This window comes from Sarcophilus harrisii, chromosome 3 (genome assembly GCF_902635505.1).
Source record: "Sarcophilus harrisii chromosome 3, mSarHar1.11, whole genome shotgun sequence".
Taxonomy (NCBI): domain Eukaryota; kingdom Metazoa; phylum Chordata; class Mammalia; order Dasyuromorphia; family Dasyuridae; genus Sarcophilus; species Sarcophilus harrisii.
The window spans coordinates 240,207,269-240,268,216 of NC_045428.1; the positions used below are offsets into that span (position 1 = coordinate 240,207,269).

At 34.4% G+C, this 60,948-nt stretch overlaps 1 protein-coding gene across 1 annotated transcript; it reads left to right on the forward strand.

Annotated features, from left to right (window-relative positions):
- Window positions 1-29,286: 29,286 nt before the first annotated feature.
- ETS2 (ETS proto-oncogene 2, transcription factor) lies at window positions 29,287-59,870 on the forward strand. Its single transcript, XM_012544340.3, has 10 exons — window positions 29,287-29,399; window positions 38,725-38,796; window positions 44,018-44,138; window positions 46,173-46,292; window positions 47,055-47,255; window positions 52,430-52,513; window positions 53,460-53,684; window positions 54,103-54,366; window positions 57,472-57,590; window positions 58,382-59,870. Exons 2-10 carry the CDS (start codon window positions 38,725-38,727, stop codon window positions 58,595-58,597), a joined length of 1,422 nt encoding a protein of 473 aa, XP_012399794.1. The 5' UTR covers window positions 29,287-29,399; the 3' UTR covers window positions 58,598-59,870.
- The last annotated feature ends 1,078 nt before the right edge of the window (window positions 59,871-60,948 follow it).

Here is a 60,948-nt window from a genome sequence, read left to right on the forward strand (position 1 = left end):
AAAATAGTTCTAGACAATTGAATGGATGCCCATCAGTTGGGGAATGGTATCTGAATGTAATGAAATATCACTGTTCTATAAGAAATGATGAGCAGGCTGACTTCAGAAAAACCTGGAAAGACTTACATGAATTGATGCTAAGTGAAGTGAACAGAACCAAGAGAATAGTGACAATAAGATTATGTGATGATCAACTGTGATAGACTTGGCTCTTCTTTTTTTTTTTTTTTTTTTTTTAATTTATTTAATAGCCTTTTATTTACAGATTATATGTATGGGTAACTTTACAGCATTGACAATTGCCAAACCTCTTGTTCCAATTTTTCCCCTCCTTCCCCCCACCGCCTCCCCCAGATGGCAGGATGACCAGTATATGTTAAATATATTAAAATATAAATTAGATACACAATAAATATACGTGACCAAACCGTTATTTTGCTGTATAAAAAGAATCAGACTCTGAAATATTGTACAATTAGCCTGTGAAGGAAATCAAAAATGCAGGTGGGCAAAAATATAGGGATTGGGAATTCAATGTAATGGTTTTTAGTCATCTCCCAGAGTTCTTTCGCTGGGTGTAGCTGGTTCAGTTCATTACTGCTCCATTGGAAATGATTTGGTTGATCTCGTTGCTGAGGATGGCCAGGTCCATCAGAACTGGTCATCATATAGTATTGTTGTTGAAGTATATAATGATCTCTTGGCCCTGCTCATTTCACTCAGTATCAGTTCGTGTAATCAGTTCCAGGCCTTTCTGAAATCATCCTGTTGGTCTTTTCTTACAGAGCAATAATATTCCATAATATTCATATACCACAATTTATTCAGCCATTCTCCAACTGATGGGCATCCACTCAGTTCCAGTTTCTAGCCACTACAAAGAGGGCTAGACTTGGCTCTTCTTTAAAATGCTGTGATTCAAGGCAAATCCTAAACAGACTTAGGATGGAAAATACTATCTCCATCCAGAGAGAGAACTATGAAGACTGAATGTGGATTGAAGCCTAGTATTTTCATCTTTTTGTTGTTGTTTGTTTGTTTTCCCTTTTAATAACTAATAAGGAATTGATACCCAAGAAAGTGAAGAGATAATTGCCCCTGATGAATTCAAGTCACTTAGTCCCCAGGCATATAGTCTTGGTTACAGAAAGAATTAAAATTGAGAAAGTGATTGCTAAACTACTCCCAGAGATCTTTAATTGAAAGATCAAGGTAAATTGGAGATTTTACTATAGGACTAAAGAAAGGTGTATATGGGAGAGAGAAAGAGAGACAGAGGGAAAACATCCAAAAAGTATAGACCAGTGAATTTGATTGAGTCCTAGGAAAATTCTAGACTGGATCAGTAAAAAAAAAAAAAAAAAAAAATAGTATAATTCTGACTACCATGGGCTTCACTACCTGGGAGTCAAGTATGTTAGATTTTATCCTTCCTCCCAAGATTTTCTGGTACTCTTAAGGAAGTTTGGGGTGTGTATTTAGGATCTGTGCAAATAGCTCCAGCCCCCATTGATTCCTAAATATAGGTGTAGGTCCCTTGCATCCCAGTTCCATTTAGCCACCGAACAGTCAAATTAGCTTTTACAAAGGAATATAATTCCAGGAAGTATAATCACAAATATACAACTTACTCCCCTAATTCATGAAAAGCTATAATTCACCTCCTCTCCTTGCACCACTTCAGTTTCTGGAGAAAAGAAGGGGGTTATTAGTTTAGTTTGGTTCTGATCAAGTACACAGTCTCAAATTCCTAATGCAAAACCTCTTTCAGGCTTAACTCCTAGAAAATTTGGCTTCTCCCGGCTTTGCTGCTGGACTGGCTAACTGCAACATCTCAGTTGTATTCTTAGCTCCAAAGTTACCATGGCTCAAACTTCTGGAGATCATCACTGGCACCTAAAATCAAAGACAAAAGAAACAAACAAACAAAAAAAAGGACAAATATTCCTATTCTATTTCTTGGCACCAGACTAAAAGAAAGGGAGAGTAAGAGAAGAAAGTCCTCTTACTGGTTCCATTGAGGGCATTCACTCTGTGAATGAACTATGATCTTCAGCCTCTGGATATAGCAGGAAGGAACATAGAGGAACACTACCCATAAAAGAGAGACTATCTCTTAGTTTTACCATTTTTAAGGGAGCTAATCAAATTAATCTACCTCTATCCATGTGGTAGGGGAATGAGAGATCTTCCATGTTAGGTAATCTGGAAATGTTCCAAAATTATTTGGGACGCCTCTGGAGTATATTGTCTTGGAATGGTCCAAAGGCCTTGTTAAATTAAGAGATGTCTAGGTAAGGAAATAGTGAGCCAAGTTGACTTTGTATATATTTTATACATACTTATATATGTACTTTTTTTCTCTTTTGAGATAATGTATTCTTGAAAGAAGACTGTTTCATTTTTTTATATTAACTAAAAATTAACTTTAAAAACTTTGTAGTGTTCCTCATATGTGGCAAATGTTTAATAAATTGAAAAAAGCCTACTCTGGAGAAGTGAAGATTTGGTGAGAATGGGGAAAGATGTGGGCGGGGGAAGGGGGAATGATAGCTGTCTCCTATGTTGTGAAGGCTGTAATATGGAAGAGGAATTAGATTTACTCAGTTTGGTCCCAAAGGAAAGAATCAAGACCAATGGCTAAAAGTTTCAGAGACAAATTTATCCTTAATGCCAGGAAAAAAAAAACGTAATTATTAAAGTTCTCCAATTGTTCAAATACTAGAGTTCTCTTAATGCATGGTCATTTATTTTTTCTGGAGCAGGGAGAGGAAAGAGCCAAAAGCAGGAAGTGGGGCAGTGCTTCAAGCAGAAGTTAAATGACCATTTGTGGGGAGATTTATAGTTAGGACTTCTCTTGGATATGAGTTGGACTAGATGATTTTAAATGTCTCTTCCAACTCTAATTCTATGACATTTTTAACAAGGGCCATGTTTAACGCAAGAATCTCAACATTTTCTCATATGAAATATCTATACTTTTACTTGAATTATAAATATGAAGTACAAGATACATACCAGATGGAAAATGTCACATTAATTTTTCACTCCCCAAAAGTTTTCTTATAAGACAATTATACCTCAGAACTATTTAACATTTAAGATAGCTTTTTTTGTTTTTGTTCCATTTCTCTTCCTCTCTATCTTTTCTTCTCTTATCTGCCTATCTGACCTGTGTAACACCTCTCTAGAAATATTCATTTTCTTAATGAAAGCCACATTTAAAAAAAAAAAAAATTACATGCCCTAATGAAATGCCTGAAAAGTCTTTCATGTCAGTTTTAGATGGTTCATGTATTATTGGAAGTCTGGGACCCTATTCTTGTCTGGGCCAGAGAAATCTGCCTCACATCTTTATGAGAGAGAAGGACAAAACTTCTGGTTTGGGTAATTTATATTGGATTCTGTTTTAAGCTAAGAGGGGAAAAAATAGCAACTTAGTCTAGACAGAAGAGACTGGGTAGAAATCTGGAAGCCATTCACTCAGGCTAAGGCAATGGCAGCCCTAGTGAAAAAAAAAAGGATCAAGTTACACTACTAATTACACTCAAAAATGTTTGCATCATTTTTCTAAAATGCTTGGGAAAATAGCTGTTTGAATGGCAATTGTGAATAGATTGAAGTAATGGCATATATTGTATATTTTGCATATATTGAAATGCACAAATACCATTTAAAAAACGTAAGTGTATTTTATAATGGTATATGTATGGGAGGAATACCATAAAAAGGTCAATCAAAATAAATTTCAAATTAAATTTTAAATGTAGCAGATGTTCACATTATGAAAAAGATGTTTAGATGTTAAAATGGAATATGTGGGGATAAAGTTATACCCTCACATATGCTAAACTCTGTATAATTACACAAAATATTAGGGTTAAAACAGAAATACCAGGTAAGAAAGGTCCTGGAAACCTCCACCTCTTGAGTTCTCTATCTTTTGAGTGGTTATAGTTTTTTTTTGTTGTTGTTGTTGCTGTTGTTTTGAGGTTTTTTGCTTTGACATTACAAATAAAACTTCTTTTTTCTTCTTTTTGTTCTATTTATACATGTATATTAACTTTTTTTAATACAGATTTCTTTATGAATGATGTTGAAAAAGAAAAATGAGAACAAAAGGGAAAAAAACCACACAGAAGAGGGGAAAAAATGAAAAAAGAAGTAAACATAGCATGTGTTGATTTATATTCAATTTCCATAGTTCTCTTTCTGGATGTAGATGGTGTTTTCTATCCAAAGTTTATTGGGATTGCCTTGGATCACTGAACCATTGAGAAGAACCAAGTTTTTCATAGTTGATCATCACACAGTATTGCTATTACTATGTACAATGTATTTCTGGTTCTGCTTGTTTCACATGGAATCAGAAGATATATTATTTTCAATTCCTATTTAATTTTCTCCAGAGGTCTATCATACCTAACTTTTCTAAAATTCTATTTACTTCCTTAACTTCTTTCTTAATTGTGGGTGAATTTAATTAGTTCTGAGAGAGGGAGGTTGAGATGCCCCTTTAGTATGGTTTTACTGTCTATTTCTTCCTGTAACTCACTTACTTTCTCCTTTTAGAATGTGACTCTTACACCAGTTGGTGAGTATATATTTAATATTGATATTACTTCATTGACAAATAAGACTTCTTGATAAATAAATTAACACAGTTATCGGCTACAATCCTACATTTCTTGATAGGTATAACTGTATTCCACTGAGTAATAATTTTTTAAAATGACAATAATAATAACATATATATAATTAAATACAATGTGTAGCATTTCTGAGAAGAGGGAAATGCTGGAGCTTAAAATTGTAGAGAATAGAATATGTGTACAGAGTTTTGTCATTTTTCCAGATGAGCAAGAATAAGGAAAAGAGGTTTTTGAGCATATTCTCATCTAAGATTAAGAAGATTAAGACCAATTATGACAAAAGAAAATTAGAGAGCCCAACAAATTTGTCTAAGGTGTTCGTTACACACTGAAGTGTGTAACTGAGCCAAAAATTGAAAGTAGGTATTCTGGTCTTGTGAACTAACTAATCTCTTTATTGGGTAAACCAAAATGAAAACAAAACAAAATATTTTTGTTTGAAATAAATAATAGGTAAGATATATCTGCACACACACACACATACTATATTTTTCTGCTTTTCATATGTTTTTTATGTGTATATCAATATAAATCCTTCAGAAGATGTGCAACAAATGCTAGTTTTTGAAGGCTGAGGTCTTGACCCCTCTATGATTTGGAATTTGAGTTAAATTTGATAAATAGAGCTGTTGCTATGTTGCTGTGACCTTATGAAATGAAAGCTTACATAATGTAATTGTGCCATTGATTGGGAAGTAAATTACTTGGAGTCTGCAAAATTCCAAATGATGTCAACATAAAAAGACATGAGGATAAATCTTTTTTTTTTCAAATGTAGGTGTCCCACTTTTTTTTAATTCTTTTCTGAATTATTTGTATTTTACTTTTCCAGTTACATATAAAAACAATTTTTGAAATTTTTGAGCTCCAAATTCCTTCCATCGCTCCCTTTCCTCCTTGAGAAGGCAAAAAATTTCTACATTAACCTTATTGCAAGAGAAAACATAGACCAAAACAAACAAACAACAACAAAAAAACAAGAAAAATAAAGGTTTTACTTTATTTACTTACAAAACAAAAAGTTGCTTAAAAAAAGCAACTTGTTTTAATTTACTTTCAGACTGTGAAGGAAAACTTTTCTTATAAATTGGACTCAGTTTTCTATATATTTGAGAATATTTTTCTTTATCAGAAAAAATGCTGTAAAGGGTCTTTTAATACTGTATATTGTTTACCTAATCTATTTCACTCCTTTACTATTCTATTTATTACCCAGCACCAGATTGTTTTGATGATTGTCACTTTGTAATATAATTTGAGATCTAGTATTAGATTCATCATTTTAATAATATTAATTTTAATAATAATTTCAGCAATTGATTGTCCTTTGAAGTTCACAAAGCACTTAACATAAACTTGTTTATTTGAGTCTCACAATAATTCCACAGGACAGGTACTGTAATGCCAAAGAAACTGAGGCAGGAGAGAGATTAGAGAGTTTTCAATATTTTATTAATTGGAGAGTATAATTGACTGGATAGGACTCTCGTCTCAAATTATCCAATCAGACAGAGATAAAGATATACAGGGACCAAGGAAACCATGTTGGTCCCAGGGCTGGAGGAGACTGTCATAGCCAGTAGCCAGCTTCCAGCCCTGAATAGGAGAAACCCAATTTCTTAAATACCCTCCAGAAACAAAGAAGGGGCAAGAAGCGCAGGAAAACTTCTGTCAGGATGGGGGGAGATCATAAATCCTAAAAACCCAGAGACAGGATGTCTGAATACACAGAGATAAAGATATCAGTGAGATCTTGAGGGATATTGTAAATTCTTGAGGACAGGGAAGAGTCAGGAGGTCTGCTCTCTTGTTTATCTTGCTAACAATTTATAACCTTAGAGTAAATGGTTCCCAATCTTAATGGACCAGAGTGGGTTTTTAGGGGATTGACAGAACAGTTAAGGAAACTGAGACAAAGGAAACTAGTTCAGGGAAACCGAGTCAGAACAGTTAAAGAGAACTGTGGCATAACAGTACTATGACCAACAATAATACATTTTTTTCAAATAAAGAAATTGAAGCTCAGAGAGGTCTAGTGATATGCCTACTTTCAGGAAGGCAGCAGGGTTTCATCTGGACCTCCCATATCATCCACTATGTTACACTGCTTACAAAAGTAACATACTTTTGTTCCCAAATCCAATATTTTAATTTATTCAAGAAATATATTTTAAAAAAATCTAGCCCAAAAGGAATTGAGGCAACTTAGAAATTTTCTAGGCCTGATAAAACCTCCCTTGTTCTGCTCTCTATATTCATCCCTTATGCCTTTGGCTTAGGAACAGGATTCCAAAATTAATCTTTTGCTTTGGGTGGATATTTACTAAGATAGCAGAAGTTTATTAATTTACCATTTGGGTTAAAAACAGTTTCTCTATGATCTTGGGGAACAAAATGTTTTGAGATAGAAGTTATTCACGTTTTCCTCTAAGTTTACGATGCATTAATTCAACTGTCTCTGAAAGGCAAAAAATTAGTGAGACTTCTGAAGGAAAAAAAAAGTTCAACTAATTTTAATTTTTAAAAAATAGCTTCATCATATAGTTCAAATTCTCTTACATCCAATTGGTGTTATTCATCTTTCATTTTTGAAGATGACCAATGGCGTTATAAGGATGATGTCTTAACTTGTGTATGAATTGGATTTAAGTGAAGCAGAGCTGTGCAAAGTTATCAGCCTTGAATGGGACTGATTGGATGAAGTATTTTTCAGTATTGAGTCATATGATCTCTGTTCCCAAAACTGGGGTCTTGGAGAGGTCATTTGATCTCTAAAGGGATGAAATTTGAACCCTGAGATACAGAAAGTTGCAGGTAGTGACATGACCCATGGGAGGCAGCCAACATTGGTGACCATTGGTCAAAGATGTTTACATCCTTTTAGTCTATCCAACGGAGAAGGCTCGAGTCTTTTGCTTTTAAATTCCTGCACAAGCCGGAAGCTGGCCACGTTCCAGGCACACATAGTGGAGTTGGGATGGCTCCCAGGTGTGTCTGGGCCTCTCCCTGCAGGGATTAAATAAATGCTTTCTCTTTGTACCTGATGATGTCTCTGATTAATCAGTTAGGAAGGGGGTCTTTCACCCCATCTGTCCCACACAGCCTCACTCTCTCTTCCACAATCTTTGAAGTCCAGTGAAAGGACAGAAGTCAAGATGAGAGGAGATAGCCTGGGATGCAGTGAATGACCTTGATTCACTGCCTTCAATGTCTGACCAAACTCTAAGCACTCTACAATTCCTACTTCACCTGACTTCAAGAACTTTGAAACAAATTGTTCTCATCTGCCAATGCCATCAGGGAAATTTTTACATACTTGGGTTAGACACCCCCCTTACTTATTTACAGATTTGAAGCCCCCTGGTTATCTTTAACTAGATTTAACCCATCTGTGGAGATGGTTTTACCAGGGTGTGGCTTGGACCCACAAGAGAAAAGTAGTTACCAAATCCTTCATAACAGAGGTCCTAAACCTCCTTGGACACCCCACACACCCCTACATTCAATAACTCTACAATGAAAATTCAGCAAAACATAAAAGATTTTTGAATACATGTGTCCTTTCCATTTCAAAATTTTCCTAAAGTCAAAGAGTCTTTTCAAGTCCTCTGAGTGATTATTGCGATGGGTTTGAATAGCATTTAATTCATTTCTCTTTGGTGTCCTTCCTTCCCCTACACCAGGAATAAGAATATATATATGTAAGCTATATACGTATGTAATTGCTGCCTAAATATAAAGATGATTCAGCTAACATGTGGTAGGGATAAATATCTGATGAAACATCTGGCCCACCTCTTTCCATAGAAGAATTCAATTTCTGCCCTTGTGGGGAACAAGAGGAGAATTATGGTGAAACACTTGCTCCTTCCCCTTCCTATCTCCAAAACAGATATTGGCCTAGAACTATATTTATCTACCATACCTCAAATATTGGTAGTCTAAAAATACAACACTTTGGGAAATCCAGTCCAAGTGATCTGACAAAATCCTTTCTCTACTCTTGCAGCTATGCAGCTTTGCAACTTTGCAACTCAGCTTTCTCTTAGCCAATCAGTAATCATACCTCCCTCTGAGTAAGTAGGTTAGAGAGCCCAGAAAAACCAGCCTAAGTTTGCATAGAAGTAGAATTACATATGTATTGAGTGGGGAAGGATGTTTGGACTATAACTTTTAAAAATAACAATATTCTCTTTACAGTAATTTGGAAATGGTTCTTAAGACTATAATAAGACAAAAAAATATTCATAGTGAATAATATAGAGAGAGGATCTGAATTTTTATGTCATTCAGCATGTGAAAGACATTGTACCAGTCTCTGGGAACTAGAGAGACAAAAAAAATTAAATATGATCAGTGAAATAAACTAGATAAAAATGATTAAAAATGATTGGATTTAGCCATCCATTTTTTTTAACCAAGAACATAAACAGGACAGATTCTCTCTGAACAAATAGTACTGAGTAAATTAGAAGGTAATTTGATATCAATGAAACTGGGACTAGGTTTTTATACCATATAGCACCAAATCTTTAAATTGCTATCTAATCATAAGGTAAAAGGTCACATATTTAAAAAATCAAAAGGGAATTGAAAGAGGAATTATTTGAAACTGAAAGAAGACCTGAAACAGATCTATGATTTATTCATTTGAAAATTCTTTCTGATGATACCTATTACAACCCATCTATCTCTGCCCATACCATGAAATTCTTTTCCATATCCTCCTATAAGTTTGCCACAAAAGATGAATCCAGCATGCTGGAGGCCTTCCTTCATATAATGACAAAAGAGAAAATAGACAATTTTACATAAAATTATATATCTTAAATTTTTTTCTTATCACTATCACTAGCCTACTGTGCTCATTTGCATTTGTATGTTTTGTATATCTGTTCCATTGATCAATCTTTCTATTTCTTAACCAATACCAAAGCATTTTCATTATAGATGCTTTGTAATGCTATTTAAAATTTAGTATGGTCAAATCCTATTCCCATTTTTCTCATTATAGATTTTTCTTTCTCCATAGATTTGGGGAGTTTTACAAAGATTTATTGTTGCAGTCAAATGAATCAGTTAGTTTTTCCATATGGAAAATGCCCTTTGTTGCTTTTTAACTAGGAAATGTACCTAAAGATAAATTTCCATTGTAACAAGTTCAGAAATAGAAGATTTCTAGGGAGTGGATGAAAGCTCCTAAAGGAAAAGGATTTGATAGATTGGATCTATTCAGGTCCACCTCCCCAAGGTTTGACACATCCTATTACCACCAACCAGGGAGAGAGGAAGCAATTAGATTGCTGAGCCCCACCTAAATAGCTTCAGGCTTTAGATCTGGATCTCCCCTGACACACAAATAGAGTCTTGGGTTAATCAACTGATAAATTTGAGCAGAATAAAACATCCCAGAATAATTATTGTCAGCATGAATAGGTTCTTTGAGGATCAGGGAAGGGAGTACACAGCCCACAATACTGTTTGGTGGACTATAACACTCTCTCACCAGGAGAGAATTCTCTTTCCTCTGTATCTAAAATAAAAGATTCATAACAAAGCCTATATATAACAAACAAGACTGATGACCACTCTGTTGGGGTACTAAGAAAACTGTACAGTGAAATCCAGAACTAAGGCAGTTAAGAATTTTTAGCCCTATGTAAGCATAATCCCCTAAATATCTGCTCCATTTCAGAAAAGGGGAAAAAAAACAGTTTACAAAAAATTAATGTAGAAGTTGTCTCTCTTTTTAAGCTTTTTAGATTCATGCTGCCCACTGCAGCAAATAAATTATGGTACTTTTGGCAATATTTATCTGTCCTCACTTCCAAAAAAATCCTGTACTCCTAGAAAAGATCAAGAATAGTCCTTTCAAGATTTTCAATTAGTACCTTGCACCAGAGTCCCTGTAAAGTCTATATGGTACATATTGAACTAGAATTTTACCATTTGAATAGCTTATCTCACAATAAATGGTTTTCTTTATATTTACAATAGATATTAATTTACTAATCAAGACAAACTGAAAAAGTCCTCAAATAAATCATGAAGTGCCCCATATCATCCTTCCTTATAACATTTGTCTTGTCCTTGTGATTAGTGTTTCAATTGCAATAAAACCATTGAGTTCCATGTCATTTACTTTATTCTGGCTTAGAATGTGCTTTTTCATTTTCAAGAAAACAGATAGATCTGCTACAGTTCTATTATGTAAAGAATCTTGAATATCTATGTAAAAATCACCTCTCTATCAGGAGGTAGATTGTATGCTACATTATCAGTTCGTTGGAATTTCATTTGAGATTAGCATTCATCACAGTTCCTAAATCCTAAACATTGTTGTTATTTTATAAATTGTTCTGATTTTGCTCACATCTCTGTGAATCAATTAATACAAGTCTTCTCAGGTTCCTATGATATGTCCTTTTCATTATTTCCTATGGTGCAAAAGTATTTATTCTATTACATTCACATACAACAATTAACTTGAGTTATGACTTTAAAAGGAGTCTAGAAACAGTATTACAGGAAATAATGAAGGGAAATTGCCATAAAGTTCTAGAACAAGACAGCTAAGTAGAAATAGAAAAAGCATCCATCAATCACCACCTAAGAGAGATCCCAAGATGAAAATTCACAGGAACTTCATAGCTAAGTTTCAAAGTACCCAAGTTAAGGAGAAAATATTTGATTTCAGGCCTCAAAAGAATTCCTGGAAGAGCTCAAAAAGGCATTTAAAAATCAAGTAAAACAGGTAGAGGGAAAATTGAAAAAAGAAAGTAAAGTGATGCAAAAAAAATTTTAAAAGTCAACAGCTTGATAAAGAAAGCACACACACACAAAAATACTGAAGAAAATCACACCTTAAAAAACAGAATAGGTCAAATGATTTAAATTTTTTTAAAAGAAAAAGAAGAGACAGCTAAGTGGTACAGTAAATAGAGCACCAGACCTGAAGTCAGGAGAACCTGAGAAGAAAGAAAGAAGGAAAGAAAAGAAAGAAAGAGAGAGAGAGAGAGAGAGAGAGAGAGAAAGAAAGCAAGAAAGAAAGCAAGAAAGAAAGCAAGAAAGAAAGAAAGAAAGAAAGAAAGAAAGAAAGAAAGAAAGAAAGAAAGAAAGAAAGAAAGAAAGAAAGAAAGAAAGAAAGGAAGGAGGAAGGAAGGAAGGAAGGAAGGAAGGAAGGAAGGAAGGAAGGAAGGAAGGAAGGAAGGAAGGAAGGAAGAAGAAAGGAAGAAGGAAAGAAGGAAGGAAGGAATAAGAAAGGAAGGAAGGAAATAAGAAGGAAGGAAGGAAGAAGGAAGGAAGGAAGGAAGGAAGGAAGGAAGGAAGGAAGGAAGGAAGGAAAAAGAAAGGGGGACACACAAAAATCCACTAAAGAGAAAAAAAAATCTTAAAAAGCAGGATTGACCAAGTGAAAAAAGAGGTACAAAAATTCATTGAAGAAAATAGAAAAGGAAGTACAAAATCTTAAAACAATTCCTTAAAAATAGAATTGGGCAAATGGAAGCTAATGACTCCATGAGACATCAAGAAACAAAACAAAGTCAGAGAATGAAAGAAAATATGAAATATTTAATTAGAAAAACAATTGATATGAAAAAGAGATTAACATAAGAATTATTAGATTAACTGAAAATCATAATCAAAAACATAACTTAAACATTAGATATTTCAAGAAATGATCAGGGAAACATTGCCCTGATATCTTAGAACCAGAGGGTAAAATAAAAAATCAATCAATTACCTCTTTGAAAGGGATCTTAAAATTAAAACTGCCAGGAATATTGGGGTCAAACTCCAGAGTTCCCAGGTCAAATAGAAAATATTATAAATAGCCAGAAAAACAACAACAAAGAATTCAAATATTGTAAAAATATGGTCAGAATAACACAAGATTTAACCCCTTCCACATTAAAGTATCAGAAGGCTTGAAATAAGATATTCCAGAAGGCAACAGAGCTAGGATTAGAATCAAGCATCATCTACCTAGAAAAACTAAGTATAATCCTTCAGAGAAGAAAATAGGTTTTTAATGAAATAGAATGCTTTCAAGCATTCTTGATGAAAAAGACCAGAGTTGAATAGATTATCTGATTTTTAATTAATATAAGATTCAAAAGAAGGATAGAAGAGTAAGCAGGAAAGAGAAGTCATAAGGGATTCAATAACTGTTTATATTGAATCTGTTTATTCAATAATAAAATGTTTATATTCCTATAGGGGAAAATTATATCTGTAACTCTTAAGAACCTTGTCATTGTTAGGACATTTAGAAGTATACAGACAGAGGACACAAGTGTTAATTGACTATAATGGAAAGAGATCTTTAAAAATAAGATATTTATTATTTTGCACATGGCCTACATGTGCAAAAATGTTTGTAGCAGTCCTTTTTTGTAATGGTAAAGAACTGGAAACTGAGTGAATGTCCATCATTTGGGGAATGGCTGAATAAATTATGGTATATGGATGCTATGGAATATTATTGTTCTATAAGTAACAATCAACAGGATGATTTCAGAAAGGCCTGGAGAGACTTACGTGAACTGATGTTAGGTGAAGTGAGTAGAACCAAGAGAACATTGTACACAGTAACAATAAGACTGTGATGATCAGCTCTGATGGATGTGGCTCTTTTCAACATTGGATGATTCAGGCCAGTTCCAATATATTTGTGATGGAGAGAGCCATCTGCATCAGAGAGAAAATCATGGGGACTGAATGTGAATCACTATATAGTATTTTCACTTTTTTTGTTGTTGTTATTTGCTTGGGGTTTTTTTTTCTTTCTCATTTTTTTTTCCTTTTTGATCTGATTTTTCCTGTGCAACATGATAAATGTGGAAATATGTTTAGAAGAATTGCACATGTTTAACTTATATTGGATTATTTGCTGTCTGGGGAAAAGGGACGAGATGAAGGGAAGAAGAAAAATTTGGAACACCAAGTTTTGCAAGGGTGAATGTTGAAAACTATCTTTGCATGTATTTTGAAAATAAAAATCTATTATTTAATGTTTTTAATTTAAAAAATTATTGTACCCTACAAGGAAAAAAAGAGGGGAAGGGGATAATAGACATTAATTGGGGAATGATTTATAATATTGGATTTGATGCAGTTCTCTAAGAATTTGAGAAATGAGATCTTAATCACAGAAACTTGCTATAAATTTTTTTTCAAAATTATGATTACTGTGTATTTCCCTCCTTCTGATATTTCCCTATGTTTATCCATCTTTGTATTTCTTTTCCCCCTATCCCTCTTCAAAAGTGTTTTGATTTTGATCATCACCTCTCCTGTTTTCCTTTCCACCAAAGCCATCCCACCTCCAATTCTGTTAGAGATGATGAACAGGCAGTTTTCAAATGAAGTAATCAAAATTATTTGGAATCATATGAAAAAAATACTCTAATTCACTATTAGTTAGAGAAATACAAATTGAAACAATTCTGAGGTATCGTCTCCCCCTATCAGATTGGTTAATATGACAGAAATGGAAAACAACAAATGTTAGAGGTAATAGTTTTCAAAATCAAATCAGTGTTAGAGGAAAAAAATTCTTATAGCTGTTGTTCAGTTTTCTCTGATTTTTCATGACACAAATTAGAGTTTGTTTGTTTTGGCAAAGATACTGAATTGATTTGCCATTTTCTTCCCCATATATATTTAGAATATATATGTGTGTATATATATTAGTTATATATATTCATAGAAAAATGATATCAATGTGTTTTATATACTTATAATGTTATATTATAGAAATGTGTAAATTATATGTTTATGTGTGCATGCATGTTTTATAATATTTAGTTAATCTTAAGATAAAACTTTCTTAAAGGTAAAAATTTCCTTAGGGTTACAGAGAATAGGTAGTGACTGGGTAATCTGAATATAGACTGGCTCCTCCAACTCCTTTGATTTTTTTCTCTAAATAGTGCCAATCATTCAGGGATTAAGCATTTACCAAGTAGCAGCTGTGGTTTAGAAGTGGAGAGAAGAGACCAAGATTGAGTCCCAGACAGACCTCATAAAATAACAAATAACAGTAAGAAGGACCCAAGACTTAGGGTATCATTACCCATACCTCAGGGACTACAATATGATTATGCTAATTAGCTACTATAAAAAACCCAACAAACAATAAATAAAAATGAATAAGCAAAGGAGAAAGAACTCAATCATAGATGGGTATTATGGTATTACAGAAGATCTGTGTTCTTATTCAGGAGATAATGGATCCAAAAACAAAAAATCATTCATTTTCAATGAAAAATGTCAAATAATTCCAGGCACATAAAGAATTCCTGGAGGAACGTAATCAAATTTTAAAAATCAAATAATAGAAAATAAGGAAAAATTAGAGGGGGGTGAGTAATTCCCCCAAAAAAACAAAATCAAGAAAATTATTTGTGAAAAGAAAATCAAAAACTTAAGAAAACAATTCCTTGAAAATTAAAATCTGACAGAAAGAACTTAATGACATTCTAAGACATCAAGAAATAATAAAACAAAATCAAAAGAATGAAAAAATAGAAGAGAAGTGAAATATCTCTGCAGAAAAACAGCTGATCTGAAGAACAAATTGAGGAGAAATAATATAAGAATCATGAAACTACCTGAAAATTATGATAAGGATTATACAAGTCCTAATAGTTACTATATTGAAAGACTATAGGTCTTAGAATACTATTATTCATAGAACAAAAGACCTGGGGGTTGTGACCATGTCAGAAATATAATATATTATATATATTTTTAAAAGCAGCATTGTTGGTGGAGTTGTGAATGAATCCAACCATTCTGGAGAGTAATCTGGAATTATGCCAAAAAAAGTTATCAAACTGTGCATACCCTTTGATCCAGCAGTGCTACTACTGGGCTTATACCCCAAAGAGATACTATAGAAGGGAAAGGGACTCACATGTACAAAAATGTTTGTGGCAACCCTGTTTGTAGTGGCTAGAAACTGGAAAATGAATGGATGCCCATCAATTGGAGAATGGTTAGGTAAATTGTGGTATATGAATGTTATGGACTATTATTGTTCTGTAAGAAATGTCCAGCAGGAGAAATGACCATACAGAGAGGCTTGGAGAGACTTACATGAACTGATGCTGAGTTAAATGAGCAGGACCAGGAGATCATTATATACTTCAAAAATGATACTGTATGAGGACGTATTCTGATGGAAGTGGATTTCTTTGACAAAGAGAAGATCTAACTCAGTTCCAGTTGATCAATGATGGACAGAAGCAGCTACACCCAAAGAAGGAACACTGGGAAATGAGTGTAAACTGTTTACATTTTTGTTTTTCTTCCCAGGTTATTTTTACCTGCTGAATCCAATTCTCCTGTGCAACAAGAGAACTGTTTGGTTCAGCACACATATATTGTATCTAGGATATACTGTGACATATTTAATACATATAAGACTGCTTGCCATCTAGGGGAGAGGGTGAAGGAAGGGAAGGGAAAAGTCGGAACAGAAGTGAGTGCAAGGGATAATGTTGTAAAAAATTACCCAGGCATATGTTCTGTCAACAAAAAGTTATAATAAATAAAAATAAATAAATAAAAGAATGAATTTTAAAAAAAGCAGGGGTGACAATCATGATCTCAGACAAAGTTAAATCTAAAATAGATCTAATTAAAAAAAGAGAGAAATAGGAAAGCTACATGTGTCAGCAATATTATTTAATATTGTTTTAAACCACCTAAAATAATTAGACAGCATAAACGATCCCAATTAAATTACTAAAAAAATTATCTTAATGAGTTAGAAAAAATAACAAACTTCATATGGAAGGACAAAATGTCAAAAACTTCAAAGAAACCAGGAAAAAAGAGGAAGAGGAATCAGATTCAGCAGTATCAGACCATAATTACAAAATAAAGTGAGAGCATTGCTGAACTATAAAATGGAAAATATCAATTATTTTAAATTAAAAATTTCCTGCATAAATAAAACCCATGAAGTCAAGAATAGAAGGAATGCAAAAAGCTGGGATGTGATTGGTTGGAATTTCCTCTGTGCAGGAAATGATGAGCTGGTTAATTTAGAAAAACATGGGAAGACTTGGAGGACAAAGAAGGATGCTATCTACCTTCAAAAAACAGATGACAAGTGAAAATAAGCATAGTATGGTCTTACATACTCATATATGAGTGTACTTATATATGTTTATAGATTTCTATGCATATATGTGTGTGTGTCAGTCCTTAATTATACCTTTCTTTAGGGTTGGGGGAAGGGAGAATAAAGTAAGAACTGCACAGCAGAGAACAAAAGGAAGCTAAGAAAAACTGGGATCTCGGAAAGAAATATCCCCAACAACTGTGCTCAAAGGGTTATCCTTCGATCCATCATTGTCTCTACTGGGCCTGTATCCCAAAAAGATCATAAAAAAGAGAAAAGGGCCTATGTGTGCAAATATGTCTGCAGCAGCTCTTTTTGTAGTGGAAATAAACTGAAAACTGAGCAGTTGGAGAATGGTTGAATAAATTATGGAATATGAATGTTATGGAATATTATTTCCTTTTTGATCTGATTTATTTTATGCTAATAATTGTGGAAATATGAATAGAAGAATTGCACATGTTTAACATATATTGGATTACTTGCCCTCTAAGGGAGGAGGTGGGGGGACTGAAGGGAGAAAAAAATTTGGAACACAAGGTTTTGCAAGGGTAAATGATAAAAATTATCTATGCATATGTTTTGACAATAAAAAGCTTTGAATAACAAAAAAGAAATATCCCCAAGGCATATTTTAATTTGATCAGTTATTTATATTTTATTCTTATACATAAGTATAGAATATAAGATTGTTAAACTCTCCCCAGTATCTGTCTCCTCCCACTCAAAAAAAAAAAAAAAAATCCAATGGCTCCCTATTATCTATAAGACTAAATGTGTCTATTATTTGACATATAAAATTCTTTATAATGTGACTTCCCATTTTCCAACATTCTTGCATTTTACTCCCCTCTACTCATTCCACAATAAGAATAACAATAATAATAATAGCAGCTATGTTTATATAGCATTTATTATGTCCCAGGGTAGGCAGCTAGGTGGTACAGTGGATAGAATGCCAGGCCTGAAGCCAGGAAAACTCATTTTTCTGAGTTCAGAAGACCTGAGTTCAAATTTGGCCTCAGACACTTATGAGATCTATGACCCTGCACAAGTCACTTACCTAGTTTGCCTCAGTTTCCTCCTCTGTAAAAATGAATTGTAGAAGGAAAGGGTAAACCATTCCAGTTATCTTTGTGAAGAAAACCTCAAATGGAATCACAAAGTGTTAGATAAAACTGAAATTGAAATCACTCAATAACAATAACTACCTCATTATAGATAAATTGATCTACTTACTGTTCTCATCTCTGTGTCTTTGTAGTGACTGTCATCCACATCTGAAATGTTGTCTTTCCTCACCTATATACATTTCAGGACAAATAACAACAGCTACCGGAAAACCATAGTTTTGACTACCCCGATCTTTGTTGGCAAGGTGATAATTCTACTTTTTAGTATGCTGTACAGATTTGACAGAGCTTTCATTCCAAGGAGCAAGTATCTATTTTTTTTAATTGAAGCTTTTTATTTTCAAAACATATGCATAGACAATTTTTCAACATTAATCCTTGCAAACCTTTGAGTTCCAATTTTTCCCCCTTTCTCCCACCCCCTTTCCTAGATGGCAATCAGATCAATATATGATAAATATAGTAAAAATATATGTTAAATACAACGTAGGTATTCATATTTATACAATTATCTTGCTGCACAAAGCAAATTAAGTCAAAAAAGGGAAAAATGAGAAAAAATAAAATTCAAGCAAACAACAAAAAAAGTGAAAATGCTGTTCTGTGATGCATTCTCAGTTCCACAGTCTTCTCTCTGGGTGTACATGGTTCTCATCATCATAAGATCATTGGAACTGGCCTGAATCATCTCATTGTTGAGAAGAGCCACATCCATCAGTATTGATCACCGTATAATCTTGTTGTTGCCATGGGCAAGAAGTATCTTTTAATTTCACATCTAAAGTCACCATGTGCAGTGATTTTTGAGCACAAGAATATAAAATTTAACATTCCTTCCCTTTCTTTTCCCTGTATTTGCCAGGAAGTGATGAAAGGAAGATTTCAATTGTTTTTGTTGTGGTTGTTGGGGAGGGGGGAGGGTTAAATTAAGTTTCACACCACTTTTGACACCCTTCTCTTTCACCCTCAACAAAAAGCATTCTTAATTCCTCTTTATTCTATCACCAGAGTAGTATAATCTGCATATTTGAGATTGTTCATATTTCACTAGGAAGCCTTAATTACAGCTCTTGATTTATCCAGCTTGCCATTTTATGTGATGTACTCTGCATTTAAGTTAAATAAATAAGGTGACAATATACAGCTTTTACTCCTTTTAGTTTCTCTGGCTCCCTTAAAATCTCAAATCGAATTCTACCTCCTGCAGGAGGTCTCTCCTGTTTCCCCCCTGTTAGAATTTTCACCTCCATTTCATCTATATGGGTTCTTTTTTGGTATCTATTTATTTACATGTCTCCCTCCAATTAGAATAGTTGTCCTTGAGAACAAAGAATGATTTTTTTCCCCTTGAATCCCTACCTACATCTTAGCACTGTTTCTGGTATGCAGCAAGGATGTAATTAGATGCTTTTTGTCTCACTGGATATGAAAAATAAATGCATGTATAAAAATGCAACCCCTATTAAATATAGTTGAGACTGAATATAGTATATGTTTTACTTATAAATAGAAAACCTAATCAACTATTTACTGAACGTTGATTTTGATTTTTAAGTTTAAAAAATGCTATCATTACTCACATATGGCAGATATCTTTCAAAAAGTGTTGACTAGCAATCAAACCTACTACTATTTCCACTTGATTCATATTCTTTCCACTTAGTTGATATCATTCTCCTTCAAACATTCTATATTCCAGTCAAATTGGCCTTCTGGATATTGTCTCATTTTATCTTATATTGCCTTGTCTTTTTTATTTAAATGGACTTCTCAAAGCCAAAATGAGCTATTTTTCCACCAGTGAGGAAAAATGTGAATAAATACTTTTAAGTGGGAAGGGGAGCTAAAAACTTCTCATTTTAAATTAAATTTTCTTTAAAATTTTAAAATCTAAAAAAAATTTTTAATAAATAAACAAAAGTTTTCTTGCCAACTAGATGCCAGTTTAGACCACTGTTTATTTGGACCAAAGATGTCATATATATATATGGATGATAGTTCTTATTCCCATTTCCATTCCCATGTCCTTTCTTTCAAGCTTCTGCTTAAGTAGAAGATTATAATATTGAGGTTCATACAAAAAGGAAAATCTAGCTCTAATTTTCCAGATCTTAGTGGTGGTGGTCTTTTGATAGGCAAACCCTGTGGAGCTAGACAAGATCAATCAAACCAGGAAAGTAAAGGCATGGAATAGGAGAGGTTTGGGGAGGTAGTACCTATGTACCGTCCATATTGTCATCCTCCCATTCTTTGACTTCTCCCCAATACAGGTTGTTTTCTGATTAGAGGTCACTAAAATTATGTACCTTCTAAATCAGTTATTCTAGAGCAAAATTCCAGAGCCCTGATGTGACTCTGAGACTTAACCCTAAATCTGGATTGACCTATTGACCAAAGTCCAGAACAGGTGCTACCTCCTCCATGAAATTTTTCATGATTCTCCTTCTCTTTCTTTTTAATTTTTCCTAAAGATTTATTCTGGATCTTTTCCTTGCCTATATTACATTCTGTTTTGTATTATTCTTATTTATGTACATGTCATATTTCCCTTAATAAATTATAAGTTTCCTGAGGAAAGACCATTGTATAACATCATGATTTGTACCCCCAGTAAATAACAAAGAACATATATTAATCATTTAATAATTTTAAGTTGCTAAATCAATTGAATCTGGATTTTTACAATATACAAGAAAACTTTTTATCTTTCTTTCATCTTTTTGTATTTGTGTTGTGAATATATGTAAATGAATATTATATATATGTTACATTTCATACACACATACACATTTATTTAAAACTAAATACAAAATAAGAAAAAACAAAATAGAAAAAGAAAGGCAGAAAAGGAAAATTAAGAAACAAAAACAAAAACACAGCACTGTCATGTGCCCAGCAGAACATCAGGGAGGATTCAAAATATGTAACAATAAATTTTCATTCCAAGAAAGCATCTATAATAGAAGAGATTATATATTCACGACTGTCTATCTTTTCTGTTTCTTTGTAAGTTATTCTTTTGATCTCTGCTGTACAGTTTTAACTTTATTCTTTTTTCCATGAGTTATCATATTGTATAGATGTAGTGGTCACAAAGTAAGCCTGTTAGCTGAATGGAGCCAATAGTGTGCCTGCAGTGAGCCAAAAGTCTTACTTATTCCCAAATGACTTTGCTGGTGGTCGCTGGCTAATCTTGCTGAGCTGTGCACTTCAAACTGGTTTAAACCAACCTTGTGGTCAACCATTACTGCAAAACAGCCTTCTTCTGTATCCCACCTGTTCCTGGAAAACTGTCCACTCTGTCTCCTAACCCTTCTCTGAACCTCCCTTGTGTGGTTTTCAAGCATAACTTGCCCCTGCCTCCTAAGCTGTGGGCTCCATTACCTGGTGCCCCAGCATGCATGTTTAATATCTTTCCTTTTAATAAATAAATTTGTTCCAATTCAACCAGAACTTCTCCATAGTTGGGGGCGAGGAATAGGTTTTCAGGTTGGCCAAGCTATATGCTTAAAGCAAAGACTGATGTCACATGTCAGTATAATATGGCCCAGAAATCAGCAGGAATTTAATTAATGGGGAAAAAATTAACCAAAGATGACCCCTATCATTGTTGGTCAACCTGGGGCACTTTTGATTGGAATAAAATAAATTACCTTTAAAAATGTTTTGATAAAGTCAGGAGGAAAATTATGTATCCTGAATGGGATGTTTTTAAAAAGTGGCTACTCAAGACTACTAAGTCAGAAGCTGAAAGCAATTTAGTCTCTGCTGAGTAGTGAAAAAGAAAAAGCAGAAAATCAAATTTGTGCCCTCCAAAGCAATGTTCAAACTCTTTCCCTGAATAATCGGAATTGTATTGCTCAATTAAAACAGGAACTCAGAGACTTAAGTGCTTATCATGCCAAGATGCCTCTCCCAGAAAAGATTTATCCACCCCTCTCTGGGAAAGATCCATTGTCTCATATATCTCTTACAATTATGCAAAACAGCTATATTCTTAATTAAACAAGAGATAGAGGCAGTTACAAAAGATAAAATAGATAACTTTATTTAAAACTAAAAAGATTCTATACAAACAAAATTAGTGTAGCTAAGATAAAAAAGGGAAGTGATTGAAAGGAGGGAAAACTTTATATCAAATATCTCCAATGAGAGTTTGCTATCTTACTATCATACATACATATATACATATATATATATATATATATATACACACACACATATAATATACACATATATTTTATACTAATAGTCATTCCCCAATAAATAAGCAATCAAAGGAAATGGACAGTTTTTATAATAGCTTTTTTATTTTTCAAAATACATACAAAGACAGTTTTCAACATTCACCCTTACAAAATTCTATTCCAAATTTTTCTCTCTTCCTCCCCATTTCCCACTTCCCTAGAAAACAAGTAATATAATATTATATGTGATTAAATATATATATATATATAATTAAACATGTTCAGTTCTTCTGAACATATCTCCACATTTATCATGCTGCACAAGAATAATCAGATCAAAAGAGAAAAAAAGAGAGAAAGAAAAAAACAAGCAAGCAAACAACCACCACCAAAAAAAGGTAAAAATACTGTGATGTAATCCACATTCGGTCCTGGCAATCCTCTCTCTAGATGCAGATGGCTCTTATCACAAGTATACTGGAACTGGCCTGAATCATTTCATTGTTGAAAAGAGCCACACCCACCACAATTGATGATTTCATAAATCTTGTCATGTACAATGTTCTCTTGGTTCTACTCACTTCACTTAGCTTTTGTTTGAACCAAAGTTCATGTAAGTTATCTCTAGGCTTTCCTGAAATCATCCTGCTAGTCATTTCTTACAGAACAAAAATATTCCATAATATTCATATGTCATAATTTATTCACCCATTCTCCAGCTGATGGACATCCACTCAGTTTCCAGTTTCTGGCCACTACAAAAAGGGCTGCCACAAACATTTTTGCACATGTGGGTCCCTTTCCCTCCTTTAAGATCTCTTTGGGATACAGGCCCAGTAGAGACATTGCTCATTTAAAGGATATGCACAGTTTGACATCCCCTTGGGGACAATTCTAATTTGCTCTTGTGAATGGTTGAATCAGTTGGCAACTCCTCCAACAATGTATCAGTGTCCCAGTTTTTCCACATCCCCTCCAATATTTATTATTATCTTTTCCTGTCACTTTAGCCAATCTTGAGAGGTATGAAGTAGCACTTCAGAGCTGTCTTAATGTGCATTTCTCTAATCAATGGGTGATTTCAAGTATTTTTTCTAAGACTAGAAACGGCTTTAATTTCTTCACCTGAAAATTGTCTGTTTATATCCTTTGACCATTTATCAGTTGGAGAATGGCTTTTATTCTTATCAATTTGATTCAATTCACTACATATTTTAGAAATGAGGTCAGAAATGAACAATTAAATTGCATAAAACATTCCCAATCAGATAAATGAATGTTCCAAATATCTAAAATGAGAATTATAAATCCAACTAAGTCTAAGTTTTCACCTCACATCCTTTGAATTGGCAAAAATTACAAAAAATGGCTATAGTCAATGTTGGAAGAGTAGTGGAAAGAGATACAGTAATATGTTAGTGGAGCTGTAAATTTTGGAAGTATGCCAATGTGACTAAAATGCCATACTTTGAGAGAGAAAAAATTGGAACACAAAGTTTTACAAAAATGAGTATTGAAAACTATCTTTACATGTATTTTGAAAAATAAAATACTACTGAGAAAAATAAAATAAAAATGCCTTTTGAACAAGAGACTTTATTGCTGGGTTTATACCCTAAGAAACTTTCAATAAGAGGAAAGGCCTCATACAAAAATATTTATAGCAGTACTTTTTGTGATAGCTAAATATTGTAAACAAAGTAGATGCCTATCAGTTGGGGAATGGCTAAACAAATTATGGTACAAAAATATAATCGAATAAGAGACTATGTGTGATGACTACAAAGATGCATGGAAAGATTTAAATGAACCAATTCAGAATAAAGTAAGTAGAGTCATGAAAACAATGTACATGGTAACTACAACAATGTAAAAGAAAAGGATACCCTAAAAAAAATCAAAAATGAATGAAACAAAACCATAAAGATCAAGTGAGACTCAAATGAAGAGATAAGAAATATTTCCAATTTATCCTTTGTATAGGTGGGAGATCCACAGGTGTCACACAATGTATATGTTTTCAGATATTTTCAATGTATTTATCAGTTATGCTGACTTTTTTTCTTCTCTAAAACATGCTGTTTGTCATATGGGTTGACTCCTAGAGAAGTAAAGGGAGAAAGATATGTGGGATCTATAATCAAAGATTATTTACAGACAATTGTGAATGAGCTATCATTATTTACATGTGTATGTATATGTATATATACCAAAACCTAAAATTTTTATGAAGATACATGTCTAGTTTTAGTAATGAAAATAATGAACTCCAATAATTCAAACCAAACTGTTTGTGTCTCTCACCAATATGCGATGATAAGAAAATATAAAGAAAGCTGTATTTAGATGAATGGATTTTACGTTCAGAGTAGGTTGCTTATAGATAGACAAGCACAATAAAGTTCTATTGATAGAGCTCTAATTTGGTTCAAACAAAAGCTAAGAAAATGACTAAAAAGACTAAAAGGTCTTTGCCTCAGAAGACCTATCACTGCCAGGTATATACCCCAAGTAAGTCACACAGATGCACACTTTTTAAAAAAAGGTACATATGTACTAAAAGATACTTTTTGAAGTAGCAAAGAACTGGAAATAAAACAGATATCCATTGTTCAGGGAATACCTTTAAAAAAATAAAAAAGTTGTGCTATATAGCTGATATACTAGGACCATAATTTTCCTGGCCAGTATTCTCTGATTCAGCTTCTTCACACAATCCACCTGGCTTTATATTTCCTAACTGAGCTTTCTGACTGAAAAGGCCCAGTCCAATCTAGTAGTCTGTATTTCTTGGATGTGGTGGGTACCTGAGACCATGCAAGTCACCATATCAAAATATTCTGATATCACCATATTCTGATAATTTAAAGATTAGAGACATTTTAGGATAGGGACAAGTCAACTAAGTGCCACAGTATGCTTGCTGTATATCTTTTCTGTGCTAGGGCAAAGATTTTGTATTATTTCCCTGATGCAGCTTTCAGGGAAGGAGGGGTTGTTTCAGGTAGTACAGGGAATATTGAGTGGGTAGAGATGCATAGACTCTTTGTGTCAATTTAGATTCCTGAGGCAGTAACATGCAAGCAGGAGAAAAAATCTGCAAGTATAATAAAAGTGTTACCATCTGTGCTATGGTTTTGGGTTTTTGTGGGGCTGCTCTGGTTCATCACCACTTTGTATTTGGAAGATCCACTGTGAATCTCAAAGACAGTGTGACTTTGAGACTTAGTCCTTCTAAAGAAGGAAGAAAAAACCTAGAATGTCTGATTTTTGCTCTCCTCCATATATTCGTAATTTTTTTCCCCCTTTTTCCCTTAGTCCTGCCTAAACTAAGAAGACTATTCATTAAGATTTGAGAATTGGTCCTTTAAAAGGGGGGCGGGGGGAAGGAAAGCCCTAAGATTATTGCCTTTTGTTGTCCACATATTTTGGGGGTTTGTTTCCCTTTTCCCTTCCTTAGTACCCAGTACTTAGACAGGAAGATTAATAAGAACTCTCTAAGCATTTAGAACTTCCCCACCAAGGGATTGTATGGATAGGATCAGTTTTCCTGGTCTCCATTTCCCTCACATAGTTTCCTTCTCCCATAATTTCCTTCAGATCCAGCTTCCTCTCTCCTTGAAATTTAATTGGCCTAGTTTCTCCAGTACAACTTTGAGGTTGAGAGGCATAAAAATCTCCCTCAGATTTGGTAAGTACTTGAAACCATATGGAATTGCCATACCCTGATAATATTATTAACCAGATTTGTTTTAAGTTCGAGACAAGGTTGTTAAAAGGGCTAAGTCCACAGAAACTAAGTACTATTGTATCCTTGTTCTTTATCTCTGCTATTAGAACAAAGTAAACCTCGTCCTTTGTTCAATTCTCAGTCATCTGAAATAAAAGGGTGCTGGTCTTTTAAAAGTCCGTAACCTACAACAAATGTAATGGAATATTACTGTGCTATAAGGGGTGGGGGGAAATATATACACATATATATTCACATACATATATGCATATATATACATATGCACATGTGTGACTTTTAGGGAGGGAGAAAAGAGGAATAAAATGGAAATGTAGCTATTAAAAACTATAAATGTGCCAGGTGCAATCCCCTATATCTCTTTTAAAATTACTTTGTATTATTTTTTACTTTATTTATTTTTCTCTTCTGGTTTTCCTCTTATCTGACATGCTTTGATTATTGAAACAGACTACTGAAGGGTCAATCTGTCTCAAGTCTCTATCTACTTCAATCCATCTGCCATTCAGTCAACAAAGTAATTTTTCCTAAAATGCAGATCTAATCATGTCATCCCCCTAACTCAATAAACTCCAGTAGCCTCCGATAGCCTCCAAGAGCAAAGAGATAATTCTGTTTCACACTCAAATCTTCATAACCAGGGCCAGCTAGGTGGTGCAGTGGATAGAGCACCAGCCCTGAAGTCAGTTGCACCTGAGTTCAAATCTGACCTCAGACACTTAACACTTCTTGGCTGTGTGACCCTGGGCAAGTCACTTAACCCCAATTGCCTCAGCCAAAAAGAAAAAAACCTAGCCTTCTCCTCCCTTTCCACTCTTCTTACACCTTACTCCCCAATTCTCCTATGCAGTAACACTGACCTCCTCACTGCTTCACCAACAAGACACTCCATTTCTCAACTCCAAACATATCCCTAAAATGTTTTTTTCTCTGCTCAAATTACTGATTTCCCTGGGTTCAAGTCCCAACTAAAATCTACATCCTACATCCCTTCCCTACCCCCTCTCAATTCCAGTGCTTTCCCTTGTATTATCACTCCTCATTCATCCTGTAAATAGCTTGGCTTGTATGTGTTCCCATGTTGTTTCCCCTAATAGATGGTAAACTTTCTGGGGGCAAGTACTGTCTTTTGCCCTTTTGTACTCCCAATAATCAACACAGCACCTGGCACACAGTAGGTCCTTAATGTTTCTTGAAAGAATGAACCTTCCCTACTTTAAGTAAAATGTAAATTTCTTTGAGGGCAGGAACTGTTTCCTTTCTACCTTTAAACCTAATACCTAAAAGGATGTCACACATATGAATACTTAATAAAAACTGACTGAATAAAGGGAATTTAGAGGTGTTTGTGGTTCAGCACTTATCTGCAGAAGGTAGTATTTGCCCTTAGATCTTGAAGAGGATCATGATATCACAGAAGTGATGTCTTGACAGACAAGGGAATTGGATTTAAGTGAAGGAGAGGCTGTGCAAGGTAACCAGCCTCACTGTCCAGAGCAGCCCTCTGGGACCAGGGGTGAGATGAGGACAACTGGTGATAGCCCTGAATGTAGTAAGAGATCTTGGCCAGTAAAATTTTTTTAATAGTATTTTATTTGTCCAAATAAATGAAAAAATAGTTTTCAACATTCACCTTTACAAAACCTTGTGTTCCAAATTCTTCTCCCTCTCCCCTACTCCTAGACAGCAAGCAATAGGTTAAACATATGCACTTCTAAAATAAATAATAATAAATCAGTTGCCCTTTTTAAGCTGAAGTCTTTAACAGGTAACAGTTTGATTGAGGCAATGCCCATTTAATGATTTAAGGCTAAGTAAGAAATGAGGCAAACAAAGAACAACCTCTATTACCTAGTCAAAGTGGAAGACGCTGTCATGGAGAGCACTATCAGAAATAATAATGGCTTAAACAAAACATCTGTCCAAAGCAAAATGGTGGACTTTTTTTTTTTTTTTAATATATTGTGTCTCATGATCTATAAAAAGGGAAGAAAGATGCAAGGGAGAGAGGGAGGAAGGAAGGAAAGAAAGGAGGAGGAGGGAGGAGGAAAGGAAGGAAGGAGGAAGAGAAAGAAGGAAGGAGGGAGAGAGGGAGGGAAGAACTATAGAAGGAGGGCGGGAGGGAAGAAGAGAGGAGGGAGGGAGGGAGAGAGTTGGAAGGGAAGAGGGGAAAGAGGAAAAGAAAGGGAGAGAGAGAAAAACCAAAGAAGGGAGGGAAGGAGAAGGGAGGGAAGAAAGGAATTAAGGGAGGGAGGGAAAGAGGAGGGAGGGAGGGAGGAAGAAAGGAGGGAGGGAGGGAGAAAGGAGGGAGGGGAGGAGGGAGGGAGGGAAGAAGAGAGGAAGGAGGGAGGGAGGGAGAGTTGGAAGGGAAGAGGGGAAAGAGAGGAAAAGAAAAGGAGAGAAGAACCAAAGAAGGGAGGGAAGGAGAGGGGAAGGAAGAAAGGAATTAAGGGAGGGAGGAAAGAGGAGGGAGGAATTAAGGGAGGGAGGGAAAGAGGAGGGAGGGAGGGAGGGGGAGAGGAGGGAGGGAGGGAGAAAGGAGGGAGGGGAGGAAGGGAGGGAGGGGAGGAAGGAGGGGAGGAGGAAGGGGAGGAGGGAGGGAGGGAGGGAGAGAGTTGGAAGGGAAGAGGGGAAAGAGGAAAAGAAAGGGAGAGAGAGAAAAACCAAAGAAGGGAGGGAAGGAGAAGGGAGGGAAGAAAGGAATTAAGGGAGGGAGGGAAGAAGGGAGAGAGATAGGAAGAAATTAAGGAAGGAAGCGAGGGAAAGAGGATGGATGGGAAGGAAGGGAAAGGGAGGGGGGAGGGGAATTACAGAAACATTTGTCGTGGTACAGAGACACGTAGTCCTACCGCCTTATTTGGCCAGGAAACTGCTCATCGAGCTTAGTGCGCAGCCGGCCCTGTACTGTGAGTTGTGCTGCCTCGGGCCGAGCTTTTTTGCTGCGGGGAGAGGAAGGAGACGGCAACCGAGACGCCATTGACACTATGTTGTGAATAAAACACAAGAGGGATGGGCGACGTGGAGGGCTTGAGTTTCTTAGTCTGGAGCGAAGCCGAACAAGTGAAAGTATAAAAGGGGGGGACAGAGAAAGGAGGCGAGAAGATAAGACGGCCATAGGTGTCAGGAGCGAGGAAGACGAGAAACGAGAAAAAAAATTAGGGAGAGCCGGCCTAGGCGGAGGACGCGAAGCCCCTCCTCCTCCGCCTCCCTCCCTGCTTTCCCCGCCCCTGAGGAGCCGTAGGAGTCGGTGACGACCGAGTTACTTCCTCCGGAGGCGATCGAGCTCGGAGCCAGCGCACCGGGGGCAGGGCTGCCATTTCAGGTCGGACCGAGAGCGGAACGCATCTCTCGCTTCCAGCGCTGACCCACCTGCCCCCGCCTCCCCTCCTCATCCTCCGCGGGGCTGGTTCTCCGCGTTGCTGCTCCTGCTGCGTGGCGGCCCTTGGGCTTGCCGGGAGCTCCCCACGTCTGTGAGGCCGGGGCGCCCTGGGCTTTGTGGACCTCGCTCGGCCTGCGCTGGAACCTCCGGAGCCCGCCTCCCAGGTGAGGAAGCGCGACCCGCCCGAAGCGGGCAGAGGGGACTGCCAATCTCCTGGGCAAAGGGGGCGCCGGAGCCGGGGTGGGGGGCGGGGGCCGAAGGTAACCCCCGGGCTCTGAGCCCGGGAAAAGCTTTCGGCGGCTCGGGCCGGACGCCGGCCGCGGCCTGCGGGGTCCTGCCTCTTCTGCCAGACCCGGCCAGCGATTTGTCGAGGGGGAAAGCGAAGCCCCGCACCCACGGAAGCTGGGTGGTTGCGCTAGGGAGTGTTGAGCCCAGGCCAGCAACGAAGGGACAGAGGAGAGCTCTTCTACGGCTGGAAACTGCCCGGCTCCAGAAGCCCTGAAAGAAAGCGCCGCTTCCAGCTGTGCTGGGGAGGGAATGGCGAAGGCACCCCCGCATCCCCCGTTCCCCTTTCTTCCTCTCCCCCAGCTGCATTTCCTAGAAGGGTGGTGCTAATTAGCCTGCTCTTTGCTTTCCCAGCGGCCTGCCCCTCGAAATGTAATGAAATGTGGGTGGACCCGATCTTTATTACACTTCAAAGGTAGAAGTTATGGTGTGTGACTAGATTAAAATAATGACCCTTCATCTCCCGGCTCGGAATGCTCTCCTTCCTCCTCCTCACCTCCGCGGCCTCGGTGCTTTCCTTCCTAAAGCCCAGCTCTTAACACGCTGGAAGCCTTCACCTCCCCCTTCTCCCCTTCCCCTTTCTCCCCTTCCTCGTTCTCCCCCTCCCCTTTCTCCCCCTTCCTCCTTCTTCCCCTCCCCCTCCTCCCCCTTCTCTCCCGCCCCCCGCCAGAGCCTTAATTTAGAAATTACCTTCCACCTACAGTGTATGCATTTTGCTCGTAGGATGCTTCCGCCATTAAAATGTGTACTACTTGCGGACAGGATCCGCTTTTCTCCCCTCCCCACTTCTTTGTATCCCTAACGCCTAGCACTGTAAGTGCTTGTAGTGCTTGTTGACCGGCTAATTGGAAAGGGAAGCGGGGGCCCTTAAGTCTTCGTCTATCCCTGGAGAGAAACATTCACCCATGTTTTCCTTGGGTTTTATTTTCATTTTTAAATTAGGGCTTCCCTTTTCTCACTGTATTATTTAATGTTATTCCCCAAAGAGTTTAAAATATGCTTACATGAAAGGAGTGAGGAAGATGAGGGAAGAATCTTTATATAGCCCGGCTATATAAATGCATTGCGTTTAAGTGATTTTAGTGTTATATTGGATATGTTTATTTCACGTAGTGCGCTATGTATCGAGTGATTGATATGGGGGAGGGGGATGACGGAGAGAGTGAAGAAAGGTGCTGGTTTTTATTTTTATTTTGAGGATATGAGGTGTGTGGTAGACCCCTTTTCTCCAGTAGACATGAAATGTAATACTTTGTGTGGTAAAAGAATGAAAGTAGGGTAAAATAGCTTTTAATGAATTCATAACCCATCAATCTTATTTATGCATATTCTTTCAATTAACTAATAAGCATTTATAAAGTCCCCACTCTGTACCTAACATTTTTAGGCACTGGGTCACAAGTACAAATGCAAAGATTAAAACGGCCCGTACTCTGACATCTGACCCTGTTATTGTTTAGAATTAGTCGGGATCTGAGCTCTGCTATTGCTATGACGTCACAGGATGAAAAATGCTTCCCGGATTTGGGAGGGGCACAAGGCCAGGTTTTTTTTTTTGTTTTTTTTTTCTTCTCTGATTCTGATTTTGTTTTTAAGGAACTTTTTATAAATATGTTATAGGCCAGAATTCCTCAGTCTCCTCCGCCACCCCCCAGGCTTTAACATTTACAAAACTTTTCTTTCCTCCCTTACCTGAACCTCAGGTCCTGGTCAAAGAAGAAGCCAAGCAAAATCTGGGTCTGAGTTAATCAGTGTCTGAACCTGTCTTGCGTGATTAATTCCACCCACACTTTCAGAAAATAGAGTGGTTGAGGAAGGGAGCTAGTGAGGAGCAAAGGAGGCTGGTAAATAAAAAGATTCACCAATCAAACCTCTATCAATTTACTAATTTTATTCTATTTCTAAGAGCCATTCAATCCAGTACTCTTCAGTATTGGGGGGCCTTGGAACAAGCCATTCCACAGGCTAAGAATGATAGACTCGTGCTGTTTTCTTTTCAACAGTGAGACTTTTTGGTATTATTTTTGGACTAAATTTCATGTTAGGCTTTCCTTCAAAATACTTCAGCACCCTTCCTCACCATCCCCCAACGAAAAAAAAGGGGGGGGAATCATAAAACACACTCATCCTCGTGCTAATTAGGAAATGCAAACAACTGCAGTGTTGGAATAACCCTGGTGAGGTGGACTGGTATCATCTTATTTTAAGATAGTAATTTTTTTACACATCCAGTAAAACAAACACAAAAGTCACTTTAGATATGGTGGATTTTAAAGTTCAAAATGAGTAGTCCACTTTGAAGAAAGGAAGCAATTTATTCTTATCAGTAGATGGTGGTTAATCTACACAAATGAAATAACACTAGATTTGAATTAAGAGGATTGATCCTTGAACTAGCTATAAACTCTCATGAACAACCTTGTAAGAATCATTCTTTGTTGATATCATTTTTCTGACCTGTAGAATGTGGAATCTGGATCTTATTCCTTCCAGCTCTAACGTTCTTGGTTTTTCTATTTTCTATTTTCTCTCCTTCCTTTTTTGGGGAGAGGTGCAGGGGATGATTCTTAATTCTTTAGTTTTATGCTAGATTTTGTTCAGTTTTGTAGACTGAGGTAGAATTAATATGAAAATGTATTCCTGGCTTTTAATACAAATACTAAGAGAAAAGGTTCCCTGTCACTCCTATATAAAGAGCTATAATTATTATCTACAAAATAGAATTCTTTTGTTCATATTTTAATGAGTTTTATAAAAAATCATGCAGAATCAAAGTATTCTAGGAAATACTTTCAGCTAGACATAACCTAATTACTTAAAAAAAAACTGAACATAGCTTGTTAAAATATAACACATCAAGTATTACCACATAAATCAATTTTTGTTGCTGTATAAGATCAATATTTATTTTTACTGAGTAAGTTTAAAAGAATAATGTACAGTACTTTAAGTTTATGTGAAATTAATAGCCATGAAAATGAGATATTTAACTATGGAGCATAACATACTTCCATTACTTATAATGTTACTGATTTGCAATAAAATTTAATTTAAGAGATTTATTACACTCATTTGTCTTTAGAATACTGATAACACACATAAATTTCACCTGTATAGATTAATCATGGTCAACTAGTCAATTAGAATAAACTTCTTCCTTTCTTCAAAGTGGACTTCTTATTTTTAACTTAATGTAATCTACTGCATTCTCATCTGAAATGTTTTGAATAAAAGCCTAGCTGGAAAAACATTCTACCCTGAAATTTAACTCGGACAAACATTTAAAAGTGTCATTATTGTAAAGAAAACACACCACCCAAGGTCTCTCCACCCACTCAAAATAGCCTAGCTCATGCCATTCATCATTCATAGGCTGTCATTCCCAGCCTGAGGAAATGTTTGATGTCTTTGGTTCAAGTACTAGTAACTGACTAGGGACTCTTGAAAACAGAAAATTAGTAAATCCAAAGAATTTTAAATGGAATGGTAGAAATTATTAAGTTTTTGAAGAAGTCCAAGCCACAGCATCTCCTTTTGTCTGATCTCCTTTCCAAGGGAACTAGGTTATCCTCAGTCTAAGCTCCCTTCCAAAGCTAACCTGCATATTCTGGGAGTGTGGGTGGAACTAAGCAGGGCAGACAGGTTCAGATACTGATTAACTAAGGCTCAGGTTTTACCAGGCTTTGTTGGGCAGTGACCTGGACCTGAAGTTACAGATAAAGCAAGTGGGCAAGTGTTAAAACCAGTTGAAGGAAAATAAACTTTTTCGAGTTATAGGTGGGGGGACGATAGAGGGACAGAGAGGAGCTTGTGGCATATTTATGGAAATTTGCAGTCACTCAGTTCATGCAACTAACTAACTAATGAGAATACAAATAAATACTTGTCATTCAAAATATCTAGATTTCTCATAAGAACATTTATACAAAACAAATTGCAAAATCCTTCGATCTGGAAATACCTAAAATGAGGAATAATTAATAGAAATATAGACTAATAATATTCTTGTATAATCTCATGATGGAAAAATGCTCCACTGTATTAATAAATGGGAATTCTAAATTAAACCTGATGTAGAAAATCTGGGATGCCAAGTACACACATACTACACACATACATACATAGGTGATTACATTTTGCTACTTCTCATCTTGTGACTGATACATAAAAGACTTTAAAAAAAAAAAAAACATGAACATGTTTATATATTGGATTAGATATACATAGAAAATTGAATGAGGCCTTCTGAAGTCCAGTGACACGTGAACTTGGGCAACTCATTTAATTTCTCTGAGTCTTAATTTTCTTATCTGTAAAATGGGAATAATAATACCTATGGCATCTGTTTCACAAGATTGTGGTCAGGCTCCAATGAGATAATGCACAGAGGCACTTTGCGAATCTTGAAGTACTATATAATTGCCATGTAGCCCTCAGGAACATACTAATAATGCCTATTGTATTGTAAGCAGTTAGTTCTCTCCAATATGACAGAAGCTTTATCTCTACCAAAATATTGAAGCAAAAAGATTGAGTAATATTTCTTAGGTTGGATTTGTAGTGTTACTAACAATTATTTTAAGTAGTTGAAAATTAACCCAAGTATAAATCTAATTACAATTTAAATGATTCAACTTCATAAATTTGTGACACACTAGGGACAAAACATTGTACTAGATGCTATAGGTCATAGTTTGATACTTATATGAATCCATTATAGATGCCTCTTCTATTTGTGTGAAGTTTTTGGAGGTCTGTTAGGTTGAAAGTGAAGACACTTGTTTGTAGCTGACCCCCTCCCATCCCTCTAGCCACCACTCTAATCATTTAACTTCTGTGGAGTGATTTCTCTGCATTTCTGTAGGAAAACAATGGAGAAGAAAGCATGATACAACATCTTGGGGGGAAAAAATCCTTCCCTGAAATCCATACAAAAGTTGCCTATCTTTGCTCTTTATCTCTCATGCTTTGCCAGTCACTGCTTCTCCTGCCACCTCCCCACTTTGATTTTCCTTCAGAAATAAAGAAATACACAACCAACCAATTAAGACCAATCCTTTTTCTAACAATAATAGTTAAAACAAAAGATGTAAATGTAACTTTAAGGGTAAGGGTTACCTTTGGAACATGAACATAGTCTTCCTGGAAGAATAAAAGAAAAAAATGAGAGTTCAGCAGGAATGCATCATAACCATCTGCTTCAGCAGAATCAAATAGTCAGTGTTTCTTTTCTTGGCCCTTGATTAACCTCTTGATAATGACAGTGCCAGTGGTTTTTGTCCATGTTTTCCTAACTCTTAAGGAATTTAGTCTTTTAAAGAAAGTAATATGTACACAAATGACTACAAAACAAAGTAAAATTTAATTTCTATACTAAAAGATGACCTTGAATTCAGAAGAAAATAGAGATTATTTGTAACAGAAAGAATCAGGATATACTTCTTGGAGAAATATGTAGAAATACTCTGCTATATAATTTTACTCAAATTTTCAAAAAAAAAAAAAAGATTGGATGAAATATTGAAATGTCAGGCCTAAAACTTCTGTGAATTTGAACAAGTAATAGAATTATATGAATTTGGCTTGTTTTTTAAATGTGTTTTCTTAAAGCTGAAACTCTGGCATAGGAGTAGATCAGTCCTTGAGATTACAAAAACAAAGACAAAGGGGGAAACAAAATGCACACATAAGTAGCTCATAGTGGTGTTGTGTGTCTTAAAAGAAAGATCAGTGGTAATATTTTTGACAAGGTGTATATCTTAGTCCATACATTATGCAGTAAATATAAAATAGAGTTATAGGGACTAGACCTGTGATTTAATTGGTTTGAGAAATCCTACAATGAGAATATTCCGTTTGCCAATGCAGACTATCATCTTATCTGCAATTTATTGTGTTAGAGAGTGACCAAGAGCAGAGCTATGAAACACTAAGCCAGTTAACACTCCCATGTAGGCAAGAATCAAATTAAAATGTAGTGGGGAGGTGTTTCACAAAATAAATCAAAATACAGAAGAACATACAGTGTTAACATGTGGTTTTATAAGTCAACATGCAGCTTCAGGAATCCAAGGTTTAATGGCCAATGTTTCTTTTTTAGTTTGGCACCACTAAAAGGTTAAAATTATTTGCCCAGGATCAAGTATCTAGTATATGTCAGAGGCAGGACATAAACCCACCCATTTGACTTTGAGGGCAGGTTTCTAATTATTATGTCATACTGCCTCTCATAAATATAATATATATTGTATTTATATGTAAATATAAAATATAGACCAAGTAAATATTGAGTAATTTGGAGATAGAGGTGGCAGTAGCAACTGAGGGGATTAAGAAAGGCCTTTTAGAGATGGATCTTGAACTGGCATTGAAGCAGTCTTACATTTTAAGCAATGTAGATGAGGTAAAGATTCAGTCTTCACTTAGGGAAAATCTCATACAAAGGCATAGAGGCCAGAATTGGAATGTCATATGAGAAATAGTAAGAAGATCAATTTGGTTAGAAGGCAAAGTGAAGCAGTTTTATATAATACACATGGAAAGGTAGACTGAAGTCACATTGTGAAAGGTTTTAAAAGATACCCAAAAGAGAAGTTTTAATTAATCTTAAAACCAGAGGTGGCCACTGAATCTTTTCAAAACTGAAAAATAACATAGTCAGACCTTCCCTTTAGTATTATCATGTTGACAGCTGTGTGGAGAATGGATTGGAGAGGAGAAACTTGAGACAAGGAAACCAATGAGAAGATCATTGTAATAGTCCAGGCATAAAATGATGGGAGTCTGAACTACATTGGTGGCCTTGTAAGCACAGGGATGGTGATGGGTATGAGAGGTACTGTGAAGATGGTCAAATAGAATTGGCAGCTCGTTGGATTTGTGGGGAGAGGGAGGAGTCTAAGATATGTTGGGGTTTCAAGCCTGGATAAATATGATAGTAGTGGTTATTGTTCAGTCATTCAATCCTGTCTGGTTCTTTGTGACTCTGATGTTACTATGCCCTTCTATGCTCTACTATCTTTCCAAGTCTGCCCAAGTTCAGGTTCTTTGTTTCTTTGATACTATCTATACATCTCATCCTCTGCTAATTCCCCTTTCCTTTTTGCCTTCAGTCTTAACATCAGCACTTTTCCAGTGAATTCCATCTTTTATTTGGCCATTTATATGGCCAAATCTTGAGCTTCAGCTTTCAGTGTTTGACCTTCCAGTGAATCGCCTGAATTAATTTCTTTAAGTATTGACCGATGTGATCTCCTTGTTGTCCAAGGGACTCAAAAAGTCTTCTCCAGCAATTTGAAAGCATCATTTCTGTGGTACCCAGCTTTCTTTACAATCCAACTGTCAGTCATACATTGTTATTGGAAAAACCATAGTTTTGACCTTGTGGGCATGGTGATGTCTCTGCTTTTTAGTATACCGTTCAGATTTGCTATAGCTTCCCATCCAAGAAACAAGTATCTTTTAATTTCATGGCTGAAGTCACCATCTGCAGTGATTTTTGAGCCCAAAAATGTAAAATCTGCTATTACTTCCATTTCTTCTTCCTCATTTACCAGAAAGAAATGGAACCAGTTGCTAGAATCATGTTGTTGTTATTGGGAGATTTTATTTTATTTTATTTTAAGCTTCAAGGACAGTGGGGCTCTAGTCAAAAATGAGGAAGTTGAAAAGAGATGGGTTCTAGGAAAACAGAGAATCCTGTTTTGGACTTTGGAGTATCAATGGATCATTCATTTTGAAATGACCCATTGGAAGTAATGGTGCAGAACTGGAGATCAGAAGAGACTTATAAAGATACATAGAGCTGAATGTCATCTTAATAGAAATAATTGAATATAAAAATTGATGAAATCACCAAGAAAGAGTAGGTCCAAATTAAAGAGAAGACCCAAGAAAGAACTTGGTGTAGATCTAAAAAGGATTAGTTTTGAATTTGGAAGACTTAGATTTAATTCCTAGCTCTCTACTGACCATTTAATCATTCTGACCTTCACTTTTCTTATATGTAAAGAAGTGATAATATACTGAAATACTAGATTTGTAAGGATAACATGAAGTAATGTATAGATGTCTCTAAATATATATTAGGGCTATGTAAACTAAAGAATTATACAAGGGTAAGTTATTATCATTGTGCTTCCTTCCCACATTCCTTCCTTAATCTGGGCACAAGGAGAGCCTCACCTCCCACAGTTGATTGGTCTCCAGGGTCTGTAGCCAACAAAACTTTTATGAATCACTTTACGAGCACTATAAAGCTAGAGTTGAAGCCACAGGTGTCTGTCTAGAAGAAAGTTCAGTGACTGATTTGATCTTCAACTGAAATCATCTCAAGCAGTTTAAAAATTTATCTTTGAATCCATTTCCTCATAACTGAATGGTAATCTTGTACATTGATTTTCAGTATATTTAGCATAGCTAAATTATCATAGTCTGACCCTTTTCTTATTTCTACCTGTTGAAATCTTTCTCTTCAGAGAACAACTCAGTAGCCACTCTTATCCATAAATCCTTCCCTGATCCTCCTAGCTGAAAATAATCTCCTTAAGTATTCCTTGAAATCTTTTCTGTCATGCTCCATTGCTTCTGTCACATTCTGCCTTGAGACATTTATTATGATGCTACAACTCTTTGAGGACATAGTCTATCTCACATATCATCTTTGTATTTCCAACAACTGATACAATGTTCCCATGTATTTAAGATATGTAATCAGTATTGAATGTAATTGATTTGAATTTCTCCATATCTCTCGATCTACTTTTTCAATTTGGGTAAAGTAAACACAACTGAGGTTAGAAGTAATAAACCAGAATGATCCTGAAAGTGATTCTAAGCTTCTTTCCCTTCCTTTTTTCTTCCCTCCAGAGATAGTTTAGAGAGTATGCCCAGATGCAAAGGACATATCGCCATTAATAGGACTTAATATTTTAAAAAATTAAATAGACTAGTTCTTTGTCATATATAGTGAGAAACATTAATCTTAAGATCTATTAGAAAAAATAAGTCTTTTAAATGAGAATTTTCAGTACTTTTGAATTAAATGTTCTCCTATAGAGCATAGTACTCATATTACATAATTATTAAGTGCTTCTTAAATGATATTTGTTAAATAGGTATTGAATAAACGTTGTTACAGTTCTAGAATTGTGTTTGACCAAGTTATTAGCTTTTTTAAAAATGTTTTTGTTTTTGTTTTTTAAGATGAATGACTTTGGAATCAAGAACATGGACCAAGTAGCCCCTGTGTCTAATTATTACAGAGGAACACTTAAGGTGAGTACATGCGAGGAGACAGATAAACTGAAATTTAAAAAGAACTTTTTTTCATATTTTTAAAATCCCACCTCTTCCATTGAAAACAAAAACAAAAAACAAAACCCTCATAACATATTCATAGTCAGGTAAAAACAAATGTCCTCATTGGTCATATCTAAAAATATATTTAATTCTGTACGTTTTAATACATCCTCTGATGGTTTTCTAGAATAATGATTGATAATTGTACTGGTAAGACTAATGGTTGGTTATTTCACTGGTAATAATTTGCTCTATTGGTATTATTCATTCTTCATCAATTAATACAAGTCTTCCCAGTTTCTCTGAAACTATCTCTTTGTTTCTTATATCACCAATGTTGTTCTATATTAGTATGCCATAATTTCTTCAGCCATTCCCTAATTGACTAATTTCTAGTTCTTTGACACTTTAAAAAAAAAAAAAAACTACTATAAATATTCATCGTTCTTTGATCTCTTTGGAATATAGGTCTAGTGGTAGTATAGCTGAATGAAAAAGTACACACAGTCCATTGCCTTCGGCAGAGTTCCAAATTGCTTTCTAGAATGTCTGGACCAATCCATAATTCCACCACCAGTACTTTAATGTGCCTGTTTTTCCCACAGCCCCTCAAATGTTTGTTATTTTCATTTTTTGTCATCTTTGCCACTGATGGGCATGATGTGAAATTAATTATGATTTGGAACTTTTTTTTATATCATTTTTAATAATAAGGATTTCCTCCTTTGAGAACTGCCTTTTCATATCTTTTGATTATTAAGGAATAACTAGAAGAATTCTTTCCAGTATTTCCTGCCCTATCATCTAGTATCTAAAAAATGTGTTCTTGACTACTCAAGATACCTAACTTTAAGAAGAAAATCTTAGGGTTTACTGATTTGCAATGGTTGCTTAATTCTCAAGATGTATTCAATTAATGCCCTCTGAGACATAATAGAAATGATGCCATAATTAGTATGGAACTAAGGTGTGTGCCAGTATCTCAAAGGCTTATCCTACTGATGCATATAATGTCTTGTAAAGAAAAGAGCTTTTAATCATATTTTCTACTTCATTTGAGCATGTTTCTAGTTCAATTTATCTTGTAATTACCCATCTATCTTAGTTGAAAAAATGAAGTCAACTAAGTTAAACAGGTCCCCAACAATATTTTTAGATACTAAGGAGATATAGATGAAAACAGTTTTCATTTTAAACTGAGAAACTGATTTTAAAAGATTGTAATGTAAATAAATTCCAAATAAGTTTTTTTACTTCTAGGATTATAAATTTTGAACTTAAAGGGAAATTCAAGATCACTTTATCTAAATTCATCTAGTTATAGTTGAGATATAATTCATCTAGATATAGTTAAGACACAGAGAGACTTAACCAAGTTTAGACTCATAATAAGTGGCAAAAACGGAATTTGAACTTGGGTCCTTTGTCTCTAAATATAATACTTGTTCCATTACATCTAACTTCCTTTTTAGATTCCTTTGAAGATTTCTTCATAATTAAGACGGTTGAAAACAAACTTGAGAATTAACATTATTGACTTGCTATGCTATATTATTTCCAAATCTCTGTAGTAGTAATAATAATAATAGTTAACATATAATTTATGTAAATTTGCAAAGGACTTTTCATGTATTATCTCATTGGATCCTCACAATAATCCTTTGGTGAACTGAACCAGCTACGCCCAGAGAAAGAACTCTGGGAGATGACTAAAAACCATTAGATTGAATTCCCAATCCCTATATTTATGCCCACCTGCATTTTTGATTTCCTTCACAAGCTAATTGTACAATATTTCAGAGTCTGATTCTTTTTGTACAGCAAAATAACAGTTTGGACATGTATACTTATTGTGTATCTAATTTATATTTTAATATATTTAACATCTACTGGTCATCCTGCCATCTGGGGGAGGGGGGGGTAGGGGGTAAGAGGTGAAAAATTAGAACAAGAGGTTTGGCAATTGTTAATGCTGTAAAGTTACCCATGCATATAATCTGTAAATAAAAGGCTATTAAATTTAAAAAAAAAAACCAAAACAATAATCCTTTGGTGTAAATGCTATTATTGTCCCTATTTTATAGATGAGTAGTTTATAAATAATCTGCCCAGGGTCACACAGCTAGCTAGTATCTGAAATGAGGTGTACTCCCATCTGTATCTTCAAGAAGCTCTAGCACTTAGAGCAGCCACAACCAGTAAAAATTTCTCAGCAGATAGGCTAAACCAGTTTGAGAGTAATTGATGGGTTTGAGTACCTCAGATAGATTGGTGAGTTAGGGGATGTTGACTGGAAAGGATGGAAGAAAATGAATCCAGTTCATGTGCAAGTCAAGACATTAGCCCGTGATGTCACTGGTCCTCTTTGAAAGTACACATGCAACAAATCTGAAATGAGATTTGAACTGTCTTCCCAATTCCAACTCTAGCTTTCTTTCTGCTAACCATAGGCTGCTGGGAGGATTGAAGATTTCACATATTGGCCTGGTTGAGAGGTAGACTGAGAATTACTATTTTTTGATTTGCTGGTCTATATTATTTTTTCTTCAAAGATTTTTGTTAATTATTTCCAGGATTTTGGGGGCTGGGTTTCAATTTTTACTCTTGTCTGATTCATATTTATAATATTATTTTTCTGAAATAAGGGAAAACAAAAATATATTTTCTATTTGTTTAATAGTCTCGATGTATTTTCTTTTTGTTGACTCAACAGATGGGTCTTCATGTTACATATGATATAAGGCTTCCAATTTATATAGAAAAAATATGTTTTTTTAAATACTTTTTTTTTTTCTTACACAGGTTAAGTTAAAATAGTACCTCTTACTTATGGAGAAAGAGGATCTTAATAACATTCTTACATGCTTGTTACAATAGTAGTTTCATTTGTATTAGAGAGTATTTAAGTATTTAAGACCATTGCTCGTTTCATTTTTAATAAACCAAAAGATTCTTCTGTAACAGAAAGAAGTAGGCATTTTAAAGATAGCGACATTTAAAGATGCATTTAAGATTTTATCAAAAAAATTTACATTCATTAAGAAGTAGACACTTTAGAAGTAGTAAGTGGCATTTAAAGATGCACTTAAGATTTTATCAAAGAAAATCACATCAATAGAAATATACTTTAAAGTTTTATCTTCTCATTTATTACTTCTCTTTTATCTCAATCAGAATTCATCTTTTCATAAAATTTAGGCTATTTTTGCCTGTAACTTTATTGATAATAATTCTATCAACATAACTATGTACTCATTTATTTAAAGCACTGAATTTCAATTCAGCAAAGCGCAGTTTTATACAACTTTGTAATTGGCATGTTAGTAATACAAAGACAAAGTGTCTTTCCTATTTATATTTTAGTGGACAAATATAAAATGTACAAAATAAGTGTAATGCGAGGGAAATTGAATTAAGAAAAACCAGTTACAACTGCTGGAATTCCAAGAACCTGAAATGAGGGAATACCTTCTAACCATGAGGATAAATAAATGAAATTGTAAGTAACAATTTGGCTGGGACATAAAATTTATAAAGGGAGGCAGTAATGTAGTAAGGCTAGAAACATAGTTTTGAGTTAGTTCGGTGACAGTGAGAGATTTTTGAGCAGGAGAGTGAAAAGATCACAACTGTGCTTGAACAGGATTATTTTTGAAGATATGTATAAGATAAATTGGAGAGAGCAGAGATCTAAATGCAAGGAGTACCTAAAATAGAATGTAATGGTGTGCGAGATGTCATAGGACTAGAATACCATGGATGTGCAATTAGTTGTTTTCTTAAGAGGGAGAAAGAGGGAAGTGTCAAAGAGGACTCCAGAGTTGTGAACCTACATGATTAAAGGAGTGGTAGTACCCTCAACAGAAATGGGAAAATTTGGCATATAGGCAATTTCAGTTTGAGGAACTGGGGAAATACAATGAATTTTCTTATTTACTTGCTGAGTTTAAGGTACCAGTAGGACAGCCAGAAAGAGTTATTCATATCAGGGAGTTGACATGTTATTGGAGCTCAAATGAATTCATATGTTGCTTAATATTTTACTCTATTATATAGCATGGGAAACAATTAAGAAAAATCCAACTGTAGTCGTTGAAAAGGTATACAGATTTATAGATGGGCAAACTTGTTGTCGTTAGATATATTTGTCACTATTTGTTGTCTCTAGATGCAGGAATTTCCAGAGGCTAGAAATCTGTATAAAGAAAATATATTTTAAGTATTTGGGTAATTTACAAATGCTGGAATCTTATGAGTATTTACTAAGTTATTTTTTTTAATATCTGTAGTATCTGAACTCTTTCTTCATTTCATTTTTAATTTTTTTATAACCAGTAATGGTGTCTTCTATTTAAATGTTTTTAAATTTTTCATTATGAACTTAGGAATCATCAAAATGCTACATTATTAAAAATACAAAATTAGATTATTCTATTTTAATGTATTTGTATTTTTCTTTAAAAAATTAGCATCTTTTTTTTCAACCTCCACAATATAAGTGTTTTGAATTCCATTATATCAAAAGACACTTTTAGGGTGCTAACATTCAATATATGATTATTTAGTATTTATATTTTTTGCTTATGGTTTTTTATTTGTACTCAAGAATAACCCTTGACATTATGATAAACTTATATCTGTTAGTGAACAAGCATTCACTACCTGCTTACTACAAGTTGTCTGACTCTTCCTGTTCCCATTTGGAATTTTCTTGTCAAAGATACTGGAATGGTTTGTCATTTCCTTCCCCAGCTCATTTTACAGATAAGGAAACAGATAAACAGAATTAAGTGACTTGCTTAGAGTCACACAGTTAGTGTCTGAAGCTTTATTTGAACTCATTTCTTCCTAACTTCAAGCCCAGAACGCTATCCATTGTGACACCTAGCTGCCCTGCCTTGGCAGGATATAGAAAAGAAGGCAGAACTAATCCTTGTTTTCATGGAGCTTACATTCTACTGAGGCAAGGGAAAAAATATAAAACACATGCAAGATACATAATAAAAGTTTTAGTTATTTGGTCATCCTAAAGCTTATTTAGGAGTACCACATGGTAAAGTCAGTATTCCTCAGCATTAATTGGTAATTGATTCCCACAGAATTTCATAGCAGCTATTCTCTTGTCGGTTCAGTCAGTTTCAAGTAGGTTAAAAGTAAATTAAATATATTTTAATCTTTCTATAATTTACTTTTGCAGCGTCAACCAGCTTTTGATACCTTTGAATGCACAGATTCACTCTTTGAAGGATTTTTCCCTGCACTAAATGAGGAGCAGACACTTCAAGAAGTACCAACTGGCTTGGATTCGGTGTCTAATGGTAATTTCCTGGTCATAATTCACAAACCCAAATGTAATTTTTTTCTAGTTGTGGTAAAAATATTGATATGTGTACTTAACTGTGTCTCTTTAGATCAGCTTAGTGAAAATATTGTCACATATGATTTTGATGTTATAATGAAGCTTGTGGTATTTTAATTACTTTATATATTGATGTTGATATAGTTAATTAAATGTTATTTCTGTCACTAAACTAGCAAATACAACTATTTGATTGAAACTTTCTTTTATGTAGGAAATTGATGCTTCCAACCCATTGTCATTTGAAATTTGGTTTTAGTTTTATTTGGGGTTTTTTGTTTGTTTTTGTTGGGGGGGAGGTTGGTGTTTTTGGAGGTTTCTTAGGGGGGGGTTGTTTAAATAATAGATTCCAATTGATTTATCCACATTCTGAAGGCTAGTTTCTTCTCTTTATGAAGTTATTTTGAAAAGCAGATTCTATTCAGCTCTGGATTCTGATTTTGACTTTGTCAGTGAGCCACTTATCTTGAATCATTTAACCCCTCTAGGCTCCATTTTCCTACTCTACAAAATGAGTTGAACCAGATGATCTCCCTAAAATTTCTTCTAACTCTTACTATTCTATGATTCTATATTGTTAGGTTTATGGCAAGTAAACACAAATTCAGCCTCAGGAATGCAGTTTATATTAAGATAAAAAGATAACTGATCTATAAGTCATCTGTTACTTCAGCCTCTTTAACACAATTACTAGTATAAACCTACTAGTATGAGCAATCTTAGAATAAATCAATAGGTATGAGAACTGAGAAAATTAACCTAGATAGGATTTATTTACAAATAAAAGAGGTTTATCTCAAATAAAAGCAGAAAAATATCCACACTGAGATTCATTGGAGTTTAAGCAAGTATTTGACTTCAATATCAAGCACTACACAGAAAATAGTAATTATTGAAATGCCACTCTTAACCTGAGCTCATGAAAGCATGTCTCCTTGGTTTTATATGAGCCTAATCAGGTAGGTAGGACAGTGGATAGAGGAAGGAAGGATAGAGGAAGGAAATGGGAGAACACTCATGTCTCTGTCAAGAAAACTCCAATTGAAGACATGAAGAATCAGACATGATTAAAAAAACAAATGAACAAAAAGAAATACATTCTTGCTCATCCTTGTTGTTCAAATTGTGCTTTTTCTTAAAAAAAAAAAAAAAAAAAAAAGTAGTGTAAAAATAAATTGGAAATTCTCTTGCTGGGTTGTATAGCTTTTGCTATGGGTATGAACAACAGGGTATGTGAGATCAAGAAGGTAATGTTTTGGCATACATTAAGAATAAAATTATAAAATTAATAGAAAATTATGTATACAGCTTAAAAGGGAAAGTGTTTAAATGAGAAAGCAAGAAAGACTTGGAGGTTTTTGATAATCTGTATATTTTTAAAGCTCATTTGGGATGGCACTTTCACTGATTAAGTCTAGAATATATGTTAGGTTTGCAGTAATTTTAGAGCCATTTTATTTCTTGAATTATATTAATGTTTATATATGCCTCATAGATATTTTGTCTATATATATATATAGACCTGGCCTTTTGGGTCAGCTTGAAGGAATTATGACAAAATATGTTTGAGAACCATAAATGAATGTGCTCCCTTGTAGAGAAATAAGAAAATGTAGGTAAGGGAAGGACAATACACTAAACATTTTTTAGAAATATTATCTCATTTAATCCTCACAGCAATCCTGTGAGGCCGGTCCTATGATTGTGCCCATGTTATAGTTGAAGAAATTAAGGGAAAAAAAGAAACCAATGTATGTTTCTTTCCAATCAGTTTTTCTGTTTTTGTCTCTAGTCCCAGAACATGGTAGACTTTTCTCTAAATGCTTATTGATAGGTTGATGTCAAAATTCTTGGCCAAAACTGATAGAGGTTTCTCACAAATATGTATATATGCTCTTTTTTATTTTAGAATATTATATGTATTTGCCATCAAACTCTTTATTTTCTATTATGTGCTCATGTTTTAAATGTGATTGTATTGTTTGCTTTCTAGAGTCTGCCAGTTGTGAATTACCCCTGCTTACTCCATGCAGTAAGGCTGTTATGAGTCAAGCTTTAAAAGCCACTTTTAGTGGTTTCACAAAGGAACAATGTCGTCTTGGTATTCCTAACAGTAAGTATGTTTTTGTAGTCACTATTTACTGTGTAAAATAAAGCTGCTAAGTAGTCCACTTAACCAACCACTATTGAATTAAATATCTTTGATCTGGACTTACTTTAAAAACAGAGGCTTAAGATGCTTTTCCAAAGACTAGCAGATAGAGCAGTGGTTCTCAAAGTATGGTCTAGAAAATCCTGGGGATCTCTGAAACCCTTTTAGGGGGTTTACAAATTCAAAAATGGTTTTTATTTCCAACATGGCAAATGTCTATAAATATAATCCAGATAAACAAAAACTCTTTGGAGAGATCCTCAATAATTTTTAATAGGATAAAGGTACTAAAAACAAAAGTTTGAGAATCACTGAAATAGTTAGGCTAAAACAATCATTGAGTTGTTAATAATGATGTTTAATCTCAGAATTTTTCGTACTAGTATTTTAATGGCAGCACATTTTTTAAAAATCCTTAATAACATGTTTAGATTGTATGAAAGGAATGGTTTTAATTTGTCAGAAATTTTTAATATTTTATTTATATTCTTTCCACTTCTATAATAATAATAATATTTGTGTAATCCTTCATATTTTACAAAATACTTTTCTTACAAAAAGCCCATGAGATTCAAGTAGTATAATCCCCATTTTACAAATAAGATTAAGTGACTTGTCCTTGTACACACCGGCAGTAAGTTTTGAAACTGGGATTCAAGCTTGACTTCAATTCTGATGATCTTTCTGTGTTGTGTCACATTGGTCCTTTTCCCTCCAATGTAGATCCTTGGCTCTGGACAGAGGAGCAGGTATGCCAGTGGCTTTTTTGGGCTACCAATGAATTCAGTCTGATGGATGTAAACTTCCAAAAATTTATCATGAATGGTCAAGTCTTATGCAATCTTGGCAAGGAACGATTTCTCGAACTAGCACCTGACTTCGTTGGTGACATTCTTTGGGAGCACCTGGAGCAGATGATTAAAGGTACCTAAAGAATGACATGTCTTATCCCTATAAGTTCTTAAGGGGGAGGGGGAGAGTGTGTGTGCGCGCGCGCGTGTGTGTGTGTGTGTGTGTGTGTGTGTACTTTTTTTAATTGGTTGTTATTCTTTATAAACCACCTATTATATACCAGGCAGTGTGATATGTACTTTACAAATATTACTTCCTCTAATCTTGACATCAGTTGTAAGAAGTAAGTGCTATTATTATTCCAATTTAGAGTTGAGACCAAAGTAAAGTGATTTATTTGCCTAGGGTCACACAGCCAGTAAGTGTCTATGGCCAGGTTTTGTTTTGGTTTTTTGCAGGGGAGAGGGATATTTGGTTTGGTTTTTCAAAAAAATCTTTTTTCTAAATTGCATATAAAAACAATTTTTAACATTTGTTTTTGTTTTTGTTTTTTTTTTTAATTTGAGTTTCAAATTCTCTTTTCTCTCCCCTCCTCTTCTCTCTGAGTTGGTAAGCAGTTCTGTATAGGTTACATATGTAATCATGCAGAGCACATTTGCATATTAGTTATATTATGGGAGAAAAAACACAGACCAATAAAACCCCACAAAAAGAAAAAATAAAATAAAGTGAAGAATAGTGTAGTACAATTTGCATTCAAAAACTCTTAAGTTCTTTCTCTAGAGAAAAGCATTTTTCATCATGAATCCTTTGGGATTGTATTAGATCATTGTATAGCTTAAAATAGCTAAGTCACAGTTGATCATTGTACAATATTGCTGTTATTGTGTACAATGTTCTCTTATTTCTGTTCATTTCACTCTTTATTATTTCATACAAATCTTTCCATGTTTTTTATAAAATCAACCAGTTTATCATTTTTTATGCTCAGTAGCAGTCCATTACAATCATATGCCACAATTGGTTAGCCATTCCCCAGTTGGTGGACATCCCCTCAATTTCTAATTCTTTGCCACCACAAAGAAAATTGCTATAAATATTTCAGAACATATAAATTTTTTTGCTTTTTCCTTAATCCCCCTGGTAAATAGATTTAATAGTGGTATTAGTGGGTCATAATTTCAGATTGTTTTCAAAAATAGCTGTCTCACAATTCTACCAATGGTGAATCAGCGTCCCAGTTTTTCCACATCCCTTCCAACATTTGTTGCTTTTGTTTTCTATCATTTTAGCTGGTCTGATAGATTTAATATCTCAAGATTGTGTTAATTTGCATTTCTCCAATCAGTAGTGATTTAGAGCATTTTTTCATATGATTACATGTGGTTTTGAAAAAAACTACCTGTTCATATCCTTTGATCACATATTAGTTGGCAAATAATTCATATTCTCATAAATTTGACAGTTTTTTATACATTTCAGATGAGACCTTTATCTGAGAAACTGTCAGTAAAAACTTTCTCCCAATTTTCTGTTTTCCTTCTAATCTTGGCTACATTGGTTTTATTTGTGTAAAAACTTTTTAATGTGATCAAAACTATCTATTTTACATCTCACAATGCTCTCTATCTCTTATTTATTTATAAATTTTCTCCTATCCATAAATCTGATAAAGTAATATATTCCATGTTTTTCTAATTTTCATGTGCTATTTCTTTTTGCATTTAGGTCATGTATCCATTTTTGACCTTATATTAGTAAATGGTACAAGATATTGACTGTGCTCAATTTAATGACTTTTGTGTTGTTTAAATTTGACTCAGTTCTCCATATATATGAGAAACAGGGTCTTTATCAGAGATACAGGCTGGGAAAATTTCTCAGCTTTCTAGTTTCCTTATAGTTCTAGCTGCATTGGTTTTGTTTCTACAAAAACTTTTCATTTTAAAATAATCAAAATTATCTATTTTATATTGCATAATGTTCACTATCTTTTGTTTGGTCATAAATTCTTCCTTTAAAATATGTTTTAACATGGTTGTACATGTATAACATATCAGATTGCTGTCCAGGAAATGGAAGAAGAAAATTGTAATTCTAAATTTTATAAAAATGAATATTGAAAACTATCTTTATATGTAATTGAAAAAATAAAATAAGCTTAAATACAAAAAATAAATTCTTTTATCCATAGATCTGGCAGATAAACTATTCTGTGTTCTCCTAATTTGCCCATTGTATCAGCCTCCGTATCTAGATCATGTACTCATTTTGACTGTTTATCTTGGTATTCAGTGTGAGATATATTTATCTAGTTTCTGCCCAACCATTTTCTAGTTTGCCCAACAGTTTTTGTCACAAAGTAAATTCTTGTACCAAAAACTTGAATCTTTGGGTTTATCAAACACTAGATTGTTATGATCATTTATTACTTTATATTGTGTACTTAATCCCCCATTTTGTTTCTTTGCCATTACAAGATTGTTTTGATGATTATCACTTTATAAAACAATTTTAAGTTTATAAATCAGTTTGCTGATACAACAAGGCCATCTGCCTTCACTTTTTTTCCCCATTAATTCCCTTGATATTCTTGACATATCCTTCTAGATTAATTTTATTATTTTATTTCTAGCTCTATAAAATAATTATCTGGTAATTTGATTGGTATGATCCTAACTTAGGTAGAACCAAGTATTTTATACTATTCTGCACTTATTTTAAATGGGTTTCTCTTTCTTACCTCTTCCTACTAGACTGTTGATAATATATAGAAATGCTGATGATTTACATGGGTTTATTTTATATCCTACAGTTTTGCCAAAGTTGCTAATTATTTCAAGTAGTTTTTTAGTTGATTCTCTAAACTGTACCATCATATAATCTGCAAAGAAATAGTTTTTGTTTCCTCATTGCCTCTTTAATTTCTTTTTCTTCTCTTGTTAATATAGCTAATATTTCTAATACAATACTGATAATTACTGGATAATTTTAATGTTATTGGAAAGCTTCTAGCTTATCCTCAGTATAGATAATGCTTGCTGATATTCTTAGATAGGTATTACTTATAAGAAAAGCTTCATTCCTATGCTCTCTGGTGTTTTTTAATAGAAATGGATGCTTTATTTTGTCGAACCTTTTCTGCATTTATTGAGATAATCACATGATTTCGGTTGGTTTTATTATTGATATGCTATTATGCTGATAATTTTCAAAATATTGAAACAGCCCTCCATTTCTGTATAAATCTACCTGCTCATAGTGAATAATCCTTATAATATATTGCTTTAATCTCCTTGCAAAATTTATTTAAAACTTTCATATCAATATTCATTAGAAAAATCTGTCAATAGTTTTCTTTTTCTCTTTTCACTCTTCTCATTAGCACCATATTTTTGTCATAAAAAGAATTTGGTAGGACTCCTTTTTTGCCTGTTTTAATAGATAGATCTAGTTTAATAGATTTTTAATAGATAGAGTTTAATAGAATTGTCAAAACATCTTGCAGTGGCGGAGGAGGGGTTCTGAGGCAGTTATTGATTGTTCAATTTCTTTTTCTAAGATAGGGTTATTTAAGTATTCCATTTCCTCTTCTGTTAATCTGAGTAGTCCATTATCTCTCCTGGATCTATTTTCCACATCATTGTTTTTCCAGTGAGATACTTCACATTTTATTTTATTTATTTTGTTTTATTAGTTCTTTGATGTCTCATATTCATTAGCTTACACTTGCCCATTTCTCATTTTTAAGGAATTATTATCTTCAGGGAGTTTTTGTACTTCTCTTCTATTTGGCCAGTTCTACTTTTAACAAGTTTTTTTCCTACGGTAAATTTTTTATATTTTTTTCCATTTTTTGTTTATTTCTTTACCAAACTATTGATTCTCTTTCCATGATTCTCTTGTGACCTTCTCAATCCTTTTCCTGATTTCCTTCTGCCTCTCTTTTTTTCCCCCTGAGGCAATTGGGATTAAATGACTTGCCCAGAGTCACATAGTTAGGAAGTGTTAAGGTTCTAAGGTCATATTTGAACTCTCCTGACTTCAAAGCTGGTACTGTAATCACTGCACCACCTTGCTGCCCCTTTTGTTTATTTTTAAAATTCTTTTTTTGAGCTCTTTCAGTTGTTATTTTGGGGCCTGACATCAATTCACATTTTTTCTTTTAGGCTTTAGCTTGTCTGTTTTTGACATTGTCCTTTTCTGAGTTTGTGTTTTTATCTTCCCCATCACCATATTAATTTCCTTTGGTCAGATTCTTTTTTTGTTTGTTTGCTCGTTTTCCAGTCAATTTCTTGACTTTAATTTTATGCTAGTTTGCCCTCTGTCCCTGAGGTGGAGAAGTTGCTTAAGGTTTTTCTTGCTGATTTCAGAATTAATTCGGGAGACCTATAAGTTTTCAGTTTTTCCAAGGTGGAATGATTTAAGGAAAGGTGTATTTATTGACCTCCTGTTTTGTGCTCCAGTCTTTGAGAGACCACAATCAGTCTTTTTCAATCTGAACCTGTGACAGGAGGCAGAGATGAGAAGGGAGAGCATTTCAAGCATGGATAACAGGCAGTGAAAAACATGAACTCAGGAGGTGAATGCATGAAGTCTTATGTGAGAAATATGAAGGAAAGCAGTATCACTGGACTTGGAGTATATGGGAGGAGTAGGGTATAGAAGACTAAAAAGGAGGAAGGGGCCTGTTATTAAGGGTTTTCTATTTGAACTTATAGGTATTTGGGAATCACTGCAGTTTATTGAATAGGAAAATGACCCGGCCAGACCTGTGCGTCAGGAAAATCAGTTTGATAAAAGAATGGGGAGAGATCTGAGGCAGAGAAACCAATACCTTATTGCTACTGTAATGTAATAGTCCAAGAGTGAAGTGATTTTGTTAAACTACACTATTGTAGCAGCAACCTCATGGTTTTTTTTTTTTTTCCAACTTTTAAAAAAATAATAATATTAGTTTACATTTTATCTGTCAATCTTTACTCTAAAGTGTTCAGTTGAATGTATAATCTCAATATATATGTATATACATATCAGGAGGTTTTACCTTTTTTTTTTTTTTTTTTTTTTTAAAGATATATCATACAGTTTGGAAAACTGAACTTTTTGCAGGCAGGGTCTTGTCTTAATTATTTTCTCTTTTTTTACACATATAAGTAAATGTGTGGATAAAAATAAATATATATATATATATATATATATATATATATTTAAACTGGGGGGGGGGGGGGGGAGTGTACATATATACCCATTACGATATCTTGCTATGTGTAACCTACTATATTTGAACTTTGGATATTTTTCAGAGAATCAAGAAAAAACAGATGATCTATATGCAGAAAACTCCCATCTCACTTCAATGCCTCACTGGATCAATAGCAATTCACTAGGTTAGTCTAATTGCTTTTACATTTAAGAATATCACTATCATCTGTGCTTTATCTTAGATTGGGATTCTGTAATATGAGATGTTTTCTGGACAGTTACTTTAGCTAGAAACAGAATTTAACCACTTCATTAACCTTAGAAATTTAAAACCTAGTTAAAAACAAGGAATCACATTTGGCAGGCCCAGTTCAAAAAATCATCTTTAAAGACACTCTGAGCCTTGACAGGTTAAAAACATGAACAAACTTAAGTCTTTCTTTTCAGTTTATATCTTTTTTACTAGATTTATAAAATCAAATTTTGTAGCAAAAAGAAATACTGAATTTAATGTAAGATTTTTTAAAAAGTCATCTATTCAAGACTCTTACTTCTGGTTTGTCAAAAGCCTAAATTTTCTAAGACATACTATTGAGATGACAATCAACCATCCATTCCCTCCTTTACCTCTTCTCTCTCCCCAGGATCTATATAAATTAGTATTTCACAATTTCCTATGGGTTTTCCTTATATTTCATAATTCTTAAAGTTAGTCTTCATAGTACCAGCAGAGAATAATCATATAGTCCAGATCTAAAATGACATGGCACTGAAGTAAATCACTTTACATTCTCCAGAAAATTGGATTTCTCTTACAATAACAGAATATCATCTATCTAGAAAAAATAACATACATTCTAGATATGGGGAAAATTAGTTGCTATTTGCTCTCTCAGTAAAGTCTAGATGACTTTAGATGAGAGGAAAAATTGATTTTTTTCAAAAGTGTGAAAACATGATCAATTCCCCTCCCCCGCCTCTCCATTTTTGGAACCTCTTCACAAACGTTAAATTGTGGCTTTCTATGATAGTAAATGACAAGATTACGGGTGGTTTTTGGTTTGGGTTTTTGAAAAGGTGAGATAAAGATGGTATTATTTCCTGTATCAATACTTTTCACTGATATTACAGGAGGTAACATGGATCAGCTGTCATATGGAATGCAGACCCAAAGTTGTACCAAAACAACTCTCCTGGATAGTTTGTGTCAGTCATCTACAGGACCTAATATTCTTAGTTCTGAGCAGGACTTTCAATTGTATTCCAAATCCCGACTTGACACAATAAATGTGAATTACTGCTCAGTGAATCCAGATTTCCCAGGAAACAATTTGAATTTGCTCATCAGTAATCCTGGTAAGATTGAAATATCTTTTTGTGTAAATCTGTTTTGGTTTTTGGATTTTAGAAAAATCATTTTAACACAAATGAGTTATAGGGTTGATTTTCTTAATAAATATGTTTTGTGGTCAGCCACTAGATTAGGAATCAAGCAAGCACTTGTTGATTTTCTATATTACTTTATGCTCTCCCTGCCACTTACTTATGGATTAGTTCCCTTTTTAAGTATTTTTATGTGAGTGGTTCAACTTGTATGATTCATAGAGTCACATAATATACCACTGTTTTTTTCATCCTAAAACTCTTGAACATTTCTAAACTACACATCAGTAGGATTAGCGCATCAACTCAAATAAAGTGAGTAGAGTAATTAATAAGATTGATCCATTGTTTCATAAGAAATAAAATATGCATTTTGGTTTTCTTTCAAAAGGTAAGCCAGGAAAACATGATTCTGTTGAGAATGGCAAAGACAGTTTTGAAAGTTCTGATTCTCTGCTACAGTCATGGAATAGCCAGTCTTCTTTATTGGATGTGCAGCGTGTGCCTTCATTTGAAAGTTTTGAAGATGACTGCAATCAGTCCTTATGCCTGAATAAACCTACCATGTCTTTCAAGGATTACATTCAAGAAAGAAGTGATCCAGTAGAACAAGGCAAACCAGTTATACCAGCTGCCATTCTTGCTGGCTTTACAGGCAAGTATTGTAACCTCCTAGAGCTTATAGACTGAGACCTTAGTTGTTTGCTCTTTTGATTCCCTGCATGGCTGTATTTCCATGTTTATAAAGGTATTTCTGCTTTAAGTACATTATTATTTACATTCCGTAGTTTATATGTGACTATCACATTCTTGCAAGATTTTCATTTTTAGAATTCAAATATTTTAGGGTATAGAAAGCTAAATGTAATGTAAAAAAATTTAAAAGAGTATTCCATTTGAGTCAGTTGAAAAGGATTTTAGGGAGTATTTAGGTACATGGAATTCACACTGACTCACCCACTCAAAGAATTTCAAAGGAAATAAGCTGACATAGGCAAAAAAGCCAGTGTCAAATAATAGAGGCCTTATTTGAATTTTCTTGGAATTAAAACACTGATCTAAACCTATTTTAAAGTTCTGTTTCAGACCCTTCCTATTTTGGGGGCCAGATTTGTTTTGTTTTGTTTAGTTTTTAAGCTACTTTCTTTTTATATACCAAAATACTTCTAATGTTTCTGCATTTTCTAATTTTTCCCTCTAAAATATTTGTTTTCTTTATACATTGGTTAATGTATAATGTAAGGCATCCTAACTACCAAAGGTTATAAAACATTTTTTAGAAGCCCACTCTGAAGATTAAAATAACAATTCTCAATCACCAAACTAATACTACTTGTAAAACTAGATAGGTAGATAGATAGATAAAAAGGAAGGAGAGAGAGAAAAGAAAGAACCAGTTTCAAGACAGAATTTTCAGAGGCACCAATAGCTGTAAAACAGATAAACTGCCCTTTTATCCTGGTACGGTATATGGTTTTTATATATTTTAAAGAAATACATTGTTTAAAAGGCTGCCACATTATTATTCTTTGGTTAAGATGGAGAAATCTATAATCTTAATCTTAAATCTTCCCTCCTCCCCCCAAAACATTAATCCTATGACTGAGAACAAGAGTATTTTGGAATGCAATGGGCTAGAAAAGTATTTATTATATCCTTACTATATTCTAAGCACTTTGCTAATCAGTGAGGTTATAAATGAAGCAAGACAATTCTTGCTGTCAAGGATCCATATTTTCATACTGAAGAAGATGTAGTGAAGATGGAAAAATCTAATTGGTCTTAGGTTGCATTGACAGGGCAAAGGAGTTTTTAGGGAATCCAGAGGGCATAGAGGCAGGGTAGATTGTCAAGAAGTCAAGTAGACTTGACTTAGATTAGTTGGTTCATAGGTCTGAAATTCAGTTTTTTTCATCTTATAAGCCTAGACTCAGAATTCATAAGCATCCCATCAATGATAGAGAAAAAGTATTGTCCACCCATCTCCCTCATTTTAGAGCAGTGTTTACTCTCTTACTTTCTTTGCATCTTAAAAGTATTTTAGTAGTTATACTTCAAAATAATTTGTTTTCTTTGTATTTTATACATTTAAAATGCATTCTTGAGAAAGGATCCATAACAAAAAGGGGACTGGGTGAGCACTATGTAAAGTCCTAGTTTAGAGGATGAAAGACTAAGAGACTAATCACAGAGAAAGGGGAAGTGGTTTTTCCAAAATCAGTAATTGGATAGAGAAGAGAAAGGTTTAAATAAGGTACAAAAGATAAAATTGTGGAGGGCGTGGGGAAAACAAAAGACTTGAGGAAGGGGCAGCTAGTTGGTACAGTGAATAAAATACCAGCCCTAAAATCAGGAGGACCTGAGTTCAAATCTGTCTTAGACACTTAACACTTCCTAGCTGTGACCCTGGGCAAGTCACTTAACCCCAATTGCCTCAACAACAACAACAAAAAAAAAAAAGAATTGAGGAAACAACTGTTTTCTACCAGGAATGGGGTATAAAATGACAAAAAAGAAAAAAGTTGAGATACCTAGTCCTAGCCTTTCAAACAAAGAAATATGCTATCAGTGATATATGTGAGATCATGCAAAACATTTCCATATTAGCTATGTTGAAAGAAAAAAAGAAAATGAAATGAAATTATTATGCTTTAATCTGCATTCAGAGTTCATCAATTCTCTGTGGAAGTGGATATAGCATTTTTTATCATGAGTCCTTTGGAAATTGCCTTGGCTCATTGTCTTAATTTGAGTAGCTAAAGTCTTTCACAGTTGACTATCAAACAGAAGCATTCGTTGCAAGCATATACCACAGTTTGTTCAGCCATTCCCCAGAAAATGATCTTCCCCTTAATTTCCATTTTTTTGCCACCCACAGAAAGAATTTCTATAAATATTTTTCTCTATATAGGTCCGAAATTTTCCTTTTCCTTTAATCTCTTTGGGATACAGACTTATTGGTGGTATTGCTGAATCAAAGTATGTGCAGAGTTTTATAGCCCTTTGGACATAATTCTCCCTAATAATTAAAACATGCATAATTCCACCAATAGGTAATTTAACAGCCATTTAAAAGATTTAGTGATTTTACATTAATTACACTCCATTGTAGCTAGTTGGCATCATAGAAAATTGAGCTTTATTATATTGAATTGGTTTTTTTAAATGTATCAAAGTTTTTGGAGTTAATTTTATATCACTCAGTAACCTGCTACTTGACTCTTTCCTTTGTTTAAGTTTATGTAGGACAACCCAAAGTTATATCTACATATTTCCTTATTCATTAATAAATTTCAACATAACTTTCAACTATCCATTAAGCTCAGAACCCCACCTATTAAAGATTATTTAGTAAATTAGAAAAATTTCTAATCCTAGGGAAACCTCAAAGGCAGATACTAATAACTTTTTTCACATCAAAATCCCAATAAAACATAATGTTTACATTTAGCTGTGAAAAAGATAACAGCCAGTTGCGCAATCACTATAACTGACTGATTTCATTCTTTTAAAAACACAGTTCCGTCATTTAATTCAAGATACAAAATAAAATCTCTTCCCAAGAAGTTTCTTCTTCATAAGTTAACAAAAACTGTCAGTAAAATAAAAAAAATTTTTTTCTTTTAATTGTCAGTTTAAAAATTTCCATTTCTATAGCATTCCATGTAGCCCTTAAATTACAATAACATCTGTTATCTCTTTGGGAAAGCTTAATGAAGTGTGTTATATTAATGTTTCTTTATTGTTATTTTCTTTCTAGGAAGTGGACCTATTCAGCTATGGCAGTTTCTTTTAGAATTGTTAACAGACAAATCTTGTCAGTCATTTATTAGCTGGACCGGAGATGGATGGGAGTTTAAACTTGCTGATCCAGATGAAGTATGTAGGCTTTTACAGTATGTTCATAGTAATAGGGAAATTTTTGTCCTTTAGCCTCTTAGAGATTTTGTTATTTTATTGATATGAATGAAACAATACAACCAATTAAAAATAAAGATGGACTTTGTCAGTAATCTTTTTAAACATTTTTCTGATATGGAATTTTTATAGAAAAAAAAAAAGTTAGCTTGAAAATATTTGTGTAAATGAAGAATGTTAATGCTGTAGTTACCTGCCTTGGAGCCTTCATGGTTAGAAACAGTCAGCAAGTGCCCTACTGTGAGCCACGCATCCATTTCATCCTTTCTTTAAGTTTAAGCTATATCCCTTTCTCAGTTGCAATGATCAAGATAGCAAAGATTTTATAAATGAGTTCAAATTGTTTGAAAAGTGTTTTTGAAAATCTAGCATTTCTTTAGGCAAAATAGTAACTTCTATATACTTAATATCTCAGACCCAAAGTACAGCTCTTTGGCATCCTGCATATGTAAAATCTGGAGATATAGGTCAAAGAAAAGATGAACTATCCTCTGCAAAAGGATAACCTTAATGCTGAAATAAGTGTCCTAATGCTGTTCATTCCATAACAAAAGAAGAAATCAATTTGGAATTGTCCTAGTTCTAAGCTTTTCAGTCTATAAAAGAGGGTTTCTTTTCCCCCTACCCCCCTTAACAATTAGGTATTTGCTAAGATTTTTAAAAATATGTGTAACAACAAATTGGAAATTTTACTGGGGAATATAGCTTTCTTGAATCTAAGCATTCCTTTTCATATCCCTTTTCATAAAAAGGTAGCCCGACGATGGGGGAGAAGGAAAAACAAGCCCAAAATGAACTATGAAAAGCTGAGCCGGGGCCTCCGCTATTATTACGACAAGAATATCATTCACAAGACATCTGGCAAACGTTACGTGTACCGCTTTGTGTGTGACCTCCAGAATCTCCTTGGATATACGGCAGAAGAGCTTCACACCATGCTAGGAGTGCAGCCGGATACAGAAGACTGAGCACTGTGTGGGTCTGTATCCCAAGTGGCTGTGGCCAAGCTCCACATATACTGTGAATGGGATGCCACTGCGGACAACCCGTACTAACTGCTCCCGAGGGGCAAGTGCTACAAAAGAAGGACCTTAAAAAGGAGACGTTTTGTAAGCCCTGGAAAAATATCAAAGGAGCAGTGGGCTTGTTTCATCCAAAACCATGGCTCTGAAACAGTCACCTCCCCGAGAAACACAGAAGTTAACAAAGCTTCTTTCTTCTAACACCCAGTGACAAAATGTTATTTATGTTTCTCTTTAACTCCTGAAAGATAGGATGGGAATGTTCTGCTCTCTTGGATGAACGCAGTGCACATAAGAATTTTATTTTTAACAAAGATGTGCTGGGAAGCCACAAGCACTTTTTGGTTTTGCCTTGTAGAACCAAGTGCAGCAAATGCAAAAGCATTTCCTTCAAGGAGGAGGAAAAATAATGCCATTTCAGGTGATAGTATTTGTATGCTGTTGTAATCTTATGGCTCTTCCTGAAAATCTCCATCAGTGCTATTTAACAGAAATTATATATTGTAATTTAAGCTAATTATTAAGTGTGCTTGAAAAATAAGCAACCAGGAAGGGACACAGAACTACCAATGTTTAATTGTTAATAGTACCTACGACATTAGAAAAATATTTAATCTGCTAAGGGATAGGCAGAGAAAATTTGTGAAATGTGTATTAAACATAATATATTCCTACATGGGAAAAGGTATAGAAGGTTATTATTATTTGCCATGGCTGCAAATACTTTGTATATTTGGGCATTTTTACAAAATAATATTGTATTGGGGCATAACTGACCTTTTTGTGGTTTCTATTCTAATGTTGAAGTTACTAGCTAAGAAGCAGTACCTTTCCTGATAAATGCTGTTTTCCACTTCTGTGCATGTTTTTTCAGTAAGTTTATATTCAAGACTTATTTTGGTTTAATTGTATTTATCCCATCCTCCTTGCTTCAAACACGTCCTCTCATATGTGGTTCCCTGTCCCCAATTAATGTTGTTTGATTAAAATAGGAACTCTATTTTTGGAAATATGCAACTCCTTTTCAGAGATCAGGAGGGATTTATGTAGCAGCTATTTTTACTGCAAAAAAAAAAAAAAAAATCACTGGAAAATATAATTTGTAAGAAAGTTTTATTTTTATCTTAGCTTCATGTAAAGTTAAATGTATTATATTATACAGAGCAAGACGTTCCTGAAAATCAAGTCTTTATTAAAACCTCTTAAAATATAAAGCGAAGTATGGCATGTCAAATTTTTGTTCCTCAAGATAGCTCAAGATTCTTTCTTCCATCAAATGTATTTCTGCTTAGTGTTCACATTAAACATCCTTTCTTATGAAGACCTAGAAACTGTCAAAAATCAGCTGTGAAGGAGAGAATATTGGCAGTGGCTGAAATAAAAATTTGTCTTTTGATCTCAGGTGGAGACGGTAATATTGGCTTCAAAAGAGCAGTTTATGGTAATATTAAAAGTACTGTTTTCATAAAAATTACCCTTGCAGTCTAATCATCTATGTAAAATTATGGGACAGCAATGTGTAGTACAAGAAGGAAAGAGGAAGGTATAGGAGATATAGAACTTATTACAAAATAATTTCTAACTAGACAGATTTTTTTGGAATTTCAGTAATGATAAAACTCATATTAAAGTTTTATATGTAAACTTAAAATTTGTATTAGAGAAGTAGACAAACTTAAATTCAGGGAATTGAAGCTGTGGAAGAGAATCTAGAAGATCAGATAAATTGCTCCTACATTTTATCATGACAATTTATAATTAATAAAATAACATTAGGAGCAGATAACATGAGAAACTGTCCTTTTACAACTCATAATGGTTAACCTCATACTAGGTAATCTGAACCGACTTGCTCATAAATAAAGTACATAATTCATTGTTAAGCTCACTGCCAAAAATAATTGGCTATGTGTAACAAGGTCAAGTGAAGGAAAATCTGTTGAAATTCCCAAAGATAGCTTTGCACTTCACTTCACACTTTTAACATCAGTATTGAAATATACAATGTAACAGCACACATAAGACTTGACAAATTTTTTAATGCTTTCTTCTCCGATATATGCATTGGTATAGAAACAGTATCACAAAATTTAACAATATGAGGATCCTTTGCCAGTTTAAGTATTAAAACAGCACGTTTACTTTGACAATAGTCATTCTCTCCCATTATTTTACATTAAATGGGAAAGAAGAAATTCTGCAAACATGGGTCTACTGCTACTATTCTGACTTTTGTTAATCTTTGAATAGGTGTCAGATGGTGTCAGTCACTGGACTAGGGAGTTATGGGACCTGGG

Excerpts from the sequence above, each read along its gene's own strand:
- ETS2 (XM_012544340.3), top strand. The coding sequence starts at position 38,725 with ATGAATGACTTTGGAATCAAGAACATGGACCAAGTAGCCCCTGTGTCT. Across the intron at positions 44,139-46,172 it reads CTTGGATTCGGTGTCTAATG|AGTCTGCCAGTTGTGAATTA; the intron begins GTAATTTCCTGG and ends TTTGCTTTCTAG. Across the intron at positions 53,685-54,102 it reads TTTGCTCATCAGTAATCCTG|GTAAGCCAGGAAAACATGAT; the intron begins GTAAGATTGAAA and ends TTCTTTCAAAAG.